General features: G+C 41.8%; 4 protein-coding genes across 4 annotated transcripts; 2 read left to right on the top strand and 2 right to left on the bottom strand. All coding sequences in view use genetic code 11, as the record gives it.

Moving 5' to 3' along the window:
* Window positions 1-1,141: 1,141 nt before the first annotated feature.
* On the bottom strand, window positions 1,142-4,573 carry EGR_09969 (hypothetical protein; the record flags this gene model as incomplete). Its single annotated transcript, XM_024499218.1, has 3 exons — window positions 1,142-1,190; window positions 3,399-3,465; window positions 4,477-4,573. 3 exons carry the CDS (start codon window positions 4,571-4,573, stop codon window positions 1,142-1,144), a joined length of 213 nt encoding a protein of 70 aa, XP_024346364.1.
* Window positions 4,574-12,355: 7,782 nt separating this feature from the next.
* On the top strand, window positions 12,356-24,830 carry EGR_09968 (Rhomboid-related protein; the record flags this gene model as incomplete). Its single annotated transcript, XM_024499217.1, has 9 exons — window positions 12,356-12,405; window positions 15,824-15,911; window positions 16,008-16,154; window positions 16,633-16,872; window positions 17,792-18,068; window positions 20,054-20,154; window positions 20,773-20,863; window positions 24,473-24,568; window positions 24,664-24,830. 9 exons carry the CDS (start codon window positions 12,356-12,358, stop codon window positions 24,828-24,830), a joined length of 1,257 nt encoding a protein of 418 aa, XP_024346363.1.
* A 7,034-nt stretch (window positions 24,831-31,864) lies between these two features.
* EGR_09967 (hypothetical protein) lies at window positions 31,865-33,586 on the top strand (the record flags this gene model as incomplete). The annotated part of the gene is made up of 1 exon (XM_024499216.1): window positions 31,865-33,586. One exon carries the CDS (start codon window positions 31,865-31,867, stop codon window positions 33,584-33,586), a length of 1,722 nt encoding a protein of 573 aa, XP_024346362.1.
* A 2,599-nt stretch (window positions 33,587-36,185) lies between these two features.
* EGR_09966 (hypothetical protein) lies at window positions 36,186-41,238 on the bottom strand (the record flags this gene model as incomplete). The annotated part of the gene is made up of 6 exons (XM_024499215.1): window positions 36,186-36,312; window positions 36,470-36,519; window positions 38,376-38,489; window positions 40,525-40,670; window positions 40,705-40,773; window positions 41,160-41,238. 6 exons carry the CDS (start codon window positions 41,236-41,238, stop codon window positions 36,186-36,188), a joined length of 585 nt encoding a protein of 194 aa, XP_024346361.1.
* Between the last annotated feature and the right edge of the window lie 10,868 nt (window positions 41,239-52,106).

Genomic DNA, 52,106 nt, shown 5'->3' with positions numbered 1-52,106 from the left:
CACATGGAGGGTAAAAGCGTTATGTCGTACGGTGGAAGTAGTTGAATTTGGTAGCATGTCAGGAAGAGTTAGCATTTAGTAGATTTGGACAAACCTGATTCTGACTTCGAGAGTGAATATATTCTTGCCAAGGTGGTGCACAATAGGTGAAGTGACGTCACCACCTGGAAGGGGAGTTTGCAACGCCAGATGTCAGTCAAGTCTACAAAAGACACCTAGGTGCCAATATGACAAACTGTCACCATCACGAGGGGTGATTGGTGACGCATCACCTCAGCCCGGACTTGGATTTAGTTCAACCTCTGTCAATCATTGCCATTCACGATTCAACAAACTTATGGTGAGCTTTTAACCCCCAGCATGCTGGTACTTGGGGCTCCGCCAGTAGGCGGTAGGCCCCCGGACCATTCCAGTAGCTCCGCCCCAGCCCTATTATACTTCAACAGCGCATTTTCTGCCCTAAGAGTATACTTTTTTGTCTTCAGAGAAGTCTCGAGGCTTTCCAGCTTCATTAATGAAATTTCAACTCGAATGGGGCAAATGCGTTAAAATGGTTGACTTGAACTGTGCCCTTATAACCGCCAAATATAGAAGTCAAGCCTAACGGGTATCAAAATTTGACAAAATAAGTTTTACTGGTAGTAAATTGTTTAATGAGTTCCATTTAAGTCAAGGAACTAGTGGATCAAAAAAGGAAGCCATAGTTAGCCCTGTCTCGGTAATCTACCCGAAATGCAGCGGTTTGGCAAGTCGCTGAATGGCCTGATTAAACGTACGTTCTAACTGGAAGTTTCCATAAGATACATAACATAAACAGCAAAACGAAAGCTCCAAAATCTCAATATGGTGGAACGTCTGCATGGTTTTGGTGACATTTCAAGACGTATCCGTAAGGAAACAACCAACAAAACCGAATAAATTTACCTTCGTAGTCTCTGGAGTGAAAAGCACCTTACGACCCCTTCCAGTCATCTAATCGCGTTTGATGACCCGATTGTCATTATAGTTACACCAGGCAAAATAAAGAGGGCCTCCATTTATCAAAGTTGCCCCCAGAGTTTGACAACTGTCAAATTACTACGAAAATGAGGTAAAATTCAGACATTAGGATGTAAAACAAAGCGTGAGTAGTCTTTAGAACCTATGATGAGATAAAAAGGGCAGAAGAACAAAAAGTGGTGGAAATGGAACTGAAATAATCAAAGCAAAAAGTACTCTGTTCGGCTAGTAAAATGACGCATTTAGGCTGTTCAAAGGATAATGAAGGCTGAAGAACAGACACGATAAAGTCGGGTGATGCTGAATCAGTTTCCCTCCAACCTGTCCTGATGACTCAATCGTTCTTTCGCCACAGTTGAAACGATTAAAACAACATGACACACTTCTTTTCTGCGGAACAACCCGCCCACCAAAATAGATAGGTTGACGAAGTTAGAATAACACTGGGACCCGCGTTTCGGGGACTAAGAAATGTTTCATTTTTAACGAAGCCAATAGAGCGAAAATGGGCCTCTGCGAGACAGCTAGACAGGAAAGATTGTCTTTAAGTATGCGAAATTTGTAAATGAATGCCGCTAATTAGGAGTATAATGCTAAGGCAGCGAGAAAGGATTGAAGGATTGACAACACCCATCTACCAAAATAGACAAGCCGGTAGAGTTAAAAAAAATCATAGATTTCAAAAGTTACCAAAACTTGCGTTCCACGAGCTAAGACGTGTTTTAATCTCATTGAATTCACAGTGCAAAAATGGGTCTGCCTAGTCGCCTTACAAAATGGCTGCTAGCAGAAAATGGAATGTTAAGGGAACCTGCAAGGAGTGAAAGGAGAATAAATGTGTCACTATTCTAGATTGTCTAACACCCTCAAGCCACGAATACCAGGATTTCAAGAGCCTTGTGATGCAGTGATAATAATGGGGAGAAAACGAAACATGCTTAGAATTTGACCTTATGTAATGTCGCTAGTAGCACGGGGAAAAGTCAATTCACCAGACGACGTATGCAAAGGGCCTGATTTGGGGAGACATTTTCATTATCTAATCTGTGCCTTTTCACGGGGCAATCGCTTTATAGGAAGAGTGCAGGGTTTGAGAAAGGAGGAAAAAGTGTGGAATATGAGGTGCTGCTAACGAGCATCTCTTAGTACACACCATCATAGTAATTGCCCTCTGTAGAGGGAAAAGAAATCTTCTGGCAGAAACCTGTACTCATGAAGGATAATCTGAGGGTACTTTGTCAACCTAAGAGATACCAAGTGTAGATTATGGTTGACCGACAAAGCCTGGGAATTTGAAAATACGACCCATACCTTTCACCAATAGGAAGATCACATTATTGCACTCATGTGAAATCTAAATGGTATCGATGCTAACAACGAGTCGGCGGGCCATCCTATTCCATATCTTGAGAAATACTTACTAGACTGTCAATCGTCGACTCGAATATCAAAGTAAGATGGCCTCCGAATCGTTGTTATTCAAAAAACAAACACAATGAATATTCAAATTAGCCAGGCGAGATAGTGATGAATCAGCCTTACCCCTTAATTAGCCTGAGATAGTGTGTCCGAGGCAAATGTGGAGTTAGGTGGAACTCACAAACAACATTCCTCAAGACACTACTGATGATGAGTCTTGCCCGTACACGACAAAGGGCTTGCAGATACCAAACATCACAAATCAAGGCAGATTGCTAGGAGCAGGTGACTTTAGCAACTAATTAGCTAAGTGAAATGAGAAAATGATGCTAGCTACCCACTGTTATAAAGCGAAAGCCACCTTGTGCAATCTGAAATGGAAGCATCGGTAAAATTGCAACTAACCGGTTTCGAGCTGAGGCCCCAAGTGATGAGGATGTTGATGACCTTCAAGCCATCAAAGTCGAGTTGAAGCCACTCCCGACCCTCGTCTTTCACGGGCCGTTGAGGACACCAGGCACGAGGACTATCGTCACCTTTGGAGTCGAAGACACTCCCGCTAAATTTCAAAAAAGAGTACAAAAATTACAATGGGATGATCTATGACCTGGTTAAATAAAAAAATTGTGCTTCCCTTCCCTCCACGAGAAATGTTAGTCAGTGCTTTGTTACAGCGCTTCACTGATGCACGAGGAAGGATGTAAATGACTAATTAATCTTCGAAATTTTTAACGCATAAAACAAATACACAAGCCTAATCCAATTCCTAGAATCAAAATCAGTTTTACGGGCCAATTTAGAACTTCCAGGCAGTAGCCAAGTTGCATTGAGCAATCGAGCAGATGCTAAAAAACTCATTTATTTGGGAACAGAGCGTAAAAAGTACACACAAGAAATGAAAAATGGACTAATTATGTGTTTTTAGCCGCCAAATCAAAAGTGTCGCCCTACTGACAACCACCGGTACTGTCCCACAATACCTACGGCGGTCTATGTAGGCGCTAAGCCGAAAAAGTTTTGCTGCCATGTTCAACTTTATACTACGCGCTTGAAAATAAAAAAAATATTACACAAACATTTGGAGTTTAAGTGGTTAAGATCACGCATTTTTGAGGCATTCAGAACGGCTTTTGGTACATCATGAAAGCCCGCCGTCAAACTTTTCCATGGTGGGGTTACTTCCAGACCCTTAATAAAACCTGCGCTGTAAAACTGCTACTGTTCGGTCAATAAGCGAGACTTTGAAGCAATTTTGCTGGAAATCAAACCCTGCCTTTTGCATTGCGTGACCAAATAGTAGGCCTGAGAAAACGGTCTTCTCAAGTTGTAAAGGAGAGAGGAACTGAGCTAATAAAGGATTCAAGGGAGGAGAATCTACACATTCTCTCCTTATCACAAAAACAGACGTAGCGGAATTGGGTTAAACAAAACTAACTCCATTTAACAGGAAATTAGACAGTGTACCGAAAGTGAGTTGATACACTGTGGGAGGCCTCCATATAACCGAGTTATGACAGTCAAAATAGTCCAGAACTTCAAGGATGTGCAACAAAATGATGTATGGAAAGTGAAGAGGCAGGTGGGAACAAGGGGACATCGAAGAGGAATGCGGTTTCGAATTCCTCAGCGGAAAGCGGACTTTCGGTTCAACAATATGGAAAATGAGGTTCAAAACAAATTGAAGCCTTTGAAGCAGCAGTCCTTTCTCGGCGGTACAAAAGAAATCGACATTGCCTAGAAGTAGAAAGGCTTGGGCAGGCCTAAGTCGTTGTCCTCATGGCGTTCTGAGGACAGTCAGCCAATGCGATTGGGGCATAACTCCTCTCAGCTTCACATTTTTTCAAAGCAACTGAATCGCAATCTGGGCAAAAAATACCATCACGTGGGCTACCATCGGGTGCCTCCTCAAAGGAATGTGGCATTTATTATGCTAAGGATAACAATAACAACATATTCCTGAGTTGCTATGACTGCAACACTTTCAGAGAACGAGAGGCTATGTCAGGAAATGACAAGCAATTTCCACAATTCAGCAGAGTTACTTCTCTTTGTTCAAACCTTTGAGGACTAAGTTACTACCTAAACGATATGATGGTGGTGATGAGTCAATGATTGGGAAAGAAAATAAAAGATGGTGGTGAAGCGTATATTTCATTTGTACCACAATTGAAGGATTGCACAGTTAGATGAAAATCGCATTTAAGTGAGAGCACAAAGTTAAGAACTACTCATTCTCCCTCTCCGCTTTTGGATTCCCCTTGTTGATGCTGGGCAATTTCTCGATTGAGGACATGGACTGGCACAAGCCTCCGACAGAGTAGAGTTTTAATTATATATTATAGGAAGAAAGAAAAGATTACAACTTGCGGAGCAATCAGGACAGAGACATCCTGCTAAGCAGTAGAACCAAGTTTATCTCCCTGCACATCCTACCACCCAATACAATCCCTGACAGATAGAGACAAAGCATGGGAGGGAAGGCAGTCAGTTAGATTCGCCACGATAGCAGAGGCATCATGATCTTTTTATAAGGCAGGCTTTGCTTGTCAACACGGAATGACAAAATATTCACCACAATTTATCCGATGAATCTTTGGAAAATATTCTCTCAAGCGAGAGAACTACATCATAAAATTGTCGATTCGTGTAGCCTTTCAACTGACAGTTAAATAGTCGTCAATTACTAAGACAAAGACCTAGCAGAGCCATACCAAATGTCACCTAGTTGGCTGTCAATCACAGACTGTGAGGCGCAGGGTGGGGTGGGGGGTAAAATTTAAGTGCCTCCTTGAGGTCAGTGAACTAACAAGACGTGGTATTTTCGAGAGGCCGAGATTTGGTAGAAATCCGAAAGAATACGGGGCTGACTGAGCATCCTGTGGTGAAGTACAAGTGCGAAATTCCAGACTGAGGGAACAAAATTGCCGTTCCCCTATGACGTGAGCAAAAATAAAGAGCGCAGGAATGGAAGGAGGGAGAGAGAGAGGGAAGGAGGAGAGTGATTACTCACGAGGCCTGATTTGCGCCGTAATTGTCGTATGCAGAGCTGGCCGAGTAGTCGGAGGGCGTCTGGAACGAATTGACGGTGTTGTCCATTTCCTGTGAAAGCATCGTTCCGCTAACTGAAACACGAGAAATAAAACATTTTATTTAAAAGTTCATTCAAAAAATAAGGGTGAGAAATTATGATTGAGCCAATGTTTTATTGCCCAGGTCAGTCCAAAGAGGAAGAGGGAGTAAAGGGACTATGTGACTAATGGAAGCCGAGGAAGTAGCATCTATTGCAAGGCTTTTTCCCATAAAAATGAGGGCGTGCTAGGGAAACGAGGAAAACTCAGATAACAACAACAAACCTGGCAGAGATAGATGGTCAAAATCTCTCAGAAGTCTTTAACAAGTCCTCCTAATATCTGGTATAAATCACTGAGGACAAACATGGCCCCTGAGATGATTATTTAGGCGAGAAAAATTAACCGAAGTGGGATTGACCGGAGGAAAAACTCTTCATATGCTGTAAAAGTTTCCGGTTTATGAGATAAATAATTTCTAAAATTAGCGTTGTTTCACAAAATGGGTTTAAATTCGTTGGAAGTCGCCTCGGCATTGAGGCGTAGCACCATCTAAAGCCGAGATAGAAGTTCAGGATTTTGACAAACTTAATGCTCTTTCAAGTAGGTAAAAATGGGAGGCACTTGATTTTTTAGATAAACAAGCGTCCTAACAACCATTTGCACAAGACACCTCATAACATGACCTCTTCAAGTGTCATTGAAACGTTCGCATGCCAGTTGGTTGATGTATTTCGGAATCGGGGCCAATAAACGGATGGACAGAAATAAGTACGCCCTTTTAAAAGGTAGAATTGACCGGATGAAGCATTTCACCCGGGTACATTAATATCCTTCCTTCCAATGCTGAGTATGTTGAGGGGAAATCCAGTCGTCACTTCTGACAGTCGATGTGACAGTGATTGGGAATGGGCAAGCTAACATTGAGGCTAGGATACTTGCAAAACTGGTGATAGACCATTGAAATAATTTATACCTATAGACAATAGTTGGAAAAATAAATTTGTCCAAAAACAGAAATAAGATTCATGGTTTACTGTCACGGGGGGGGGGGGAGGTAACTGGTTGATGGCTAGGGCATGAAACATTACGGTCTGGAGGAAATCGTACCCGAGGTTCGACACTTAGATTACCCGGTCCCAAGTGAAGCTGTCATTTGGTGATTTTAACAACCAGCCAACTCCAACTCAAGTAGCCCATCTCTACGTGCACGAATGGACACGCTGGAGGTAAATAATTTATCCCGCGAATAACTAATTTTTTAACTCCCTTTAGTGAATGTGAGTCAACAACTCCCAACACCATGCGAAAGATAGAGTTGGTCGGTTGGTTGGTCTGTAGCGGCGCCAAGAAACTAGATACTTCTGCTGCCGCGGTCCGTAAAGTGCTAGCTCCTACAGAAATGAGGGGATAAAGGTAAGAGGATCTCAGGTTAGACACCAGATGGAGCCAGGTGTCAGTCCACACCCCACGAGGGTATCCGATACCTCCGAAAAACCCACGAATTTCTTTGTCCAAGGCTGGGAGATAGCGGTGATACTTGTACTCCGCGGATAAAAAAAACAGAACAATGTGATATGCATTGTTGTGCAGGTAGCCTCACAGCCGAATACCGCACAATTGTGTCAACTTCACAGAAGATTACTGTGGTTCCTTACTGACAAGTGAAAGCATTACTTCCGTTGAATGTCATCCAATTCATCGAACCTCCCCTCCCCTCAAAAACAAAACCGTTAAACAAGTGACAAATGAGGAGATTTCCCCCAAAACCCAACACTGACTTGATTACTCCCAATCAACATTCAAAATGGCCAACCAGCACTTTCAGCTTAATTAAAAAGGAAGTGAATGATGACAGGGAAGATGACTGCGAAGCATAGAAGTTCATGAATGTGCGGGGAAAAAATCTTCATTAAATCTTCATGCAATAAAGCAGCCGAGATAAAAAGGGACGCAATGAGTTAGTCTTGGCTCAGTACCCTTAGTTCAAAAAATCCATCAAAAATCGGCAAAACCACGAATAATTTAGTGAATGAAGTTTCATAAAGTAAAATTCGCTTTTCGATGAAAAGACCGAAAATGTATGCGTGAAGGAGTTGATTCCTCTCTGCAGTGGTGTGCAGCAGACAAAATTTGTTAGGGTTTGGGGGCCAATTTTCCCATCAAACTGTAGCATCAATTACAAGGAGGGAAAAATTAAGCAAATTTTTATCAAAAATGCATCAGCCGACATCAAAACTTCAATACCGACCGACCCTCCGTCCGGTTGGACTGTCAGACTGTTCGACAGGATTGAAAATGGGAAAAGTAGCAACGTAAAGATGAAGAGAACTTATCCCGATTCAGCAGCAATTAAGAAGAGGCTGGAGAGGGGAACACGAGGTGCTTTTTGAACCACAAGTGAAGGGAGGGACACTGAGGTGGTACATGTGGGATGCAAATTCACCTCCTCCCACTGTGGCCCGGTGAGAAGAGCAGGCATAATTAGTGTTGTTTAAGAGGTGAATAAAAAGCGAAGAGAATATAAGGTAAGGAAGAGAGAGAGCGTGTGTGTAACTTTAGCAACTAAACTCCACACTGGCGCCAAAGCAATCACGCTAACTGTGAGGTGATTTGGCAAGGAGGAGACTTCCCATCTGCCTTCGGCGCCACCTATGACCAACCGTTGTAAGAGGTAGGGGGGGGGGAGTTAAGGAGAGGAGTAAACACCTCTTTGTAGGTGCGATAGGAAGAAACTCTGCAGCCCTACCCACCAAATGACCTCTTATCGAAAGACCCCATCGTCTGACTTCCCATTACTAAAATGCCACAACCTCTGACGCACGATTGAAATCTCAACAGTTACCGACCGGTAGCCTCGGGTGCGTCAAATCCGCCGCTGAGATGGGACTAAAGCCAGCGCCCAGTAAAGTCTTGTCTGCGGCAAATACGAACCGGAACACCTCGATTATGGTAGGATTATTCTCCTTAGGTTGGCACCGTGTCAATCCACCTTAAAAGCGCTTCTACTCTTTCCTTCAAAACTGAGATTATAGCATTAACTTGATGTAAAGGAACTTGAATAGCTGTCAATGTTTAAAAGGCAACTAAATGGGGTGAATCGGTTGGCGAAAGTGTGACAGCAGGACCTGTCAGCCACAAGCTGAATTGAAGAGAAGCGAAGTTAGTGATTTACTTCTACTCGGAGGCATAAACAAGCATCTTGACCTACAACAGTATCGCGTGAGCGACGAACTGGATGACATCATCTTGAGGAAGTCGCATGGCTATTTGCAATTGTTTAAGACGACTGATAATTTTGGATGCCTGAAAGTATTCTTCAACCGCTTGAAGGACCAGAGCATCGGGGACGAGAAATGAATGCCTTTCCATCGTGCCGCCTAGATGGATGAGTAAGATAATAACAAGGCTCCTTCGCACTGAACATACACACCAAGATCGGTGGAACACTCTGTCAAGCTGACAAATGTTTAATTACCAACATAGGATTTACGAAAATCCGAGAAACTGATAAAAATGTCACAAGGTCTATGGGCCTCTCATCTCTACTCCCATTCAAGACAAATCGAGGTTCTAATCAGATAAATTTAAAGAAAAAGATGTGAGAGTCCCGTATTTTAGCTACCCATCCATCTTGAAGCAACCAAACTTTCAGTTGGCTGAACCAGGCTTCATTATTGCCAGCTAGCTAAACAGCAAGCCATAGTGACCGTGACTGTTTACACCCGGTGACACAGGTGCACATAATTTCCAAGGCTTCGGTTTACGTCTTTAAAAACCTAGGTAGTTGTAAGTCCAGGCACTTTGTTGCGGAGACCTACAAAAGGCGATTTTGAATGCGTTCTCGCCTCTATGGAACTCTGTAGAGCGACGGTACGAAACTTTGTGGAGTAGCAAATCTAGAGAGGGAACTCACTTCTGTCAAGACATTTGGAACGTCAAATCAAACTACGAAGCAGAGCTCAAATTGGATGCGACTGTCAGGTGCGAATCACCTTTTCGGCCAACTCTGATCAATGCTACCTTATGAGTTTTCCGAGGAAAAAAAGGAAGGAGTTGGATGCAGAATTGGGGGGAAAAAATAAGCGTCTTCCTTCGCACACACAATAATTCTAATTATCAAGACCACATTGTTTTGTGAGCGAAAATAATCAAATTTGTATAGACAAAAGGCGTCAAGCGAATCCACTCCTGAAAATCGCAAACCCTGTTTTACCTTATAGGGGTTTGACGAATTCTTCCCTGAGATAAAAACTACCGTAAGCATTTAGCCACCTGAGATAGTAAAGAGGATTCAACCCAGAGATCTAGAAAATCTTAGCTGAGTAGCACATATGGGGAAGGTGTCTAAAGCACTAATTACCTGCCCAGGTGTTTTAATTATGCAGTTCCAACCACAAAACCAGCAATCGCCATCTCACCAGCACCAGCTGTTGCAGCAACTCAGGTGAATTTAAATTAACATCTTCTACGACAGTAAAAAACAATAAGCCTACACAATGCAGGCTACCTTCCCCAAAAAACAATTTGAAGAGACAACAACCTGCTATTCAGGGAACATTGAAGGAGCCAATAGTTAGAGAGCGCGAGTGGGACGCAAAAAACAACTTGGCGTTAAAAGAGTGAAAATATTGTGTCAATTTTCATCTTACTACCTCATTTTTCTGCACGATGACAACGGCGACTGACAAAACCAAAAAAAAGACCTCCAACAAGAGTACAAAATTATGGCGCACCTACTGCTAAATAAAGTGGAAAAGGAGGTCTGAAGGTGAAAACAATTTTAAAATGACTGGGATTGTGAGAACACAGCCTCGAACAAGGCGTAGGAGGGAGTTGTCATCACGGAGGTGCGCAACAAGTTAGGGATTTTAATTCATTTGAGGGAGACAAACCAACTACACATGACCTTAAGAACCAGGCAGCATCATGGTAGATAGCTGACAAGCACCGGGCTAGAGAACCGTTTAACATCGGCGTTGGCGAGACAAACTGCTTTCCCCATCCCCTGGATAGTGACAGTAAGGCAAGTCAAAACGAAAAAGCCAATTTTGCATGCATTTCACACCGCGATTCCAGTCGGAGAGAGGGAGACAAGGCCGTCCGCAACCACACAATTAATGGCCAAAAGGAGAAACTCTTTTTTCTCCAATCTAGATTGATAATTAACACCCGAAATTTGGTAATTATTTACGTCTACCGAATCTTGGTTAAAGAAAGTCATCATTAATTTAATGAACTGGGGAAGTAAAATTTATGTGCTAATGAAATAAGTCTTTGACAAATCGGACACTTTAAACATGCTTTGGAAAAAAAACTTGCTCAATTCGCTAGTTACATGAGTTAATTATAAATAATCGTAACATTGAGAGATGAAATGGAGCTATCGAGCTTCATGGGGAAAGAGGAAAAAAAGAAGCAGAACTAGACATTCCTCGTCGGGGCGTTCATCCATCCAACGGCTCCGAACACAAAGTCTAGGCAAATGTCCACATTTAATCAAATCATAAGAAAAGAAAAGGACTCGATTCGTCCGATAATGATGGTTGTTTGTCCGCCATAGGATCCTAGGCTTGCACACTTTTTTTCATCATCGCTTAAAAAAGTGAACATCGAAATCATTCCAGTTATATCAATAATGGAAAGACATTTTGAGTCGGCTTTAAAGGCGCCTGAAACAAACGGAGGAAGATAGTAATAACGGGCATTGTGATATACAAGAATCGGCAAAATGCCATGGACAATCAATGACAGCGAAACTGTATGACTTGAATGTCAAAGCTGGGGTCAAACCACGGACATCGCCTATTGATCACCTTGGCTGTACCACAGGTGAAAACAGACTTGACAAACTGAGACAAGCTACGACCTCCATTTAATTGTTTTGGCGTTTATCAAGGCCGCCCGAGCCAAAGAAGCCTCCGCCGACAGACGACATGACGAAAACAAGCTATGGCAAACACGACATCCAGGAGGATGAAAAATAACTTTTCTTGCAACTCTAAAGTCACAACCACATAAATTTTATGCAAAAAGCGCTTTTTGGCTGAGTGTTCGAGACACAAACGTTATCACCGTATTTACCAGTGGAGTTGTGAGAGATGGCTACGTCCACCGCAGATTCGGCCGAGCGTTTCACTCGATAGTAAACAATGGGGCGCACTCTAGAGCTGTGAGGTTATCAATGCAGTCTGAGTTTTTTTTCGAACTTGGGGAACGTCAAAACAGCTTAAACGACAGAAAGGTGGGGAGAAAAAAAACAGGTGACACTGTTCGAAAGCTCCTGGTGAAAAAAATATCCTTCTAGTTGTCGTCGTTTCTCGCTCTTCTTTTTCGACTTCTCGCGAGAGGCGATAAGATCACTTAGCAGGCCAAATGTGGAGGAAATTGAACTGCACGAAACCTGTCCATTACGCATTTCGTGCTAAAATCGCCATAAACTACAAAACCACTACCCGTTAAATAGTAAAATCGGTCCGAAATCAACTGACAGTGTTCATCTGGTGCGACGTAAACGATAATTTCACCCAGCACGAAGGTTTGAAGGTTTTATTTGTACTGGAAAAAAAGGGTGGCGGCAACTCAAGCATAGGATACAACAGACTCTTTTTTGAGTCATTAAAACAACCACATGTGAAGAGGTAAATGTAGACGTATTTGAGTATCTGCTAAGATCAAGATATAACATATGGAGGAGGTATGAAAACGCGGGTAATGAAAAAAACGAATGTTCAAAAAGGTCTTCACCTGTCTAGCAGTAAAGAGACGATAAGGCCAAGGCATATGCCACTTTTAGCCACATAGCAATCAGGGAGGTGGATGCACAACAATGATGCTGTCAGTGGTGTGTGTGTGCTAGTCAAAGACAAATGGAATGTCCTCACAGCCTCCAGTGTCCCCCTGCGCAGTATAAGCTGGCGTATCTCCACGACCAAGTCACACACACCCAAGCACGGCATGACTCACAGATGACACGCAGTACAAAGCACCAAGGAATTACTTTAACGAATACACGAGACCGTCTGACATGCAGGCGCTGCCTCATCGCAATAAACGGTAGTGGGTCTCAGAAGTCCACAATTGCATGGACTTGAATAACCCCATTGTAGCCAAATTTTGATCCATAGGAATCAAACCTTCCTGCCTTCTGCCATAATGCACTCGGTTGAAAGTATGGAATCCAACGTTGTGGCTAAACCAGCTATTCACAGTTCTCGGTGTAGAGACGGTGGCCATGATGCACCCAGAGAAGGCAAATATCTTATAACCTCGTAATAACTGCAACTTTAGTACAACTTGATTTAAAAATCGCATTGGTGGTCGTCAGGTACAAATACAAAAGGGTTATTTTCCCCAAAAATGTAACGTCTTGGTCATTACTTTGTCAATACAAGAAGAGGCGAACTAACACAGCCATCATACCAATGAGGGAAAGCATTGGGAGGTTACCAGCTAAATTAATTAAACAAATTCTACTGTAGTTTCAAGAAATGAGATTTAGCACGATGGCGCTTGTCAAAGAGTAGGAGGATGAGAATGGCCTTCATAAATTTAAATTAAATTAAAAGGATGTGTTAGGCAAAGGAAGCAAAACCAACGGGATAAATAGGCGAGACAAATCGACCTGGCCTGAAAAACCTGGCATAGGAAATTGGTAAAAGAATAGTGAAACATGTTTTACTAATAAGATGTGAAGTTTACTGCCAACGAGGGTGGGTCGATACGACAGTAAATAAAAAACTTTACAAAGATCTCAAAATAAGACGATTGGTAAATCAAGAATCTGGAGGTTGAACGTTAAATTAAAGTAGCTGTTACCTACAGCCATAAAGTTGTTTAGAAGCCCCAAATATTAACAGAACAACAAGAAAAAGCTTTACAAAGGCGAATTGTTTTGGTCAAAGTCTGAGGGACTAAAAATTTGCGGTCCATAAGGAAGTTTGTAAGTCACAAAGTTGTCTATAAAATAAGTCCAGATTTTAAAGCACTTAAGAATTGACCACAACAAATTAAGCGCAAACCAAAATAGCCAAAAGTAAAAAGCAACATTTCCGGTCTTTGCAAATGCAGTACTATGAGGTCCCTATGTTTTCGTTTGCATAGAAGAGTAGACAAAACAAAGCTTGGGTCAAACTATCACACAAGCATAAGATTAGTTGCAGAAAGAAATTCAAAATTCAAATTTTGACATTAGCATACGAAAAAGGCAAGGAAGCAAACGCCTCCTTTGCAAAACACTTTCCAATGGTAAACGATAGTTTGAATAAGCTGCCGCGTCACAAAATGCATCGTAACCAGGGCATACTTACCATCATTGCAAAACAAAATTATTGATACAGCGAAGATGATGAAACAGTGCAGTGGACACGCCTTCCAAAAATTAATTTTGAGTGTCGTCATTGTATCTCCAAATAGACTATACAGTTGCAATTAATCCCAGTGGTTAGGATCGAGAACCATACTGGCAATAATTTTAGGCCTTTAAAATAAACGCATTCACTAAAACCATACTCTGAGCTGGCGGAACGGTGCAGGCACGGGAACCCGCGAACAAGCGATAGAGGGCGAAAGGGGGAAATCGAATAGCTTTCAAGGCCACATGTGTCCCCATCAAATGAATTCTTGAGAAATTCAAACGCGTGTCCATATTGCATGATATTGCCAAAGCAGATAGTAATGCCAATACTTGTTTAACGCAAGAAGCCTAATATGTGCTGGTTAAAGTAGGTAACTGTCTATAATTAAAGTTCAAAGAAATCCCATTTAAGGTTTACTATACATTTATCCAAAGCCTTTGAAAAACGGTTAATTTAGCATCAAACCTATAAAGAGAGGGCAAAATGCAAATTTTGGAAAAGGAAATTTTGGGGTTTTCTAATCGGCTAAAGTGACTGTGCAAAAATTTAGATGTGTTTAACTCACGTCTTTGACCGACAAACCACACAGGTAGCATCTAACACTATCACCCAGGTATTATATTAACCTTTGTTTGCATGAAAGTTTCGAGGTGCTACAACTGCAAGTGTGGGGCGAGGCACACAGGTCCCCTCTTCCCTGCTCCTAGTGTTCTTAGAACTACGCGGTTAATTGAATTTTGACATATTTGTTAGAGGGAAATGATCAAGAAAAGAAGTATAAAGTTTGGGTAGGAGAGAAACCGCAGTCGCACTCAGGCAAGGGAGAGGATGATCCTGTCACCAGATTCGAATTACGACCTTGCCTCTACCCTGAAAGGTACACTTAAACAACACAAGTATTACACAAGACTAGATGCCATTGCTTGCAAGCTTAATGAAAAATCAGTACTCAATATTTCAGTGAATCGCAGCAAACCAAAGCCACAATAAAAGGTTGCATTGTACTAAGACAACAAACATCTAGTCTTCTTAATCTTCTTAAAGTCGTAGGAAGTCACAGTAGTACAGCAGAAGATACATCACTGACGGACAGAAGAGTTGAGGCTACTGGCACTGACTGCTGACCATTTTAGTAAACGAAAGTATAATCTGCAAATGCTTGACTTATGTGTTAATTTAATCTAAGCACAAGGCCGAACAAACTGATCAAACATTATGCAGCTCCCCCTTATTTGATTGTCACACTCGGCGCTCCCTTTAGTTAACTACTGGGTCAACATCCACATGGTAGTCGAATCTATAAACAAAAACACCCCAAAGCAGAGATTTTTAACCCTAACGGGACTCATCCGTCTCGGTAAATTCATTGGATTTAATGTTTTATACAGTTTTAATACTGCGTTAGGGGTACAAGATTGCGCGGTCTATCCATTTACCCTGGGAGACTAATTTCCCATTGTTTTTTCTCAAGGTATAAACATTTTCCCAAAGTAATTCCAGTGGTTCAAGGATTACACACGCTAGAGACTGCACTTACACAACGGGGCTTGGATTACAGGCCCTGTTTATGGCCTCTAAGACCATGTATAGGCTGACAATCCTTGTTTTTGCACTTATTTAGCCTGTGATTGGGTTAGGATTGCGTAGTGAGCGAAAAACTACTTTAGTTGTAGTACAAAATATTGGGACTCTGCTTCAAGGCATCCGCAACAAAATATTTTTTTAAAAATTTTGATAGTTTCGTGCTTTGGTAATAATATGCTACAGGCTGCGAGTATCCAGGAAAAAAAATAGATAGCATAATATTGTGGATTGCATTTACAAATTTATAAGTACAAGATAACCCTGCATAGTTACGAAAACCGCACAAGCAAAAATAATTTTGCTTAAAATTTACTTTTTCCGAATTTTGCTCAAAATATGCTCGACAAGCTGCTAAGCATAATATTTTTTTAATTCGTTCCTCTTTTCTGACTTTAGCGTGCTCAAGGTGTGGCGGCCATTTTATAGTCCTGGGATGGCAGCGTTAACTCGTGGTGAAAGGGAGTTGCGAGAACGACTTGATACTGTAGGTTTTATTTAATAATCCTTACACATTATAGCATTTTAAACCGCCGTTTGAAAGCGTGAGTTTTCGCTTTCGTTTTAACGGCCTATCCTGTAGTATGAAAGGGAGGGTGGAATGCCACTTGACGTACTTCAGCGACTTTTAAATGAATCAGACATACCACCCACGAGGACGAAGAGATTTTTTAAAAAAGCTGATGTAAACTGCGATCAACGCGTTAATTACGACGAGTTTCTGCGTCAGGTTTGTTTTTCAATTTTTCTGGCTTCGGAATATGGACTTGTGCAACATTTCCTTCTCATTAGTTAATATTCAGGAACATTTTAATGCAAGACGTCTTCATACCTTGTGTGCTAATGATAATATTAACAGGTGCTTCAGTGAGATTTCGTGGTCATGTATATTTGCAATGTCCAGCATTTTTAGAAGTTATTTTAGTTTTTATGTTTGCCGTACACGGATAAATGAAAGTGTCACTAAGTGAATGCTTTATACTAGAGAGTCGAATAATGCTAAGGCTACCGGTTTTTGGTTAGGATGGGTCAGATATTTGTTTCTGTATCACTTAAAACAAACATTCAATTCAAAGTACTTCTCCCAGTCCTAAAAGTGATTATATAAAAAACTTTTAAGATAATTCACACTGATCTTTATCGTTTAGTAACGTAGTGGCACTATTTTTGGCAGAAAAGTTACTCTCTTCTGAAATTTTAATCTTTAGATCATGTTCGAGGATAGCGCATTTTTGCAAAAGCTTGCCTTTGGATCGATCGCACTCAACAAGGCCGTTATTGCTGTCGCGCCCCAGACAGCTCGTCGTAAACAGCGGCTACAAATGCAGAAAAGTGGTATTGACGAGACTGACCTCTATAATTGGGGTGAAGCTGATGTGAATAACTACATTGAAGCCTATGACTGCCGTCCGCCTCCTATTTTCATTCCTTTCATTACCTTTGCTCAGGTACGTTTGCGCATACACTATTTCCACACATAAAAAGCAGTCGTAGATCGAGCGGCTATCCCAGCGCCCCTTTGCGCCAATTGTATTTTAATGCTCTGCGATTTTATGATCCGCTAATTCATTTGAGCTCAGGTCGATTTGAAACGATATTTACAAATTTATAATTGGGCAAATAGTTGGTGGGCTTAAACGCACAGAATGGTTTCATTGTTTACTTGTCATTTGTGACCTTACACCCACATTCCGATCGTGACTGGGTCCTCTTTTACCCATATTGCAAAGCCGAGCTCTGTCATGTGTGTGTGTGTGTCTGTAAATATGAATAAATTACTTCAAATTAACATATTTCGATCTTTGTACAATATTTTTGACGAAAATGGCCTCTATTGTTACATAATTGTGCATGATTATATAACATTTTTGGTATCGACCGGGTGACCTTTTAAAAGAAGTGAAATTCGCTGGTTTCTTTTGTGTGATTTCTAAGCCCTGTGCCAACTTGACTAAGCAATGTATCAGGTAATTAAGAAAAATGGGTTTATGAACCTATAGGTCAAGGTGACCTTGGGATACAAAGCACGGAATCGGGGTCCATGGCCATTATGGGTTGCGCTAATACTAGCCACAGTTTTTCATTCCATTTTTTCAAAGTTCCTTCCCAGGTGTTGATGAGACTGTCGTGGGTGTTTTTCTTGTCAAAATAAAATCCGCTAACCTGATTTATAATAATCTTTACATGCTGTCAAGCAGAATGCCTGTCACCCTCACCATTGAGATGAATCTAGCTTCATGCTTGCAAATTCCAAAGTGTTAGCACGTTTTGGCTGATATGCTTGAAAACAAGCATGCAAAATGCCCATATGGGAAACTATTTGGAGAGGTGGGCTGCAAAACATCTACCTTTGCGACTCACTTTCAGATAGCCGTATTCACCTACTACGCAGTCGTTGCAGCGCATGATGTAGACCCTTTCAACGATGTCACCGCCTCCTCCGGTGTACCCTTCTACAGTCCCCTCATTTACCTCCCACAAAAGCGCTACCAGGCCTGGCGTTTCCTCTCCTACATGTTTATACACAACGGCTACGTCCACCTCATTTTCAACTGCGTTCTCCAACTGGCTCTGGGCACATTGCTCGAGCTGGTGCACAAATTTTGGCGTGTGGGTATCGTCTACCTCCTCGGTGTCGTTGCTGGTAAGTTGGAAATGATAGCCCTATTCCTCGCCTTGTTGTGTTACTTCTAGTCACTGTCAAATGGCCGTTTCCCCAACAAAAACTATCATTTCTTTTTTATTTTCCCCCTATGATGGAGATCTTAATGAGTACGATGATTTGTGGCAACTTTGGCACAGGGAGAATTTGCGTGCTCGCCAGGCTTCAAAGGCGCACGATTTGGATTTGCCCGTTTTAAACAACCATTCTCCTCTCTTTAAAATGGCCATTAGTCGCACAATCTTCCCGACCAGGAGTAAGAATCTGCGATGCTCATCATTATAAAAGTCAGGGAAAAGGAAGCTTCATTGTCAGTTTTGCACCATTTGATTAAAAACTCACATCATTGGTACAGTGGTACAGCGGCGGAGCCCCAGTTGTCTCTTCACCAAATCCAAGAGGCAAACAAGCAATTGAAGTATTACATAGCCCTTTTCCTCTTTTAAGCATCGTTGATAGTTCGTTGTGACCTCTGCGTGCACAGTGCCTTGCGTCACTTCATGGAAGTACAAAGGTCATGCGACTTTACCACGTGCTTTGGTACTAAACTGTAAAGTTAAGGGCGCAATAGTACACTTGCCATCTGGTTATATTCTTCTACTGAACAGTCCGTATCAAACTCGAACTTGGTGGCCTTGCAACCCTCCTATTAGATGACAGCGAGGGTCGTAACTAATGTTAAATAAGTGGGTGGACATACCTAGGGACCTACGTTCCGCGGTGACTTTTAAAGGCACAAGTAAATTTTGAGATGTTTAACGCAGATGTACTTCAAGCATGCATTCATGTAACACTATATTGTCTCCAAAGAAATCGTCCAAATAATGGAAGGTACGATTTCCTCATGCTCCTTTAGTTGATTAGTCGATTGAGAAGAAATTCACACTCCGTTCTAACTGGTCAATCGCGAAGAAGATCATGTACCCTTCTGATTCTTTAATCATGGGTTTTGTATCAGAACCTGAGGGAGAGAAATTGACATTTGATAGTTTCCCTTGGTAATTAGGGTGGATCTATAAAATAATTCACAAAATTATTTTACTTCCTTTCCGATTTCTAGTTCTTTAAAAACCCCACTACCTGTGAAGGCCAAAAATCCAGTTGGGGACGCAACTGGGTTTTATATCACCTCCAATTGGAAGGGTGGAAGTGAAATAACCTTAGTTCATACTCGGCCAAAATAAAGTTGGTTTCAGGTCAAGCTTTCAGCGCATGACAGCACGAACTGTTTGGTTCAGCCTTTCCCAGCTGCCACAAGCGAATAGCCCACCTTCCCGACTGCCTTTCATTGAAGTATATTAATGTTTTTCATGTCATTTTTAAGGAAAAAATGAATGTCAGTTTGACATAAGGACTACACGAATCCTTCGACCAAGTCACTTTGCTTATGTTCAAATAATCTCAGCTACATTTCACAGGCTGATGATTGAAACTCCTTCTCGCCATGATTACTTCCGTTTGTCAGTTTTAAAAGTGACAAACGATCGCAGCAAACCAGCTGGATGACTCAAATACACACGATAGTGCCTCTTCATTTCAGAGGCGCCTTAACCAACCCCACCCCTTCTCACTTAAGTAAATACGTATTTTGTTGGAGTGGTCATGCATTCCCGTTTTTTTGAGCCTATGAAGCCCTGGCGCACACTTGTAAAGGGTATAAGTACCACAATTCCTGCTCCTAATACCAAACCACCTTGCAAGTATCCCACAAAAAATAAAATAGTGATGTCACTGTAGTTTTTTGTGGATACAGTGTGCATTATCATGGAGATAACAGGCTAGACACAGACAAAAACGAATTTCACTTGGTTGTATTAATCATCCCGTTCCACCTCATTCCCGGCCTCCCCCTTGCCATGTCACATCCGGTGGTCGCAGAATGGTTGCTTGAATAGCCCCAGACATCTAAAATTAGCTTTAACAATATTTGTATCCACTACTATCGCCATTTTCATTGTGTTTAACAGGATCCTTGGCGCATTCAGTAAGCGATCCCTTCATTGCTTTGGCTGGTGCCAGTGGTGGCTGCTACGCTCTCATTGGTGCCCACGTGGCTACTATCATCACGGTAAGTAGTATTCTCGTACAGAGATGAAGTGTAGAGAGCTGATTATCTCTCCGTTTTTAAGATTTAATAATAATTCATGCTATTTAACAACTCTGTTTTTAAAAGAATGGTGAATATAACATTAAAATATGAGAATTCGAATGAGTGTTTAATGCATCAGTTGAATGACGCGTGGGTGGTTCGCTTATCGCGGTAGTAAGTTTTTGTGCCAGTTTATTCAGAAGAAGCACATTACTGCGATAAGTTCGCGATAAACGAAGCACCACCCACCCATCATCCGACTGATGTGTAAATAATGCTTTTGTCCGAAACATCCCGGCTTCTGATTATTCCATTGGGTAACACACGTGTGTACTTGTAGTTGGTTAGTTAACATTTTGCTGTCCCAAATTTTTCTCATAGTCGTAAGAGGTGGAAAAAGCACTAATTACATGCAGAAGAGCTGAGAGGCGTCTGGCATGCCCCAGAGGCCATACCGCCGAGTAGACGTACACTGTCGGCGGCGCCTTAAGCGTTCACGCAAACAGATACAGCTTCTCAAACCATTACAATATTTTGTATAGTAAGGTTACTTAATAGGTGAATTGAGCCCTTAATATTGGCACCGCTTTTGTTCAGAATTGGAAGACAATGCAAGCTGGATGGCTAAAAAATCCCATGAATTTCCTCTCCAGTGGAGCTGTCCGTCTGACATTCATTCTCCTTCTCGGTGAGTGGTGCTTGAATGCTTGATCCGGCTGTCTGTTCCATCAACACCAGGTCATCTCGAGTGATTTGCCCTATTTAGAAGCAATAGGTTATAAAAGCAATGTGGTGGTCAAATGGGTACTTGGATCGTGTCTCGGTTCCCCATCTACACTATGAAACACTTATGAATGTCACTGCCTCAACAATGATGTGCACGAATTTTTGACCCTCTCGTGATCCCTCAAGCTCTTCCAATGTCCAACGAGTCTGTATAGATGCGATATTCTCTTACACGACCAACACGACAATAATGTTCCTATTGGTTAAGTTCAAAGGATTGCTGCTGAAGTCACCCTCCCCCACCAGAGCACTTTGTTATTTCAGTCAAGTTGAAAGTGGTGGATGCGTTAGTAACAGCGCCTTTCTGGAAGCTATTACCAAGTTAGGCTGTTACAAGGCGTCTTTCATTTGATTAGTCTTGTGTCTTGAAATGGGTAGCTACAATGGCTTTTTCTACATCCATCATGCACTATTTTTCTTCCATTGTCATGAAAGTGGACTTTGCCATTTCATCGTACTTGCCCCCTGCTTGCATTTCGGCATATCCTGTCCTTTATGTGTGGGTCAAAGATTTAATGTGCATGCACATGACAGCTATAAGGTCAACTGTTAGTTCATTGTCTTGTTTAATGCTGGCAACCGCAGCACCGGGTCTAAAGTTGCCTAGTGAAATTTGTCCAAACACGTTTACTTACTCCAAACACACACATACACACGCATAGACGTGAAGTGGAACTAGTTTTGTTTAAACATGCTTCGCTGTGCAATCAACAAGTCGGTTGTGTGGAGTAGTGGCAGACAAGGAGGCGTGAATGGCTAAATAAGGGCCATTTTTCAGTTTTTTGGCCAATAAATCATCGTTGCCTATTGCAAATTAAGTAGAAGTAATCGAAGAAAGAACGAATTTTGACCTTAGTAATTTTTGCCTTCGTCAAACCTGCATCATATTTCAGCTACTCACACTTTCCCATTGACCTTTAATCCTCGTTTCCTTTTCAAACTCCCCTCTAATTCACAGTGAATATTTCCCAATTCTTTTGACGGTGCCTGTCATGTTCGCTGTAATGATGTCAGTAGCATATGTGTTGGTTGAGGTTTGTTGGACTGAACACGCGTAATGGGCGTTTGGCTCTGTAGTCAAACAGACACTGACTTGCCATTTCACTTGAGTATATACGTTGATTGTCAATGTCGGCAATCGGGAATGACTGTTCCCTAAAGAAGCATCCGTGGCAGGATCTTGCAATAGTCATTAGCAGTAAGATATCGTATTGTAGCAGCATTAGCCGGGTTTTAACCGCATCATCGTTCGAAGAAAGCAGCATCAGGAGTACCCAAACCTAAAAGAGTGCCTTCCTTTTGATATTGCCTGCACGCGAGCATCTTTCGTAGTAGCCAAGATTTCTTTTATTTTCCAACCTATATATCGTCAAAGTGGAAAAACTACAGCCTGCCGTGTGTGGCATTTACGCAGCAGTGCCCAGCGTACTTTTCTCCCTCCCCTGAGGTAAGGCCAGTGAGTGAATCAGCTTAGAGAAAGACCTGGATATGTTTGGGAGGGCTGCTCCAGTAGTAGCATGGCGTGATGCAATGTTGGCTTTATGGATTACTTTCCATTTGTAAATCTGTTGATAGGTACACCCGCTGAGGGTCAGCGTAGACCTTATTTAAGGAGTGGGAGGTCCGCACTGTGCATAGTATTTGGTTTGAGAAGGATGGGGAACTGAAGGAAATGTCATCATCTTCCAGGTTTTGTGTGAACCATTCCAAAAATTATAACTTTAGCCGCCGATTTGCCTAGTTACAGGTTTCCTATTTATTCCTTTCTTTCGGCAGCAGTTATAATGGTTCAGCTGTGTCTGTTTACTTTTGCCCATATGGACAAATGGTCAACTGCAGGCCAAGACAACTAGATTGTCACAAAAAACGGTTTCTAAATTATATCAGGAAACAAAACCCTTTCCACTGACAGCCCGGATTCGTTTACGCATCCGTGCGTGGGCATTCCAGATGTTTGAACGCAGCCATAATCACAGGTTATAAAGTAAGCCAAACCAGAACGGATCCAAAACTGTAGAGGGCTTCTGAAAATTGAGGTAAGTAAACTACAAAACAAGTGATGTATGGTAGCAAATGGATCACTTGACATATCTAACTACAAATTTGAAGTCATTTATTGCTCACTGTGGCCTTGAAAATGTTATCAAGGCATTAGGTTCCAAATTAAACTCTCCTCGAGTGATTTTAAATTGGTTTTTTTTTCTTTTACCCTGACATTTGGTGGAACTCATTCTGTCATGACGCCTTTTGTGCTTCCGCCATTTACAGAAGCCGCATTGGCCGCTGGATATGCAATTAAATAAACAAACCGGATTCACTTGAGGCCTTTCACAAGTCGGGCATTAATAAGGCCACTCGTTAAATCACACAGTTTACTTTGAATTATAAGCTACTGATACATGGGAAGATTGTGGAATTTCGGAATCCTACGCAAAGTGGAGGCGTCGGCACTCATTAGGCATGAAAGCGCGTAGTATCCAAGTGCTGGTATTTAATCTTGCTGCGAATCCAGAAAACATCGAGGTTCGCTCATTACTTCCTAGCCTTAAGATTTGTTAGAACAAGGCATAATTAGTCGAGAAATGTGGAATTTGTTGCACAAATTGTCTTCGTGTGATCGGCACTAATGTGTGTGCCCTGCTGTCTACAGTAGGTGAAGCGAACACGTGTGCGAATGTGCGAGGTGGTCTGTTTGCGAGGCAGTCGCAAGAAAAGCCAGACTTTCTGCCTTCTTCCCTGTGCCAAGTCGATGTTATTTGTAATAGATGTGAGTTAGTTTTCTGCATAAAATGTTTGGTTTGCGAGTGGGTTACACTCGGTGTAACGAAGGTAATGATTGTCGTGTATGCCCATATTTTTTGGCGCATTGGGGTCCTTGGAGGACGCGAAATTGTCCCTCAGCTTTTTCGATTGTTTGGCGTGACGAAGCCTTCAAAACTAGATATGATGCAGACACGGTCAGGAACTAGGGCTTTTCTATTTTTTGTTTTTGTTTCTTTTGTACGGGGACACTTTAAAACTGCAAGCAGTGTATTTTAACGCTTGACTCAGCTGCAAAGGACTGAGTTCTTTGTTTGACAATCCTTTCTGGTCTTGAACTGCCCTGTTACGGTTGCAAGGTATTTAACTAATGGACGTAAAAATACATGAAAGTGTTTATGTTCACCTTACGACTTGTTCCATTTTAAGGTGGCGCTTTACGTCAAGCCTTCATCCAGAGCCGTGGTTTAAACACGAATTTGGAGAAGTCTAAACAGCAAAAAGCTGCGGTTTTCTTCACACGCGAGATGAGTCACAATGACGAGCAGTAGTTGTAATGTGAGTAAGAGACTTTCCTACCGTCGTGATGCGCAGTGAGATGATAAAGCCAGTGCCAAATATGAAGCAGCAACCTCACATGTAGCCCAAACGTCTTGCGACGATATGAGACCCCACAGATTTTCGGACCCGGTGGGGCGGTAACCAAAAGTGAAAGACTTTTTCGATAAACCTTCATTGGTTTTACTTATAGCCGGCGCGGATACCGGATTTGCCATCTACGAGCGGTTTACAAACCCCTCTGTTGCAAAGGTTGGATTTGTTGCTCACCTGGGTGGATTCGCTGCTGGTAAGTCGCACAAATGATAAACAATTAGCAAATCATAATCAAGTGTTTAAGCTAATGGTGACGCTGGTCTACCAACAATTTCATCTCATCTTTAGGCGTACTCGTTGGAATTCCAGTTCTGCGCAATCTGGAGGTGGAACGGTGGGAAAAGGTGTGCTTCTGGGTATGCATTTTCCTCTTTGCAGCATTTATGTCCGCCGCGGTGCTGTTCAATGGCTTCTGCGAGGAGCAAGGCTGGTGTCCTCCCACGGACTGGAGTTAATTCCGCCTCTTTTCCCCTCCCCTCCCCTTCACTCCTCTTCTTCCCTCTCCTCCTCTCTCCTCCAGTCACTTCCTTCACCTTTGTAATATTTGACGCCAAAATCTGTGCATGCTGCTGTTTTATTTCGCCTGCTCGCTTTCTTGTCCTACCCTGTCCAATTTCCCGCCCACTTTGCTACCGTATGCTTTTATATATACACATACCCCGTCGGTAGAATGTACAAGTTCTTGGTGAGTTCATCCATCACGAGTGTCTTATGAGGTGATCACCCGATCCAATTCTAGGCACCTTATTATTTACCATATTTACTACATATTCCAGCTGACTTGCATTTAATCCTATGGGGAATCCAGCCGGTGCTTCCAATGCTCTTATATTTACTCCTCGCGATTTATGATAGTGGAAGAAATTCTACCGAAAATTCTCTTTTATTTGGCTTCTCAATGAGTAAACATATATATTTTAAAATCAAGGAGCCTTTTCATTTAAATGTCTGCACAATGATGAATTTTAGTACCGAACGGAGAAATATTTTACTTGGGAGCATTAAGCAAACGCCCGTCTCGATGCGGACACATTCATCTTTGATAGGGGTAACTCCATCGCTGCGCCGTGGCAAAATGTAAAGCACTGAAGTCATGAATTTTGTTCAGTAACGGCAAGGGAGGCATAAGTATCAAAAAATTCATGGAATTCTACTGTATAAAATTAAATATAATATTTGTAAAGAATTTTAAAGTCTTAGATACTGTGACAGCCACTAACAGACTTCCTTAGTTTCAAAACTAGTAGAAGCTATGATTTGGCACAAATAGGCAGCATATTATTAAAGGCACAGGTTTAGGGTTTGCAAAGTGAATTAATTCAAGGATTAACTAATTAAACAACTTCTAGGTTTATTCGTAATAATAAAAAGGGGGTCTTTTTACAGAACCCCAATTGCCGTTGAGCTTAACTTCATAATTAATGATTCATTAGAGCTTGCAATGAAAATAGAGCAATAATTCATTTGTTTCATTGGTTCAAATACATGGTACTTGACCTTCCGTACATCTGCATCATAACACCGCACATTATGCTCTAGTGATCTCTTGTCGTGATACAAAGGCAAAGAAATGCGATGTTGCCTAAAGTTTGGTGGGATTATCCAGTTTTGGCATTGTACTCTAGTCTTAGCTCTGCAGAGCTACGTACTCGTTCGCAGCATCTTTACGTATATCTCCCTCCGATCCCAAGTCTTTGATGCTCGTCATGGACTTGACTGGGACACAACTCCTCTTCACTTCCTTGTCAACTGCATTGTATTCTCCGCAGCATTCACCATCGCAATGGCCTTTCTGCTCTGTGCCAATACGGATTACTTTGTTTTTGGTTCAGTGTCTCTTAATTCCTCTCAGTTTTATTCGAATTCACGAACTTCCGCCATTTTGGACAATACCAGCAGTAGAACCAATTCCCCGCCCTCAGTGCAAAAAAAGCACAACTATATATTTTCGAAAAATCCTAGCAGTGCCTTTCCTTTTTCCTTCTTATTTCATGTTCTTGGCGCGTATTTTCTTCTCCTTCCGACACCATGGGTGCTAGGAGAACAAGCAAAAAACGAAGTGGTAGATCCAAGTAAGTTATTGCTGTTTTATAGGTAATTTGCTGAAATTATGCCTATTTATATTTGATTTGCAAAAAGCTTAAAATTTTTCAATTCATTAATTAAGTGGTTAGAATTGAATCACTGATTATCCTTGAATAGACGCTGTTAGTAAAGGTCATTAAATGGTAATGAAGCAAATTGATCTAAAAAGATAAATTCAAGTGGACGTGCTTAAAAATAACAACTTTCCAAAACTAAAATTTTGCGGACAAATTTAGTTACAAAAAGTACGACATTTAGTGACTTTTGCTCATTTATCGATTTTCATCTTCCATTTTATTAATCTGACTGGTACGGTTTACTTCATGCGCACTGCTTTACTTGCAGTTTCATCTTCATGTTTACAATAAAAAGCACGCTCGATATGAAAAACAAGTGTCTTGCGCATTTGCAAATTATCGTATTTTGATGCTATAAAATCCACGAAACATGCCAGATAATGGCGTTTGGAGCCCGGTGAAAGAACCTATGCTAATCTTGCCACGGTGCCTTTCCGTGCATAATCTTCTTATTATCCACAGAATGTCCAAACCCATGCCTATTTATGCTCTCATTTAGACGTGTTTATTGATATATTGCACACTCAACTTGGACTGTTCACCCCCACAAAGACTTCAAGGTGGTTATTGAAAATAAACATACAGACTGCAAGAGAATATTCAAAGTGAATTGCTAATTAATCATGACTGCCTTTCTAGACATAATTAAACTGCTCCGCTAAGCCTCTAAGCACTCACAGTCCCAACATGCTGTATTTTGCAGGTGAAAGCATGATACGTCAGTAGTTTCTCTGCTCCTAACGTCTCCTGTTGGCATTTAGTTAGCGCAGACCACGTTGATTCAAGTTGGCACATGGAAGTTGTCGGATACCAAAGGAGGTTAATGAGAAAAAACACCCATAGGGTAGCCATAATGACAAAATTTGGAATACAAAATGTCACACACTGGCTGAAAAGGATATTTTGACCTCTTTGCAGGCTAAACTGCAAGCATGATCCAAAGGCATTTCTATGCATCCATTGTTGAATCCATTTCCGGTATTTTATAAAGCTGCGAAGTTAGACATGGTTGTCCAGTTCTTATCACAAGCTCTCACATAGTTCCATTCGATACCTTTGGCATCCGTTCTGCAGGAAGTGTACTTAGCTAATTCAGTATTAAAATGCCTAAAATGACCGCGAACTTAAAGTAATCATGTGGAAGGAGTGATCTCTGCACTCAATCTCGTCGTATTTTCCCACCAATGTTGGACTAACCTTTTTTGTTCACAGCTTGCATGCTGCTATGAAGCATTCGGATTGGGCGGTCATTTTTTCATCAAAAGGCAGAAAAAAGCATTTCCGCTTTCAACTCTGCTTTTAACTGGCGGTGATACGGTCTCATACCAACGACGGGTTAGAAGTGAGGGATTTTTTGCTCTGACACTTCTCAAAACATAGGTTCTTGTGTTTTGCCTGGGGGCAGTGAGCCTGTCTAAATCGTAGTGGAAACTCGAGTGTCAGCTCATTTTCGCTTCAGAAGATAAACTCTAAAATTCATCATTAGGGCAGGTTAGCTTTAATGGAGACCAAAATAAAGCCTATTTGGCGCGATTAACTGCATCAGTCTGACAACTACTTCGTATCAGGAAACTCTCCACCACTCAGTAAAGCCCCAGCCCGAGGGTAACTTAGAGGCTGTGCCCATGAGCCAACTAAATAGGGACATACCAAACCTGTCTAAATTAGAGACGCTCCGTGTGTGTGCAAGCTTAATTGCCGAACATTAAGGAAGGCATTATTAGTTTGCGAGTCACTAAACAGGCAGGCGACTGTTTAGGATGGAACAATTCTTCGCCTAGTAATTATCAAGCTCATTTATCCTTGATGCTTTAAAAATCGTATCATTTATAGCTATGTTAGTTCGTGATCCGACACAGGTATCGTTCATCGGTACTACGGACGTAGGCGACCTCGATCAACTGACACCAGGTCACCCAGAGTGCATTCAGACGGTTCGCATGGCACATTGTCACATTTATCCTTCACGCTCCAAACATTACAGGATATGGAGTTGGGTTGATTATTTAATCACCATCGGTATAGTTTGTCTGTGCTACAGCCATAGATGATCTGGTAGAAGTGCCGCTAGGTCAGCTAAAATCCATTGTGTTTATTTAATATTCCCGTTTTGAAAAATCTTACTTCCCCATGTAAAATGAGTGACTAGAAACGCATTATTCACCCATAAGTTCGAAGGCAATAAAGAGTGCGGTAGACTATTTCATGTCGCTGCTATTTATGCATTATCCAGGGTAATGGTCAGTCTCTGGTTAGACACTAAATGCGCAATTATTCAGCGCATAATTTTGTCCCAGATACGATCACTCTTACGACTGATTCGTTAATGGCATCGCCAAATAGATCTGCAATAAGATCCTTACTATTACCAACAATTAAGTGAAAATTGATTCTGTTTAAACAGAGAGTGATCATTTTCGGTAGGGAAGATGGTACATCTATGAGCATTAACAAGTCGTGGAAAGTCATTGCGTGCTAAATATACCCATGAAAAAAGGGTTTTTTTAGGAGTGGTTGATAAAAGGAGTGGGGATTTTCCGTCTTTCTTTAAGAAAATCCTCTTTATTATTCATAGACTTACTACTTGTAAAGAAAATTGGCTACACTCTATGGGTGAGGGAAGGAGTGGCAATTCAATAAACGGATTGTAGAGAGGGGAAATTGGGCGTTTTTTCACTTAGAAAGTTGGTGGGAAACATAAATGGTAAATAAGCCACCGACTACTTCAACTTGACACTGTCGAGGTGTCTCGTGGGGATCCACTCACACCAACGTCATCCACCCAATTCTGAACAATATGCGGAATAGATGGTAACCCTGCCATTCATGTCCTTCCTAAAGGTTTCACTTGAAATCTAAGTAAATTAGCTAACTGTGCCCTCAACCTTCTCAATAGGCGTTGATTCGGTTGACAGTCGCCAAGGAAAGGAAGCTGAGCTACCTTCTTTCTCCCTTTGCCATCCCCTTTACTAAGGCCTAAGTTACCCCTCGAACGGCCTAATAACTCACATGAATGTGGCCTTTGCGTGGCCATGCCTCCTCTAGAGAGAGAGGCTTGATGAGATTGTTATCCCTTTTTCAGTGAGGACACGCAAATCAGCCGCAAATATTCATCGGCTATGTGACACCTAAATCATGGCGCTCTTTCCTCCACTTAACACTTAATTGCCTTCAAAAGTGCCGCGAATTAATAGATAAGTATTGCAATGATAATAAAACCCTCAAGTGACCATGATTGTAGTCACATCCATACCGGGTCACTTCTTTGCCAAAAAATCGGCCGAGTTTTATGGGGTTACAAAAATATTATCCGTGGTTTGTTGGCGGATCACTGATTTGAGATGGAGGAAATAAGTCTGTGTTATCATGTAGTTAATGCCGTAATCTAGGGGGCTCTGATCGAGGCCTTCAGAATCTATTAACTAACTGACCTGGAAACAAAATTACCTCATTCCAAGTCCTCACATTCACATATGCCAAGACTAATATGATAGACAGCCCTTAAACGGGCACGTTGAAAACAGGTTGACATTCAACAATTCATTTTGTTGCATTGCCTCCGGTAGGCTCTTTGAGTTGATAACTTCCACGCAAGACGAATGGAGAAATTTTAAATTAGTTGTGAACAAAGAATGCACTTTATTTTTCCGGTTCAATAGGCAGTTTGCCAAAGGACCTGACTTTAAAACAAAGACCTCATTACTATTTAATTTTGAGTCCTATGTACCGCGACCGACCGACCGAACGGCTGACTTGTTTTAAGTACAAATATTAGCACAGAATGAAAGTTATTTCAGTGTAAAGACACCGTGTCGTAGCTACATCCACCGCTTCATCGCCCTTAACGCTATTCACCCTCCAAGCGCAGTCTTATGGCACTTTGACAAATAGGCGAAAATTTCCTCCGTGTACCCAGCTCAAGCCCTCTCCAAATAAGATTTCTCAGTTCGTTTGATCTCACAAGGGGCAAAATTCTCCCTCTGTTTTTCCATTTGCAGCACGCAACGGCGGGGGTAGGTTAAAGCGCTTTTGGGTTCAAAAATTAGCCGCATATTACAGCGGTTAGAAAACTTTGCATAATATAAAGTGGACTTGATTTACTTGATTTACCTCATGTAGATGCATAGCCTCCACTAGTAGGGAGAAAGGTATGTTTTGGGAGTGGCGTGTTGCAAAGGAGTTTTCGTGAAAGAATACACCCATAATCTCGTCGCTTTGCCATTATGGTAGTGTTGGTCCCAATTACGCGGTAAATGAAAAGTTATTCTTTCACCTCGGTCGGTGGGAGGGCCGAAATCAAGCAATACTAAGGCGATAGGGCCCACCCTTGGGGGAGGGTTCTCTGCGCTCTAGGTAGCGCGTAAGAAGCCCCAACTAGAGTGGCATGTGATTAGCCGTGTCATACATCATATTGTAAGAGGGTCTTGAGGGTAGGCACCTTCCAGTGCTTAGGGCGGAGTGGGGCAAAGTGTAGAAGATATTAATAACGTCACCAACTTTTATGTCTCAATATACCGCACCTTGTTATAAAGCTTTCACAGCTATAGACAGTAACATGCCTTCCTTCCACAACCAGCGGCACATAATCAGATAGGTGAGTTTATAACCCTCCTTTATACTGTGGGAACAACTGGGCCGAGTTCCACCTTCCCGAAAAGCCTCTCGTATTTTGCGACTCATGTAAGATATAAAATCTTGCAGCACTTTTTTGTGCTTCACCATAGGCAAAGTGGTTTGATGGCAATAAAAAGGGCAAAGGGACAGTAACAACCTTCCATTGAACAAAATAATACATGTCCTCTCTAGGTAGGCAATAACAAACCAAACACCTAGTCATTTAGTTTTTGACCTAAGTAATTAAAGGAGGGGATAAAAGAGATCGAGGTACGGATCTCCTTCAAGCACTTCCCCATTCGAGGATAGCACAACACATTCTCGGTTGCCGCTGAACCAAGATTAAATGATAACCAGTGCTTCGTTGTTCTTGTGTGTAACTGAAGTACTTAAGACAAAAGTTTGCAGTTCAGACATGTTTTGGCAATGTCGATGAAGTCAATCACATAGGTAGCGCTCCTGTGTGTGCCTCTGTGTATTTGCAAATGTGGCACCAATCAATAGGGTGCTTAGCATTATACCTCTACAGCTCCGCATAGCCTCACACAAAGACCATGTGACATGATTAAGGAAACTACACGAGCCATTTAGCACCGTGATCGCATGAAAAGCCACTGAACTACTTTGATCCGACTCCCAGATCTCTCTCACTTGTATGTGGTATCTCTTTCCAAGACATAGTTTGGCAAACGGATCTCAGTTTCATCTTTCCAATGCTGTCACCAAAAGAAGTGATGCAAAATACTCGCCAACGACATCCAAACTTGGCTATCAAATTGGCATCAGCGGGTCTCCTATCAACTCGACTCACAAGCTCGGATTTGCTGGCGGTGCAACCGCCAACTCTCGGGGGAATCGGTCAATTGCCCCAAACAAAGCAGCAAGAGAACGCAGTGGCTGATCTTAAAGCAGCTATTCTCCAGCACTCCAGTGGAATTAAAACGACCTACACTGAGAAGATCGGTGCTAGTAGGAATGTCGCGTTTCGATCGCCTTCACCAGAAATCATCAATTTCTTCCTTGCCTTGGCCTTTCTCGCCATTCGAATCTCCTATACCTTTTGGACGGTTTGGCCCACATTCTCTTTCCTCACTTCCATTCTGCTCATATGTTCTGGTGTTTACTTGACCGTTGAGTACGCGGCTATCAGTCTACTGGTTCAGCTGACTGCTTGTCTCACTGTACATGCCAACTCGACCAACATCTATGGGCCCCTGGTTATGGTTCGATTGCCTATGCGATTGTCTGCCTGGCAGATGATCATACTAACTGTTGTTGGTTACTTCATCACTCTCAGTAGTTACGGCGTCCTCTTTCATTTGGGCTTAAGGCAGTTTTACAAAGCGATCCAAAAGAATTATTATACTGTGGTAAATGTTCTTCGACTCACCAAAGGACTAACCAACACTGCAATGGAGCTGGCAGAAACGCCAACGCTTTGCAGTGGGACACCCACGATGGAGGAGAGTAAAGGCTGCCAAATGTGTCACTGCTGGCCTCTGCAAGGTCGAACTCTCATTATCGTCGGTTTTCTTTCGCTCGTGGCCAGCACACTTATCCGGGTACCATGTTTATACGATATTTTCCTGCTTTACTGGAATGAAAAAGACTACCTCTGTCTCACTACAGTGGCGCTCTTTATTTGCGTACATCTAGCGTGGCTCATGATGTGGCTTGGATTTGCAATGAAACAGAAGTGGAACTTCCGCATGAGCTACCCTCTGGAGATGCCACCATGTCTGGACCCGAACGTACAAAATACATTCTTGACAGAACCTGCAGTCCAGAGCCGTTTAGTTTATACACCTATTCAGGAGTGCAACGAAGATGCTTCCCTGGTATTCCCGAATCAGAACTTTTTCTCACCCCTACAAATCCAAAATTCAGGTATCTCTCTTCATGATGCCACCTATCTACCTTCAGCTCAACTGCAAGCAACATCCAACAGCCTGAAATACCCTCCACGTACTCCAACACCACAAGAAATGATTGAAGGCCAGATAATAGCCAACAAGTTCTACGGAACCAATATAGCCGCCCAATGCGTAGGTACACCGGGAGGTGAATTGGTTCCTTTGCAGGGCCATTATCTCCTGGCACCGACAACACAGAAATACGCCTCCATACGAAGGCTGAACTCTTGGGGGCCAGAAGTCCCTAAGGAAAAGCAGAGGGTGGTTGTAAGCGTTACTGAGACCACTTTGCCGAATCAAGTGCTACGAGGTCCTCGAACCATCTCCTGTGAGACTGCGAGAAGTAGTGACACGCGTCCACAGTCGGTATTGCTTCAACCAAATGAAGAAAGCAAAGGGGTGGGAGGAGGAGAAGGAGAAGGAGAAGAAGGCAGCATGCTTTTACAGATGACTCCCATTGCTTTGCAGGAGAGTGGTCGCAGTACTGCCAGTTCTGCTGATCAGATATGCAGTCAAGTTTGAAGGCGACTCACAATCTACCCTTCATTTTTTTGCCTTAAGTGTGCTTGTGTGTGTGTGGCGCGATGTGAGGGTAGAGATTCAGGTCCTATTCTGCATGCGTACAATCGCTATCACGGTGCCTAGAACCTACAGTTTTGTCTGTGTGTGAATGATGAAATAAATGACTTTGCGCCCCCTGTTGTCCTCGTGTGCACTCCAGTCGGAGTGTCTTTGTGCGCCTAAGTTGTCCCGCCCTGTACATGCGTGTATTTAATTCGTCAGCCCCCAATCAAGAGTAAATGTGTTAAGTCTGCACCTTGGTTCACGTATTACAAGAAAGATGACTTTCTTTTCAATGCGGTGCTTTGAAAGATTTGGAACATTGCTGGCAGTCTTGGTTCAAAATACAAAAACACACTGATTTAGATGTGGGTTGGCTGGTCTTCAAGTATCTTTAGGATAACAAAAAAGGTGAGTGTGTTATTGACATGTGTAAGAGTGGAAAATTTGACTACGCATACTTCAACACGAAACATTTCTTCCTTATGTGAAAGCAAATTCAGATACCACATGTAATTTTTAATTTAAATGTAATGCATTAATTATTTGTTGAACTCTCAGTTTTGACAACAGGCTACTTGGGGGCTCCGCCATTGTAACTCCGTGTAGTGGCCTGGCCTCCAGGTCATGATGGTACACCCAATTCCCTCTTTTTTAGCCAGCACATATACCGCCCAATTAATCTGCCTTTTTGCAGCAACTGGAAGTCTCAAGTCGCCACACAAACCTCTTCGAAAGTGTTGAGAAGTCAAACGCCTCACCAGAACTTGTAGACAGCAGGAAGAGCACTAAAGAGTGAAATTTTAAACGCCTCTTTTACATAAAAGCTTGCGACACCTTTGCATGATCATGTGTGAATTGTTATCCATGCATTCTAATCAGCTCAATATAAGCTTTGTTTTCCTATCGCAATAAAATGCCTACAACAATTAGATTTTGGACCTTTCGGTCAAGTAGTTATTCCACTTGGATGAACAAAAGGGCAATTTTCGCTCAAGCCGACAGAGGCGCGCCATGTTCTTGCAGGTGAATTAGACTTGGGTATGGCGTTAGCTGGGTTGTGCATTAGAGACCAATATCTTAACCACCGAAACACTAATAAAGTAATTGGAGCAGCAAGCAATAAATTCGATCAAAAAACAAGTATTTTATATTTTGCAACACAATGTTTCTTTAATCCACTGTATTGCGGCAATAGGTCACGCAGGACTGCGCCAATGTACCTCCGCCAAGCCATGGCAGTGATTCCTGAAGCCCTTCTGCACATCAGCAATGTATATGCACTCTAAGTAGTATGTCTTCTTTGTATAAAGGAAAGTCTCTAACTGATACAGGTTCGCCCTTTTTTCCAGTTAGAATAATGATTTAAACGTTAGCGCTTTTGGGTTTGGTGGCTACTGAAAAGATCCGAAGGCTATGCTCTGCCAAAGGCACAGTGGTGGAGCTCTAAGTGGATTGTTGTCAAAAACGAGAGTCAAATAAAGTATTAGAAAGATACTAGGAGAGAAAATGTATTCCGGAAGTACGGAAGGGTTGTGGACTCTCACATGGCCCGGAGCCCTGCCGGCAAGCGGAAGTACGATGTCGGGGCTAAAGGTGTCTGCAAAGCCAAGGAGATGAGTAGAATAAGCAATCAACATATGACATCGCACCGTCATTGGACTCTTAGTACACCTCGAGGGGTCCTTCTTCTAGGTGCTTTTGACCAGGTGCAAACCGGTTCCCGGAAAATGTGGTTCATGTGGTAGGAGCTAATGATGGAGCCCTTCACACCTCCAAGCAGACAAGAAAAAAGAAATTCGCAGGAACAGTTTTTCGCAGTTTTTGTATTTAAAAAGTTATTAACTTCGTGATTTGACAAAAATAGGGTCCATAGGCAGTCTTTTTTCGTGCAATTAATATGAGATTAGCGTGCCTTAAGTGGAGGATTCGCGAACTTGTCAGTATGCCCTCAATTATAACTGAGGCAAGTTTTGAAATAATCAGATCAGTCCCTACGAGAGTGGTGGTGTGAGTTCTGCCCTTGTTGTCTTGATTGGTCTCTCAAAAATGTCCCTAGTCTGTGGAGATTAGAAAGTGAGAAACAAAGTGTGTACTGAGAGTAATAGACGTCGAGTTGGAATCAATGCATTATAACAGTTCCCTTGCCCGAAATTTCGGCACTTTTATGAAGACCTATTCGGACAAAGTTGGCAATAGTTCCATCACCGATTCTTGCATGTTTCAACTAGTGTTGTTGCTTTAATTGTTGTCCAAGTTTACTAAATATTCCATTAGTCGAATCATGCTACCATTGAAGTAATGAATAAAATGGCATTTAAAGCATGTAAGTGCAAGGTGTAACATACTCGCATTCAACGCCATCACTCCAAGTCCTTTCTGATGTCAAAAACTGACATAACACGAGGGTAATAATATGTATTGCCGACGTCCAGAGTTTCTAAGTGCCACTGGCAAGATCTGGACGCCGCGTAAAGGAGCCTCAATTAACCGCGAAACCCGAACTAAATGTTAAACTAGCAATCGAATTATAGCATAAAATTTAACATTCTTTAGACATCTAATATGCATATAGTGGGAACAATGTACTTTTAACTTTACTTTCTGCCAAAACAAGGCTCTCAGTACTTCCTGATTTCTCTTTCGTCAATGCAGAACTCTCAGTTTGAGAGAATATTTCCAAACAACTCCGTAATTTAAAATCCAATGTTCGAAGCGTAAAATGTTAAAACCCCACGCCTTCCAATCCACCCATGGCACACTGGTATTGAATCCCTACGCCATGGCTTGTCCTTCCCTCTACCGACTAGTGCTATTAGGAAAGTGCTACTTTGGAGAGCCTACGTGCCTTTGTAGGGACTACTTGCAAACAACAATCCTTTGTTCATAAGGACCTAAATCCTACATTGGAAGAACAACTGAAGTACAACCGAACCAATTCACCAAGCAAAGAGTATACTCTTCTCTCGTGAGACCCAGGAACTGGCATCTGGAAGAAGGGATGTAGCAAATAGTAAAACAATGTTTCGGAGGCATAACGATGAGCAGTTGAAATGCTAGATAAACTGCTTGCAGTCATTCATTTAATACAATCATAGATTCCCCCTGGATATAAATTTCCTACATAAATTTTGGTATGTCGTAGCATTAACGAAGGCCCACGTATGTTACAACGCTTCGTCCACAAAAAGCACTCTTTAATAACAAAACAATTATAAGAGTGGCACGCAAACGTGGGCACTCATTGGGAGAAAAAGCATTATAATAGTAGACGCGAATAGAAACGTTGCCAAAGCCGTGCTTACTCTGAAAATGCAGACTGGCCTCACCCTCTGGGAAGCTTTTGCAGTAAATTGGACCACACTCATGCATTCCCGTCACTTCTATTTCTCAATCGCATTCCACAATGAGGAGGTTTGAACAAAAGCCTGTCAACCATGCGCGCTCTTTTAATTCATTTAACGTGTCAGTTGGTTTGGGAGGTGAGTAATTGCCGCCTTGGAAGCATGGTTGGGAGCGTGCGTTCAAGTGGAGTGAATGCGTAGTGGCAAATGAAATTAATTACTATTTATGGCCATTTGGGGAGTCTTTATTTCACTACCTAGCCTTTATAATATTTCCTTCATAAAATGGTAGCAGGTGTTATTTTAATAGGCAATGCTACGACTCTGGGGTAATTAAATATTTGTCTGCGTAATGCTCATCTCCGGATGGTCTTAGACGCCCTCACCTACACCCTATTGAGTTGCCGCAACCGGACATTCATAAATCGCATTCGAGGCTACCTTTGAATGTCACAGCTCTGTGTGCTGGTTAACTTTACGTTGATATGAGGCGTTATCCTGAGGAAATGACTGCCTTTCCATGCATTATTTCTTATTTATACTTACTGTATCGTTTTAATTCTTAAGCTCACATGCAGAGAAACCACACTTCTAGAGTTTAATAAATATTTCTACAAGAAGTTGCGGCCTTTACTTAAGACAATTACTAATGTTCTCCTCTAATCTCCCACAGATCTACTAAGGAAGATAAATTTTTAAGCTTACAACTACTTTGGCACTCTAGCGAAGCCGACCGACAGGAGAAGATGTCCTGCCAGAAATTCTGTGGTTGTGCTCCAACGAACCACTTTGTAAGGTCAGTGCAAATTTAACTAAATTGAACAATTTGCAAAACCTGTGGCCATATTTGGCATTTGTTAAAATGCAACCAATTTTGGCATTTCTGCTCAGTAGTTAACACCGCTTTTTCTCAGGATAGCTCTTTAATCCGTGGTTAAGCCTACTAGGAGGGCTGAATTAAGTGCGCCTGAGGGGACTGCAAACGGCTGCAGGCAAATGCCGCATAGTGCGTGGAATGATTGCTCCAACTGCAATCCCTTTACAGTAGGGCTTATGTCAGTAAAAATGTTTGTTGTTTCAAAATTTGTAACTGCAACATTATGAGATTCGTTGGGATGTTCGCTGAATGCTAAATAAGTAATGTTTGGTACCGAGTCAACGGGATAAGGGGATTTGTGTAAAGTCGTTCCTATGCATAAAGGTTCAATGAAGGAGGTTTTTTAGAGTGCTAAAGGGGATCAGCAGATAGGCAACGATGTGGGCTATTGCGAGTTGATTTACTATGCTTTAAGCAGTATGAAAGAGGAAAACAGGTTAGGAGATACCAATTCTCTGCCTTGCACTTCTCTCCGATGGAAGAAGACGTATTAGGGAATTGATAAATTATTAAATTATGAAGCGTTTACCTTAAAGGAGCCACCGAAAGATTGTTTAAGTCTATTAGGTTTTTGTATGTTTTTATTCATCAAAAGACGAGATTGTGACTTGAATGCAAAGCCTAATCTCAATGTAGAGAATACCTTACCTCAAGAAAGATGCATAGTAGAAATATCCCAACTATTCGTTTAGGTGATTATTTTGAAGCCCAGCTTACCAATATGGAAAGCACTAAAATCACTTTTCAAGTAAAAGCACGCAGGATCACCAAGAAACCACAGTACGCTTAATTTGTGAACCACTTGGAGATGTCTCGGGTTTTAAAACAATTTATTTGCATACCTATATTGGAAAATCTCGAGTCATGAACCAAATCGGGCAATGCATTGGAGGCAGTGAATGCTATCCAAGTTATTCTTTCTCGGTCTGACAAGAAAGTTATCAGTAACACAAGAATTATTCTGCCTAAAATAAACTACTTATCAGGAAATTGTTTCAATAAAAAGTACATTTCGGTGCCTTTCAGATACTGTGAGGGAATGTTTGTCGCACCGAAGGCCTAACCTTCACTGAAAAGGAAATTCACTATGGCGATGGCACAATCCTACGTAGGGACATGCCTCGCAAATAGCGTTCTCATTTCCTCCTAATTCTGCAAAATTATGTTGGAGCATACTTTAAATGTGAGTAAGAATAAAGTGTCTTGAGTAGAGTAAGAACTGACGAAAAGCTGTAGAAATGCATTCCTTAGGGGTGGTCAATATCCCAAACAAATGTTATATAAAGACCACATTTGATTATTGACTGGAAGCACCATCACGAGCAGAGATTATACAGGCAGTTTTGGCTCTCTCTTTTTATTGGTTTATCTTTGGATCAAACCTTTGAGATCCAGTAGGTTTGTGCTTTTTCTCCTCCTGCCACTTTTTTGTCTCGTGTAGCAATGTAATGGAGGCGAAATCTGCTTTTTGACACTGTGGTCCAGTGAATCCACAGCAACTCTCATGCATAATGCTGATTGCAATTTTGTGCCAATTGGCGCTCTGACTGCTGAAATAATTACGGAGTGTACGAAGGTGCCAGAAGTGAAGTCACTCTCAGAAAGTGTCAGATTTGCCATCAGACATAATACAAAATTCTCGCTCTCAAGGAGCACCTCCACATGCTGACTGGCAGAGCCTGTCAAGTACATCAAGTACAGCACCGAGGTAGAAAATTCAGCAGGATTTGTTGTACCATGAAAAGATTATCCCACCTGCAGTTTGGAAGGGGGAGGGGTTGACAGATCAAAATAATGAAAAAATAAACTTATTAGCATATGAGAACATGAAATGAGGAAATTGAGTAAAAAGGAACATTCCTGAGGTAGTTAGGCTTCTGTTGTTCGCTAAACAGTTAGCGAATGTTTGAAAATAATTTCATTAGCTGTCAATTCCACCAGAACCCAAAATATTAGCGTCAATTTGGGGGAGGTAGTAATTGGTTTATTGGGCCGGGCCTCCATTCCGTCGTCCGATTTATAAACATTTACCCGGATTTCCGCTAGAGCAAATAGGTGGTCGCAATATGAGTGGCAGTGATTTTTCAACTTAATAACTTTCTCTTTCGTGGGAAACAAATCATTTATTTTTCGAAATGAGAAGTTGACAAATATTAATACTTTTTTGTTTGCGGAACATAGTGGCTCCTACTCTGTGATCAGCCAAATTCAAATGAATTTTTTAATGCTGGGAATTTTGTCTGTTATGCTTCAGAGTTTCCCACTGTATTAAAAGAAATATGACAGATTAGTGGACAGTCTTATATCCCCCCATTGCCTTGTTTTTTAAATTCCAACTGTGGAATAAAACCAAGCGTTTGCCGATCTCTCTTTGAGACTCCTTCGGTTGGTTTTGTCCCGTCGTGTGAAGCTTTGCCGGCTCTCATCTTCGTTAGACCCACTCGGGTATGGTCGCGGTGAAAGCGCCATGAGTACCGTGATACAGCACCACACCTGCGGGCTGAAATTTGCAAACGAAAGGATAGGGCAAGCTTAGGTGAAGTTATTCTGGCCATTAGGTTGTGAGCAGTAGCGTTGAGGTTATGTACAACCCACAAGCATTTTTACCCCTACAACAGCCATTTCTTCCAGGGTTGGCTTCAAGTACACGGCCCAAAGGCCTTAAAATATTCGCGTACGCCAACATCACCCATATTTGTCACAGGTATCATGGCGTGTTTCAAACTAGTCAGTTCATGAAACAATGCCCACAAATTTAATTTGTGCTGTGGAATTGCAGATAAGTGCTGCTTATTAAATAAATGATAAGTTGATAACTGATATCCTAATGAAGTGCATTTCATAATGTGTTCGTTTACCATTTTGTCTCGGAGATGGGAAGTAAGACGACGCCGCTAGATCCGACTCGATAGTTAAAAAATATCCTGCTACTAAAATTAGACAATTTTACTTGCCTCCCGAGTAAGCTCCTTTTCGTATAGGTAACGGGCTCTAGGTTTTGAATGTGTTATTTTGCGGTAAATAAGAATGCATGCCCGTGCCGGATTGGAATTTTCCCTCACGGCGGTTAGTCGAACCATTCGAGCATTAACAAACGAACTGCCTTGTGAACAGGAAAAATACAAACATATTTCTCTTACGTCCGACTCCACAATTTATAAAACCTATTTTACCTAGGCATCTGGAAGGCAACGAGATATTCCGATTTGAGTACCAGCAAAAAAAATTTTTTGCCTCCTCCCACTTAAAGTAATTCCTAGATGCTAATTAGACCGAAAAACAGCGAACAGAAGCTTTTGCCGCCACAGCTTACCAAAACTGGTAATACCACGGCTATGAGTCGACTTCACTGCTTCAGCAATACATAAAACAGGAGGAAAATGTGAACTCATTGCCTTAGGAACAAAATCCGCTGGGGCGAAAATCCAGCTTGAACGAAACCCTACTGATGGCCGTAGCTCACAGTGAGCATTCAAGCTAGCATAGCAGTCAACGGTGAGCTACATCTGAGGATATGGCAATTTGTTATGTTACTGCAGGAGAAGTTGGCCTCGCGTCATGAGAGTGGCCTGAAATGAGCGCCTACTCATATGATTTCGAAGCCGCAAGAATTGGTGCATACTCTTATCTATTGAAATCCAATGCCAGCTATGATAGCAAAATATTCAGTTGATTAAAAACATAAAAAACACTAATAATATGAGTGGAAACAAATTAACAACTGCACAGACCTCGTAAGTCAATTCAGATGCAATTGCATTTTAATAATTTATTTGCGGAAAAATGGTCTTAGATCAAATTTATAATGAAGGACGACAGTGGGTGACGAGGGAAAGGTGGGAGCATTAAGTATATGTATGGGAGGTGTATTACCATATTCAAGCGTGTGTTTCAGGCTGGAGAACAAGCGTTTGGAGGAGAGAGAGAGAGAGGAATGATTAGTAGAGCACAGATGAATTGAGTCGCTTCATTCAAATTCATAATTGCTGGTACCAATGATGCTGCAAATAGAGTGCAATACGTTGGCTGTTTGTTGAAATCTCGGCTGTGATAAAGAAGTATCGTAGGTGCTGCGCCATTGTACCTCCTCCAAGTGGGCTGGCTCTCGGGTCATTCCAAAAGCTCAAAGCCCTACATGCGGTCAGCGGTACAAATTTATCCAGGCATTTAGTTTTTGTTCGTCTTTAGGGAATTGTTGGTGCGGTACATTAGTGGCAGCACAAAGCGGACCCGTTTCTAACGGATGCCTGCCCTGTTTCATGCTGTTTGGGGATAAACATCGTGACATATGAAGTGCATAAGTGGTGAACCCTAACAGGAGGGTTGAAAATGAAGTCCACATTCTGCAGACATTCCAATCCCGCGGTCCGCGATATATTTGTTAACAGATGAAGCGATACTGACCATGAATCATCTGGAAGAGTTTGTGATAGATTTGTCTGGCTTTCCTGCATAAAGCCATTAAATATGTGAAAAAGTGGCCTCTCCTCCACTTCTCTACTAGCTGGATTTAAATCCAGGTAGGTCTGGATAAGAAGCACTAAAATGCGAATAAAAGTGTCAGGGAGGAATTGGCGCGGAATTTTAACGCCACGAAACCATACTGAACCCCTTCCTTTGCCACTTTACTCCTCCTTTAGGCCAGTGACCTCAAGACTAGAGATAAACGCATATGACGGCCAACACATTGCCCCACAGCACGGGGCAATTTGCAAACAGGATGGAACCCTAGATTCAGTAGAATTGCCACGAGGGATCAGTGGCATTCGGGCAGAGTAACTTCCGTCTCCGGGGAAGTCTCGACGTGCTACGATGGTGGCGATTGGCCAGACCTCCTAAACTGCTCCAAATATGGGTGCAATTTAATACCTCGTGTGGAAAAATTGGCCTTGGATCAAATTGTTGGTCGATGAATAAAGAAATATGGCGGGGGAACACAGAAACATTATACATGGGAAGCGAACTGACAACGCCGAAATATGTCAGATTTGAGAATATGTGTAAGGAAGAAACGGTGAAAAATTAATTTGTCAAACTTCACATATAGTTGTAGGCGTGACAATGGTCATAGAACACTACACATGAATTATTCTAAAGACTTCCATAATACCTGCTTTACAAACTACATACCGAACAGCCAAAAATTGTGACAGCTGCACTCTAATGCCTCAGCTATTTGTTTAAATCTCTGTTTTTGGTACCGGGTTACTCTGCGCTACTACTGTCTTCCCTCCGCCTGCTTCTGTCTGTCCTCTACATCGGCAATACATATTCTCCCCGAATATTTTTGCTTTTATTTTTCTGAATATCACAAGGGGCTTCATGAGCCCTACATAGGTGTCTCGGTTTATTAACAATAAGCCATATTGTGCCTTTCGTAAAAATAAGCCATATCTCTGAAATAAAAACGCCATGCCTAACCCCAAGTTCGCTATGAGGCTCAACGCCAACAGCCTCATAAATGCCACCAAATTACAGCAGTGAGAATGTCGCAACTACAAGCGTAGTAAGCTAGACAAAAATAGACTTGTTTTAAGTGCCTTATCTCTCCCTTTGGCAATTTCAGGCTCATGCCTAGCTGCTTCTTGATGAAAATTCACTCGAACATGCGCAATTTCACGGCCTATCCAAAGTTTAGCCTGCCGTGTCACACATCGTCTTCAGGACCTGAGGTTGGAAACAAAATTGTGGCTGCGTTTTGGCTCCTTTTCGCTAAAGAATTTTTTCATCTATAATAAATGCAGTCGCGTAATATCTTAGGTCATGGAGTGAATAGCAGAAACCTACTCGGCATTTAAGTTTTTCTCTCGAGGACGCATTTCAAGAACGTAGTGTTTGGGGAACCCTGTAACCTCTCCGGTGGACGTTCGATATTAGCCGACTTGCCGTTTTGATTGAAAGAGATTGAACTGTAGAGAGAGGGACATGAGAAAGCCTAATTTTGCACGGCTAAGCTTAAAGCCAAACAGTCCAACTACTGATTCATCTCCACGCTTTATAGTACAATTTTAGTGCCAGAGATGAGCTTCCTTAGTGTGTGACTACTGCAACATCAACATGCCTAAACAAGTACACAAGGCAGATGCACATCCTCCTCTTCTTGCTTCAACCAATGATGATTTGATTGCAGTAGACTGTGTCATTGGGTTTACCTACTGGGTGATAAATTTACCTGCTGAATATATTACAACTGCAGCGTTTGTGGCAGTTTCAGATTACAACACAGTTATTCGACACAAAGGTAAAGCAAAATAGGCGACAACTTCACTTTTACTTACTTTATGTGAAATCAGAATGATGGCATTTTGGGTGAACAGGCAAAGAAATGAACAAGATTTCACTGCCAGGTCACTATTTGGTCAAAGCAAGACAAATTCGGGCAAAAAATGGTTTGGATGGAATATAATCACCATAGGATGTTCACCCGACAACAGTGAATTGACTACTGCATTTAAGAATGGCCAAATGCCGGTGTATCACCAAGCGAAAAGACGAACACCACATTGAAAGAGGGTAAAAAAGACAGATGCATTGAAAGTACAAAACACTGTTATAACACAGGTAAAACAATAATGCGTCGGCTTTCAATTTAGACCTCATTCTACCTCATTATGGCTCTGTTCTTTCACCCAATGATTTCCTTTATTTTGTGAATAAAATGGGTGTATTGATGGTGAGGCAATCCTTATCCTCCTACTGTAGGGCAAAAGCTAATCGACAAGGTGCTTAACGATAACCATTCCAAGTTAAACCGTAATTGCTACAGGCGCTGTGAGAACAAGACTGCCGCACGGATCGCACCTAAAGGAACAGTTCACTTAATGTGCAATCATGAGGAGTGTACACGGACTTACGACCACTCCCAGAGTATGACCAGCGAGCGGTTCCCAATATCATGAGCAAGCATGCTGGCAAGGAGGCAGAGCCGGAGGAAAAGCGCCAAGCAGCGGAGCACGGAAATATGATGCTCCGAACCCGATAACAGAGTGGCCACATCAGATCGATCGTGTATGACGGGGTCGGGTTTTTAAGTATGCATGGCAAAGTACTGATTAAGCTTGCACCACAGAAAGGACACCCAGGTTCCAGCATGCAATTTATGTCGGTGCTTTTCTTTCATTAATCAAAAAGGGTTAATTAGTGGAAGGTAAAATCCTACCATGCCAATCTTGTTACCTTGATTTGCTAGTAAACTATAATTCAATGAGGGTAGAATGTTTAATCCAATCGGGTCTTCAAGACTGAAAAGCAGTGCAATGGTAGAATAAAAAGAGGTTTCACAGCGAATGGCAGGATATGTAGGAGCGAGGGCTTTTATGACTGAAGAACTTACTACGCTTATCCGTATGTGAACCATCAATAAAGATAGGGGAGGTCATAGCCGTGCAGGATGGATGGGAAATAATTAGACAGCACACCTAGGGACAAAATCGCACACACACGCAAAATATGTCATGGGTTTGTGTGCAAAACGAAATACTGGTAGAGGATTTAGAGGAGGTGTGCCACACTGACTTGCCGTCAACCCTTCGGAAAGGTCCAAGTTCATGATACCCATGCTAGCTTTAGGAATGGAAAAAGGCGAGGTAGGTGCGGAATAAATGAATTAATACAAACGGACTCACCTGCGCAGGATGGAATCGTCATACGCCCCACAGATGGGTGGTCAGAGGAGCTACTGTTTTTGCTAAGGGGTTAAAAGTGGGTAATTAAAGAGGTGAGGCTGGTAAACGTTGATGCCAGTGGAATATTCTAGGGGAGTTTGAACAAAAGCGATTATCAAAATACTGTAGCTCTACCAAAAGGTATGAATATTGTAGTACATTTTGCGAAGAGGGTTCAACATTTGAAAGAGAATTGTGACCATATATTTGCCGTACAAAATTGGAAATCGGAAGATAACATGGCATTGCATCTGCACTTTGGCTGATCCGATATGCACAGTACCCAGATGATGCATAGTGTTCGCTTGCCAACTCATGTCAACCATAACATTGTCATCAGTTACAGTGATTTCTATCCTAATAACCAAGCTAGTCAGATAGCATTTCTCTCATTACAAGCAACACTGCGTGGAACCCCTGAGGTTCGAGGAAGATTATGACTATAGATAAAAAGGGAAAGGTAAGAGGGGAACATTGGTGAAGCGAAATGGAGTGCAATTACACTTTGAATGAGGACTGGATTGGCGCATTATGAAATGAGGCTTTGATGACCTTCAATAGAATGAGGATGCAGAGGACGATGTGAAGGTGATTTGGAGGGGTCGATACATTTGTCCTATTCGCCTTGTAGAGCAAAATGCAGCATATCGCATGCTAATTAAGGAACCCTGTGTTAGACAAATGGAAATGAGCAAATTCTGGAGGTATTGGAATCCGGTAGGATGCACAAAGTGCATGCGAATGACTGTTCGGATGGAGGAGACGACTTCGATACAGTCTATTAGTAACGGTTTGGGTTAAAATTGGTTGAAGGAAACTTCACCGTGTGTCTAAGGCTGTTGGAATCAATCCACGTCTAACATATTATTTGAATCTTGGCAATCATTAATGCAAATTAAAGGGTAAATATGAAGGCAGTGAAAAAGTATACAGCTTATCTTTTTTTGCACTCAGACCGAAAGAAACACGCCACAATCTTGGGGGTTAATTAGACTTGGTTATTGTGCTAGCTTGGCTAAGCGTTAGAGATCACCATCCCAACCACCAAACCAATAACAGGGTAGTCGGAGCAGAAAACAATAAATTTGATCAAAAAACACAAAATTAGTGTTTTGCAACACGTTATTTGTATAACCCTTGGTGTTGTGGTGACGTGTCACGTGGGACTGCGGCAATGTACATCCGCCAAGCCATGGTAGTGATTCCACAAGCCATTCTGTACATCGACAATGCATATTTTGCCCAAGTAGCACATCTCCTTTCACTGTAAAGGGAAGTCTATGAGCCTCACTTATCTTTTCGTCGTCCCGTAAGAATTATGTTTTAAACATTAGCGGTTTTGGGTATGGTGGCCACTGGAATTGTCCGAAGGCCTGGTCCTCGACGAAGGTATAATGGTAGACCTCTAAGCGCTCCGTTATCGAAACCGAGAGTCGGACAAGAAAGTGAAGTTTTAAAAAGGTACTAAGACGGAAAATGCATTCTGAATGTACAGATAGGGTGCGGCTACTGATCTAGCCTGGAGGCCTTGCCACCCAAAACAATGAGTTAAACAAGCAGTCAACGTTCTATATCTAATCATTGATTGTATCCTAAGCATATCTCTAGAGGTCCTCATTTTAAGTGCTCTTAACCGCTTGCCTGAAAGGCAGTGCCACATTAATTTTGTGCAGGCGAGTTCCCGGACAATGAGGTTCATGTGGTAGGGGCAAATGATTCGGCCTTTAAAGCCTCCAAAAAGACACGAAAGGCAAAATGTTGGAACAAAATTTATTTACAGTTTTTGTATTCATGAAACAATTTATGCAACTCTGTAATTTGACAGAAGTGGACCCATAGACAGTCTTCCTACATGTCATTAATGTGAGATTGGCGTGCTCAAAGTGGAGGATTCACGATCTGCAAATCGTGCTTTATTGTTCTGATTGACCTCTCAATAATGTCTTTGGCGTATAGAGTCTAGAAAGTGCGAAACAGTGTGCACTGAGAGTAATATACGTCGCGTTGGAAACGATGCATTGTAACAGATCTCTTACACCAAGTTTTGGCGCCTTTGTGAAAATATTTTTGGACAAAGCTGGTCGTAGTTCCGTCGCTGAGAATTGCATGTTTCAACTAGTGTTGCTGCTTTAATTATTGTCCAAAGGTAATAAATAGTTCAGTGGTTAAAACATGCCGCCATTGAAGTGAGGAAAGAAAGGCATTTTAAAGCATGCAAGTACAAGAAGTTGCATGCCCGTATTCAACTCTTCTACTCCGGGTCTTCGCTAAATTCAAAAGAGAACATGAGACTAGGGTAGAATATGTGCTACCGACTTGCAGATGTCCTAAGGCCTACTGGCAGGATCCGGACGCCATGTGGTGGAGTCTTGATTGGCTGCGAGATCCAAACGAAGTGTTAAATAAATGGTCGAAATTTTTTCATGTGATTTAATATCCTTCAGATCTCTAGCATGCAATGTCCCAATGTCTCTTCGTCAATGCAGGACTCTAAATTTGAGGAAGCTTTTTCACACAAGTCTATAATTTTAGACACAATGTTTGAGGTGAAGAATGTTGGAACCCCAACGGCTTGCAATCCACCCCTGTCACACTGGTAAAGAATCCCTACGTCATGACTTGCCCTACCTCTACCGAATATTGCTATTAGGTAAATGCTACTTTGGAGTGCTTACATGCCTTTGTGGGGACTGCTTGCAACCACAATATTTTTTGTTTACTGGGACGCAAATTCTGCGTTGAAAGAATAACTGAAGTACAACCGAACTAATACATCAAGCTAAAGAATGTTCTCTTCTCATGAGAAAGACGAGACACAAAAATGCTTAATCGAAATGGTAGTGAAATTGCTTGCGGTTATTTGTGTAGTACAACCGAAACTTCTCACATGACTTGTGGCATGTTGCAGCATTAACGAAGGCTCACGCATTTTACAACTCTTGGAGAGCACAAAAAACCCTTTAGTAACAAAACATTTATGAGGGTGGCACGCAAATATGGCGACTCATTGGGAGATAAAGCATTCGAATAATAGCTGTGAGTGGAAACGTTGCCAAAGCTGTGCTTGCTCTGAAAATGCAGGCTGACCTCACCCTGTGGGAGGCGTTCGCATTAAATTGGATCGCATTCTTACATTTCCCACTCTTCATTCCTGTCAGCCATGTGCATTGTCGGGAAGTGATTGTCATATCAGTTAGTTTGGAAGGTGATAAATTGACAACACGACTGCATAGTTAGAAATGGGCGTTCAGTTGGGGCGAATGAGCAGTGGTAAATAAAATTAATTGCTATTTACAGCAAAATGGAGAGGCGTTAATTGACCTCCTAGCCTTTATAATATTGTTGCAAAATGGATAATTTTCTTTTATAAAATGGTAGCAGAAAGTGCTGTTTCTAATGGGGATTGATGCGGATCTGAGGTAATTAAAAACTTTGGAGTTTAAACAAAACTCATAAACACCATAGGATGCTACCTTTGAACTCACAGCTCTGTATCCGTTTTGACTCTGTCCTCTGGTTAAGGCTTTGTCTTGGCAATTTGACTGCTTTTCAAGCATTAATTTTTTATTACTACCCACTATTCTGTTTATATCGGTTATAATTATATGCTAATAAAGCCCATTTTCAGAGTTTATTAATTGTCCCCTTATAAAACAATTTCCATTGTTACCCTTTAAACTCGCACAGATCCAATGTGGCAGACGAATTTTTAGGCTTGCATCAACTTTGGTGCTCTAGCCAATCCTGAGCGGAAAGTCAGCTGTTTAGTTCTAATGAACCAATTTGTAAGACTATTGTACGTTTAAGAAAATGAAGCAATTCGCGAAACATATGGCCATACTTAACACTTCTGCATAGTAATTGACACCTCTTTATTCCTAAGGTAGCTCCTTTTACCCCAGGTTTTCTTCCTGAGGGGGCTGAATTAAGTGCGCTTGAGAGTATAGCAAAAGGCTGCAAGCAAATGCTGCATGGTGCGTGGAATGATTGCCCCAACTGCCATCCCTTTATGGCGAAGCTTATGCTAGCCAATAAGGTGTTATTTCAGAACTTGTACTTTCTAAATACGAGAACCTTTGGAATGTTCGATGAGTGTTAATTGGGTAATATTTGGTACTAAGTCAACTGAATAAGCGAATTTGTGTAAGTTTCCTCCTATACAAAGAAACGATTGAAAAGACAAAGGCCTTTTGAAGGGCTAAATTGACTTAGTGGATAGGCGATGATGCGGACTTTTGCAAGTTGTATTATCATGCTCTGAGCAGTGTGAATAAGGTAACGAGGCTAGGAGACACCAGGTGTCTGCTTTGCAGTTCTGTCTACTAGGAGACATATTAAGCAATCCCAAAGTTATTAAAATGCTTTTTTTTACCTTAAAAGAGTCACCAGATGGCTAAACCTTACGGACAGTTCTTGAATTATTACAAGTAGCTGACAGGATGGGCTGCGTGGTTACATAGCGAGACTTCAATTCCTACATGTGTTAGCATTACCAAAAATTGTTTAATTTTAAGTAGGTTTTGTGTGTATTTTTTATTCATCGAAAGACAACATTGTGGCTTGTGACGAGAAACCTAGCGGGGAATTTGCTACCATGCACAGAAGCTTGATAGCGCTGTGTCACTTGGTACACTGCCGCAGAAATTTCGACGGCTTCACTACAACCTGTCAAGTACCATTCCAGGATTAATTGTACTGCGAAAAATGATCTACCTGTAGTTTGAATAGAAACAAGGTTGGCAGATTAAAATGCCAAACAAAATTAAACCTCCTTGCAGACGAGAAGGTAGAATGAGAAAATTGAGTAGAAGACAACTATTCATAGGTAATTATACTTCTGTAGTGTTCTAATCAGCCAACGAATGCTTGCTAATTATTCTATTTGCTTCCAATTTCCTTTATCCCACCCAAATAAACTTCAGTATGGTGGAGTAGTGATTAGTTCAGTAAGCAAATCAGGCGCTCCGATGTAAGATTTATAAGACGTGATTTTGTGCGCCTCAACCGAAATTTTGGTCTTAAATAAATCGCGGAACGCAGGTGGAGTGGCAGCAAATCTTTAATTTGATAAGCTTTTATTTCAAGGAGAGCATGGCCCTTCCTTTTCTAAATAGGAGGCTGAAAAATACTAAGGTTTGGGCTTATATATCAGCTCCAATTGTAGTAAAGAATTGAGACCTAGTATTATAAAGTGTAAGATACTGGGTAATTTCACTCATTTTGCTGCATTCGACTGCCTTCCTTTGACCTGGGCCGAGGTTTGCTTTAAAAGGTGAATCTTCGGCCGGAAAATTTTTAACCCAGATGTGGAAATTTTACACTGGAAAGTGTTTATGTTCACGCTCCGTTGTGTACAGTACCTCTTCTAAGAAACGTCTATAAGAAAAAATGCAAGTTAACGGGTGTGGGTGGCACTTATATCGCTTTTCGTTTTCAGTGTCCAAAGCAGAAAATAGGGGAGTTTGCTGTGTGGAATGTCCTTGTTGAAAATACGCTTCTGTCTGATATCTGTGGAACCAAATGCCTTCTACTCTATGATCAACTAAAGTCATGCAAAAAATACTTTGGATTTCGAGGCAGTTATTCCCCTTTCGACTTGATGATTTCCTACTGTGACAAAAGCCATTTGATGAATTAGTGGCCAGTCTTATCTCCTCCCAATGCCTCCTTTCCACCTTCCCACTTCTAATCGAACTAACCGATTCACCGATCTCATTGCATCTCCTTCAACTCTAATCGACTCGCTGTGACTAGCTTTGATGGTTTTCATCTTCGTTAATTCTACTTAGAGATCGTTGCGATGGAATTGCCCTGACCGCCATGATATAACGCTGTAAATGCAGGTAATGAAACGAACTTTAGCAAAGACATTCTGACCCCTAATTTATATTTTAGCCGAGGAATAACCGCCGACATGGGTGATGTAGGCAGTTGAGTTGAACTGATGTACAGGCCTTAGCCCCTTTTATCGCTAAATATCCAGCTTGTGTGACAATGTCCAAAATTTTAATTTCCGTTTTAGAATTGCAACCAAATACCATCTTGCAAAAAATGACAAATTGATACCGGTTATCCCATTTGGGGGGCATTTCATATACAGCCCATTCACCTGTCCGTCTAGGGGACAGGGTCAAAGGCGGCAGCGCTAAATCTGTCTCGTAAGTTCGAAACAAATGTACCCACTAAATTTATATAATTTTACTAGTTTGTTGGGTAAACACGTTTCTGTGATGAAAATGGACTCCGAGTTTTGGAAAAATTATTATGCTATGCAATGTTAGGATTGCATGTCCGTGCCAAATTGGAGTTTACTTTTGTGGGTGGGTGGAGGAGCAGAGGTTGCCATACCATTCAAGCGTTACTGCACGTAAAACCAACACAGCATTTTAAAGAGGAAAAAGAGAAACAGTTCCTGTAGAGTTGACCTCAAAATCCGCACACTTAATTGGGTAGATAACTGTGGTCATCCACCTGGTTACTATGCATCCCACCATTTGTGCATCGCCAAGGTGTAGGACGCAATGACGATTTAGTGTCATTTATAGGGAAGGTTTTTTCTTGATTCATAAACTCATAAACTTTGGTATTGGTGGTGA

This window comes from Echinococcus granulosus (assembly GCF_000524195.1).
Source record: "Echinococcus granulosus chromosome Unknown EG_S00180, whole genome shotgun sequence".
Classification (NCBI taxonomy): Eukaryota; Metazoa; Platyhelminthes; class Cestoda; order Cyclophyllidea; family Taeniidae; genus Echinococcus; species Echinococcus granulosus.
The sequence above is the reverse complement of the archived record's forward strand: the minus strand, read 5'-3'. Positions and strand labels throughout refer to the sequence as shown.